This window comes from Vombatus ursinus, unplaced genomic scaffold (genome assembly GCF_900497805.2).
Source record: "Vombatus ursinus unplaced genomic scaffold, bare-nosed wombat genome assembly UNPS02012319.1, whole genome shotgun sequence".
In the NCBI taxonomy this organism is placed as follows: domain Eukaryota; kingdom Metazoa; phylum Chordata; class Mammalia; order Diprotodontia; family Vombatidae; genus Vombatus; species Vombatus ursinus.
This window is the reverse complement of record NW_020952097.1, coordinates 1,991,269-2,052,216: the sequence shown is the minus strand read 5'-3', so window position 1 is coordinate 2,052,216 and position 60,948 is coordinate 1,991,269. Positions and strand designations below refer to the sequence as shown.

The following is a 60,948-nucleotide window of genomic DNA, read 5'->3' as shown; positions in this document are numbered from 1 at the left end:
GACTGTACTTATAGAGGTGCTAGTGCTATAGAACTGCCTCCACATAATCAGAAAAGATTGTGTGTTTCAGACTGAGAGCTGCCCAGAACCCTGCAGGCTTAAGTGACTGGCTGGTGTCACACTAGAGGTATGGGTCAGAAGCAGGTCCCAAATGCAGGTCTTCCTGGCTCTACCCACTGTACTATACTGCTTCTCTTTTTTCAGTATATACCAGATTTTAAGTAACTTACAAGCAGCCTATGACGCACAGGAGGCAAGAATGAGCATTTGCCATTGTTTCATGAGAAAACTGAGGCCCAGAAGCTAGGTGACTTGCTTGAGGAGACAGGTGTGTGACAAAGCTGAGCCCAGCACCCAGGTCTGCTGAATCCCACATCCAATCTCCTTACTCTGTGCTCCGTCACCTGCTTGGAACCGACCCTTGTCTCCAGCTCCCCTGTCCCCAACAGCCCTTTTCCCTCCCTCTGCTGACCCTCCACCCAGTCCCCCAGAAGAATGGCAGGCCTTAGGATCCGTGCAGGTACATTGTTTATTCATCGTCCCATGAACAATACATGGGACACCCCCTTGTAAATGAGAGAAAAGGGGGAGGAAAAGGACACCATTGGTTTTTTAGGAAGAAGGACAAGCCCCCTAATCCCCCAGGATAGGCCCTGAGCCCACAGAGGTGGATAAAATGACGGGGCCAAAGGCATCCCAAGTCTGCCTCGCAGAAGCCTGGAGAGGGAACAGGTTCTTGAGGGAGGGGGAGGTGTTGGTCCCAAATAGATGTGTGCCTTGGGGGTTGGGGGAAGGGAACAGGAAATTCACTGGCTGAAATTCTTTGGGGGGGGGTGGGGGACAGAGGAAGAATAACCTCTGCCAAGTCCTTCACCAAGGAGGAAGCATCAGGTACACCCCCTCCCCATCTCCTCTAGGGACACTCTCACACACCTCTGCCTTACCTCATCACTCTCTTAGCCAATTCCAGCAGCATAGCCCTATATCCCCCATCCCCATTCCCAAGTCCCTTTCAGAGTCGGGGAGCAGCAAATTGTGGCTCTGGGCTAGGGCAGGATGTGAACTTCCTGTGCCCTCTCACTCCTGGGTAACATTTGGGGAATGCTTCCCAGGCTACAGGAAGAAGGGCCCAGCAGGTTGACCACAGGGCCCAGGTCAGGGTGGGGCTGAACGATATTTGTGGAAGGTACTCTCCAGAAAGGCTGCCAGTTTTTCACAATCATCCTGGGGGAAATGGGATGAGGGACAGCCATGGGGAAGAAGACAGGGGAAGGAGAAGGTTCTTCATCTCCTCCCCCTAAACCCCTTTCCCATGGTCCCTTCCCAACCCCCACCCCCCTCACCTCATGAATGAAGCCATAATGAACCAGTTCTGTGGCCAGATCCTTGGAACTGTCAGCTGAAGGGAGCAGAAGACAGAGTAAGGCCCCTTCCTACCCTGCCAAATCCCACCCAGAACCACCTCCCAGGGCACACCAAACAGAAAGAGGGGTAGGGAGAGAGACAGTGCCAACACTGAGCAGGGAACCCACAGCTAAGCTGGGATTGGGCAGGAGCAGAGCCAGAGTGCCCACAGCCATGCCTGGGCTGGGAGGGGAAGAGAGGGACAAGGGTAAGAAGGGGAGGGACATGGCTGAGAGGAGGAGCAGGGGCGAGGAAAGGAGGACAGCAGGGCAGGAGAAGGGTAGGGGCAAAGTGCCTACTTGGCAGGAGATCATAGCTCAGCTGTCGGTGTAACTTGTCTTCCAGGACCAGGAGCAGAGTGAGCTGAAGAAATGGACAAAGAGTCAGCCCAGGACACATGTTGGTGGGATCAGAGAGGCGGAACCGCAGTCATGTGAGTGCTGGGAAGTCTGAGGGGTGGGGGGGAGAATGTGTGACTGTATTGGGGTGGGGGTGCTCCCCTGGATTCCACTTACGTGCCACTGAGCTCTGTCCTCATTCATCTCCATGTTGCACTGCATTTGCACAACCTGGGGGAGGAAGGAAGTAGAGGAGTCACTGTCCTCCCTGCCCTCTCCCCTTTATAAATCCTCCCTGTTTCCCTCTCCCAGTCCCCTCCCAGTGGATTCCCCTTCACTAGGAGGTCTTCAAAGAACGGCTGGATGACTGTTCGTCAGCTACAGGTAGTTGTAAGCACTTTGCAAACTTCTGATTCCAACTTCTAGTACTCTTGGGCAGCCAGGTGGCGCCATAGCGCATAGAGCACCAGGCCTGCCGTCAAGAAGAATCATCTTCCTGAGTTCAAATCTGCTCTCAGGCACTTACTAGCTGTGTGACCCTGGGCAAATCACTTAACCCTAATTGCCTCAACTTCCTCATCTAAAATAAACTGGAGAAGAAAATGGCAAACTACTCCACTATCTTTGTCAAGAAAACCCCAAATGGGGTCACAAAGAGTCAGACACAACTGAAAAACAACTGAACAAATATTCCAGTAATGGGAGCAGGTCAAGGGGATTCTCCTACAGGGGAGGGGTTGGATTAGATGCCTCTGAGGTCCCCTCCAGCTCTGAGGTTTTAGGATCCTCCCAAACTCACCTTCCTGGTCTCCACATCAAAAGGCTCTGGGGTGGGGGTCTTGGCTTTTCGGGCATCCTCAGGGGGAGGAGCTAGTACCCGGGGAAGCCCCAGGGGCCGGGAGGCAGCAAAGTTCATGAGTGGGTAGATTCCGTTCCTGGAGAACCAGGGAAAGGCCCAACAATGACAATGAATTCACTAACCTCTCTACCCCTCCTATCTCCTGTCCTGCCCTCCCCTCCCCCTTATCAAAAGGACCAGCTAGCTACCTACTTACCTGACGTCTTCCAGGAACTTGTCCAGCTCTAAGAATGAGACCTCAGAGTACCTGGGGGGAGGGGGAGACAGGAAGGGGAAGGACACACACTCATGGAAAGATGAACGGGTCCTCAGAGACAAGAATAGACCTCAACTTCCCCCCTCCCCCTTCAGGGTAGTCAGGACCTGAGGCCCAGAAGAAAGCAGAGATGGAGAGGGAGGGGAAAAACACTCACCGCCACTGAACCCTTGGCCGGCCAGTCCGATGAATCTCAGCCATTACCAAATTGAGGTCAATCACCTTAGTCTTTTCCTCTACCACATTTTCTGGCATCAGATCTGAAGAGGCCTTTTATGGTCACTCACATAGGCCATCAGTACTCCCTGTCAACTCACATGTGCCAACCAAATACCTTCCCTACCTTCAGTCACTCTTTCACTTAGGTGCTAGGTAAAATCCACCCCTAGGCCCCAGTCACTCTCACAGGTGTTGGGACTATACTTTCCCCCCATATCCACCCACTCCAGATACTCACATATTTACCCCCTCCCACCCTACCTCACCCACCCATGATGGATGCCTTCCACCCCTGGGTCATTCCCAAGAGTACTGAGCATTTCCCCATGCTGTGGGTCACTCACATTGGTGCTGGATGAAACAATGAGCTGCCAAGAGCTTCAGTGAGTGAACTTCAAAGAGCACTCGGTGGAAGAGAAGGTTGTGAGCAGAAGGTCGGCAGGCTGGGTCCAAGACAAGGCACGACAGGATGAACTCCTGGGGGGGCACAGGGCACATGAGCAGAGGAGTAAAAGCTCGAAAGCTGAATGGTGAGACACTAGCAAGATCTGAATGAATTGGGAAGGCAAAGAGAGAAATAGACAGTCTGGACTCTTCTAAGATAAGAGGAGAAATTGGTTTTCCCCAAAGACCCAATGCTGGCATCTATGAGCACCTGCCTTTCCCTCCTGGGTGCATGTTCATGAATAAAAGGCTGGAAGAACTGAAGATAGGACCTTCCTTAAAATCCAGGCCTAGTCAGGCAGCTGCAAAGAAACTGGGCATTTGAAAGAAAATCTTCATTGAATGTCAGACTTCTCTGGTACATTGGTTAACACTGTGGAACTTTCTTTTTCTTTCCTCTTTTTTTTTCACTCTATCATGAGACATAGTTCTCTGGGAATGAGTGGGAAAGGGACACGATGCAAAATGTAACAAAAAAAAAATCAGAATTTATATCTAAGAACAAAAGAAAAGGACACATGGGAGGGTGAGGAAAAGAGATACTAAACTTTGCCAGAGATGCCAGAACTGGAGAGAGGCCTGCACATTTTGGCAGCCCCTACACAGCATGCCATGAATCAAAAAGATAATGCCAAAGAGAAAAAAAGCACTGAAACAGTTACAGAACCATGAGGGGGAGGGGCAAACCCTGGGGCCTTGCTATTCCTAGGTCACTTTACAAAACACCATCCTTAACAAAATATCTCAGGGTTTCCTTTTGGACAAGACAAACAAATGGAGACAGAAGACAGCAAGATTAGGTGGATTCAGAACTCCTTGAGTGACCATCGCTAAAGATTAGTCACTAATGAGCCAATGTCTCCCGTTCCCCCCCCAACACACACACACACACACACACACACACACACACACACACACACACAGAGCCAATAAAGTGCTAAGTCTTGTCAAGTCTACCTCCCCAACATCACCTACATCTATCCCCTTCTCTCTTCTCACATGGCTATACCAACTAAATCAGGCCCTCATCGATTCTCACTTAGACTACTGCAACAGCCTCCCAATTGGTCTCCCTGCTTTAAGTGTTTCCCCTTTCCAGCACATCCTCTACACAGTGGTCATATTGATATTCTAAAAGCACTGGTTGGACCGTGTCATTCTCTTGCTCAATAAATTCAGTGACTCTCTATTACCTCTAGACTCTTAAGCTTAAGCTTCTCCATTTAACATTGTGAAGAACCCTTCACAACCTGGTGCCAATTTCCCTTTCCAGGCTTCTTACATATTACTCTTCACACTTTATAGTCCAACCAAACTGTCATCCTTGCTGTTCCTCCAAGGTGACATTCTTTTCTGTCTCTGGACCTTTGAATTGGCTGTGCTTCATGCCTAATGCTTCCTCATCTGCTAGTGCCCAACATCCTAAATTAATTTGTATGACTATACTGGAAATGCTTATATATGCACATGTTGTCTCACCCAATGGAAGGTAAGCTCTTTGAGGACAGAGACAATTTCTTTCTTTTTTTTTTTTCTTCGACACAATTGGGGTTAAGTGACTTGCCCAGGGTCAACAGCTAGTGAGTATCATGTGTCTGAGGCCAGATTTGAACTCAGGTCCTCCTGACTCCAGGGCCAGTGCTCTATCCACTGAGCCACCTAGCTGCCCTGACAATTTCATTTTTTTTGTCTACTTATTGCCACCTTGGAGCACAGTTCCTGGCACTTAAGAAATGCTTATTGATTGTTTGAATGTCAACTTGAAGGAGTGCCCCAGGGACTTCTCCTTGACCCTCAGCTGGTTAACAATTTGATCAATAACTTAGATTTGCAGATGATGGAAGACCGGTAGGGCCAGCCAACACAGGATCACATACTTAGGATCCAAAAAGCTCTTAAAAGAAAAAGGAGTCAAATCTAAAAAGATGAAATTTAATGGATATAAGTCTAAAGTTCTACAGCCAGGTTTAAAAAAAAAATCAACTTGATAAGTATAAGGCGGGGGAAGGTATGGTCAGACAATATAGTTCATCTGATAAAGATTTCAGGGTCTCAAGCTCCTAAAGGCTAGGGAAAGTATCGTTATTTATCCTGGTATTTTTTGTGTTCAGCACCCCAGCCTTGTAACATAACAGGAGTTTGGTAAGTCACTGCTCAAGGAATGATAGCTCTGCAGCAAGGCAGCAGTATAAAAGTCACTTGGGACAATGAGGTCATCAGTTCACACCTAGGGAAATAGGTAGAGCTATAAATCTCAATCAAGGTAACTTAGAGGAAAAAGGCACTGGACTGCAGAGTCAGAAAACCTGGGTTCACATCCTAGCTCCGATACTTAATAGCTGTGGGACCATGGCAAGGTACTTAACCTTTGCACCACATGGAAAAACAGGGACATTTGCATTACAGCCCAGATAAGGTTATTGTGAGGGAGACTACTTGGTAAAGGGGAAGGGATCATTCCTTTCCCTACTTAAGAGCTATCAAAGTGAAAAGAAAATGGGCCACAATGGAAGGCATGATCTTGCTCGTGGATTCTGGGCAGATTGCATCAGGGTGGCTCCCCAGAACAAGAGGTGAAGACTGACCACCCTGATGAATCACAGCCAACTTTAAGAGGTAGAAAAGGACTTTTAGAGGGGCAAGCCAGGACCAAAGAAGCCGGAAGTAGGGAGAGAGCAAGGCTTAAGCTCAAACCAAGAGAGAAAAAACTCTAGGAAAGGAAGCATCTGCAAGATGCATATTGGTGGCCTGAAGATAGAGGAAAGAATTATCTTCGAGCCCAGGTGGGAAATACTTGTTTTCCAGAATCTAGGTTTGGGAAAGGGACTCCAAAAAGGGGACAAAGGAACCAACTTCACACTGAGTACAAAAACTGAGGCCCACAGGGAAAGCCTGGGGTCCAGGTAAAAGAGGGTACCTCTCCAGGTTGGCAGGAGTTAGCTTGTCCTGTCATGGACTGCAAGAAAGAACTATGGAATCAGGTGAAGTTTGGGAGGGAATGACCACTGTGGGAAATACTTGGGCCATGACATTCCTTTTTTTAAAATTTATTTAATTTTAGTTTTTAACATCCACTTCCATAAGTTTTAAATTTTCTCCTCCTCCCATCCCAAGACAGCATGCAATCTGATATAGGCTCTACTTACTAAGCATATTTTCCCATTAGTCATGATGTAAAGAATAGGCCATGATATTCTTAAATAAGGCTAGGCAAGGGGCAACTAGGTGGTGCAGTGGATAGAGCCTCATATGGAGTCAGGAGGACCTGAGTTAAAATCTGGCTTCAGATACTTACTAGCTATGTGATCCAGGGCAAGTCACTTAATCTCAATTACCTCTTCCACCCCCCAAATAAGGCTAGGTAGTGGACAAGGCTGCCCGTGACTACTGAAATGATCAGATACAGGAAAGTGTCACCAAAAGCAAGAACATAAGTGGATGTATCAATGTTTCAGCAAAAAATAAAAAATATGAAAATTCCAGAGAGACCATATATGTGACCTGGTAACTGGGCAGGAAAAAGAAGAGGAATCAAAGGGTTGCTGGGTCAGACAGAAGAGTACGTTACAATGGAATCTGAGAGCCTGGATTCAAATACTGATTGCACACATGTGACCTTAAGCAAGTCACCTGACATCTCTGGGACACAATTTCTTTATCTGAAAAATGGGAAGGTTGGACCAGATGCCCTTTAAGGTTCCTTCCAGACCTAAATCTATGATTCCTGACTACTATGAGCCTCTTGGGGCCATTCTCCAATGCTGGCAATCAGAAAGAACCTCCACTGGGGAAAGAGAAAAGTTAAGCCATGTGACACCAAATAAAACCTAGAGATGATATATGACTAGTGGAACACAGGAAGAATGCTAAGGAGGAACTGGGAGGAGACATAGGCTCTTACCCGCATATTAGGGTCACTCAGTGAGTGTCGGGCACGGGCGATGGCCTCTTCAGTCACCCGGGTATCCCCATTGGACTGGATCTCTAGCACAGCCATCTGAGAAGGGACAGAAACCAGAGGCAGAGCTTGAGTGAGAGCCGTGTAAGAAAGAGAAATGGGGGAAGAAGGGGCAGGAAGCAGGACAAGAGGGCAGGTATGGGAGTTTTAAGAAAAGGAAGGAATGACCAGGGACTCTGCTCAGGGTGAGGAAAGAGGGTGGAGGATCCTAGGGAGGGGTTGGAAAGGGCATGCTGGGAGGAAAGGGTATGGGCAGGGTAGGATATGAGCAAGAAGGCCATGCTGGGGAGATCAGGGGGAGGGGGGCCAATACCTCCAGTGCACACATCCCGAATGAAAAGATGTCCACAGCTGTCCCGTCAGCAACCTCTGAAATCGAGGAAGCAAGGGTAGGGGAGGAAGGGTGTACACCACAGGATCAAAGTTCAAGGAGAAGGTATCACAGGGTCAGGGATTAAGGAAGATGGTGCAGGTACTAAGGGTTAGGGGTAAGAGAACAAGGGAATGGGTATGGAGAACTGTAAGGAAAAAGGAGGCCCGGAAGAAGACAGCCCTAGGGGTCCCAGTGGTCACTCACGGCCATACTCTGGGGGGAAAAAATGCAAGTTTCGCTGTTCCTCTCGCTCAATGCGAATGGGGCTACGGAGATCATCTGGAATTGCTGGAGGGAGTAGATTGAAAGGATGAGGTGGCCCCAAAGGACTTTCCCCAAAAAGGCATTTGATCTATCCCCATCTACCTCCCCCCCCCCAAACCCCCCCCTGTCAAACTCACCATTGGAGAACACCCTATGCCAGACTGAGGGAGAAAGAAAGAGAAAAATATGAATGGGTGGTGGGGAGGAGCAGGGCCAGCCAAAAGGAAGGCTCTCCCTCCTCTCTGGCTCGCCTCCCTTCCATGGTCCCCCAGGCCAGCCTCACCAGAACCAATCTTGATTAGGCCATTGTGCTGGATGAAGATGGTGTCACTGGTCAAGTTGCCATGAATGATGGGAGGGTTGCAAGAGTGAAGAAAGCTGGGGAGACACAGGCCCAGGCTCAGGGTCAGAAAGAGCTAGAGACTAGGAGATATGGTATTAGAGAGAGGGAGAGGGAGGGAGGGAGGGGGACAGAGAGCTCAAGTGTGTGAGTGTGAGTGTGTGTGTGTGTGTGTGTGTGTGTGTGTGTGTGTGTGTGTATTTTCCATGAGGGGGGTTCCAAATCTATGATTTTATTAGTGTGAAGAACTCCCAGTGAAGAAACTCTCTCTATCAATGCAGATCAGCAACTTATCTGTAATATGTTATTTCAGAGGGTTTTCTGGAGCACTGGGGGTTCAAGTGACTAGCCCATGGTTACATGGCTTGTATCTGTCAGAGAGAGAATTAGATACTGGGGGAAATGAGAGATTGCAGGGAGTAGATGGGGGACTAAAAGTCAAGTGGAGGGGTGAGCTGGGGATATGAAGTAGTATGAGGAAAACACAAAGTAAGCAGGCTGGGGGCCAGGGTCACCTCACCTGAGAGCAGACAAAATCTGCGTACACCAGCGTTTCCAGGCCTAGGGGCAGAGGGAAGGAGAGGGCTTAAGTCCTGGCTGCTTCCGGGAAAGAGCAAGTTTATTCCCTACCAGGCACCAAGCACCAGAGAGCCTTCAGAGATGGAGTTAAAATCCTCTGAGCCCAGCTCCTCAGTACCAACACCAACAGCCCCCTCCCCCAGAGCCCCCATACCCGGGCGTTCATGGCCTTATGGTTTTTTTTTGTCTTCTTCAAAAACTGCTTGAGGCTGCCTGAGGAGACGTACTCAGTGATGAAGATCACCTAGATGGGTAAGACCAGGGTTCAGCTCTAGGTACTCTCCTCATATTCCCAGGGGTCTTGGGGAGCTCCTTGACAATGAGGACTGCCATACAGGAGCAATTTAATGAAGACTGGCCTATTCAGTAAGCAGAGGCAGCAGGAGAAGGTTAGGTGGCAGTCTAGGCTGAGTCCCTAGCCTTGCCCCTCCCCACCCAGTGGCTCAAGGACTGAAGGAGAGGGAAGGACAGGGTCCAGCTTGGAACAGGTCAAGAGGCAGGCTCTACACTGGGCAGGACACTAGGCTCACCCGGGCCTTGGATTCTGGGGTGTCCAGCCAGTATTTGTGCAGCTTGACAATGTTGGGATGGTCCACGAGCACCAGTTGTTCAAACATGGTCTGGATCTTCTCCTGGGGGACCAGAGGGTGGAGGGGGAGATGAAGCACAGACCGGGAGCGAGAGATACCAATCAGTGCATGTTGGGAGGGAGGGAAAGGTCACCTCATGGGCCTTGAAGGCCTTCCTGTCCGTGAAGTGCAGCTCATTCCACACAACCTCCACACCTTCCTCTGTGTCCATGGCTAGGAAAGTGCTCTGGATCCCTGGCATGTTGCCCTGATTGACCTGGGAAGGGAGTGGGATCATTCATGGTACCAGAAGCCAGGAGTGTACAAGGCAGGGGCTTGGCAAGTTAGGGGCACAAGCTGGGCATGGTGAGGTGTGGTTATGAAGGGGGCCAGTCAAGTCAGGGATCAGGGCCAAGGGGTGGGGATTGGGACAAGCCGGGCAAAGACACAGGCCCATGCCAGCCCCACCTCCCCTTCCCTTCCCTGGCCCCCTTGGGTCACACAAAGGCTCCTCTCATCTCTAGCCTGGACTCAGAAGGGAAGGGGAGGGGAGAGGAGGGAACAGAGCAGTTGGCTGATCCAAAAGGAAAAGCTGAAGTAACTAAGTGACAGGGGCCCATTTGGTCCCCTAGGATATTGTTGAGATATAAAACCCTGCCTTTCCCCTAGAATGCCCTCCTAAAGGTGGCTTCCTCTGGGGCCCCAAGTTGGGTAGCTCTCATCCTGCTTCCATCTTCCCTTCACCCCACCCCCAAAACGACGAGCTTCCCTAGAACTCAGGGACTTGGAAAACAGCAGGAGAGAAGGATTAATCAAACTAGGAATGTCTGCTCTTTATATGCCTCCCAATCCCCCAGCCTGTGACAGATCCAGACCTCCCCCCCAATGATACTGTAATCCTTCCTCTTTGTATACACTGAATGCGGGTAGGAAATGGAGACTTCTGTCTGCCCCCTCTTTCCTCCCTTCACTAGGAGATATCTGTCCCATCTCTCCCTTTGCTCTAAAGGGAGTAAGGCAAAAAGTAGGGGCCTTACTGAGATTCATCACCCTAACCCACTATGGTACTGCGCAATTCCTCCTTGTACACGCTGAAAAAATGTGTTTGTCCACTCTCTCCCCCTACTCTATTAGGAGAGTGTGTCTGTCTGCCTGTCTGTCCCCTCTCCCCCTGCTTTAAACGGAGTGAGCCAAAAAGTAGGGGCCGTACCGAGCTCGGAAGGGAGGTGGGGCAAAGTAGGAGCTGGTATGGAACTGAGGGATCAAGTCCTGGGCACTAAGCCAAAGCAGGCAGAAGACTCGCTCCCCATCCACCCAAGCCCCTCAGGGCCCCACCCTGCATCCCCACAGTGGCAGGATTCAGCTGCTGGTCCCCTCCCATCAGATAACACTTTGAACCCCCGCCCCAAAGGCACAGCAAATAGAAGCTACCTTCTCTCCCACTACTCGAACCCGCCCTCAGTGCCCCAACTATCCCTGATTCCTATTGACCCCTATCCACAAACCCACAGCCTCGTGAAAGCCCTGGGCCCCTCCCACCCAGCCCCTGGCGTCCCACAGTTTGCTTTTCACCAAGGGCTCTATGTTCCCCGCCCACGAACCCCTCGGGTCTTAGAATCTCCCCCTAGCCACCGCTCCCCCTCCTCAGCCCGAGGCTCACGTGCCCCCTGGGTCCTAGCGTCTCCCTTTCCCGGAGCTCCTCGTTCACAGCTCAGGGCCCACGAACCCCCCCGGGTCCTAGCGACCCCACGAACCCCCCCCGCCCCCCCCGCTTCAGGCAGCCCCCTTCCCAAGACCCCGAGTCCCCTCGGTCCTAGCGCTCTCGCCCAGCCTGGGCCAGCTCCTGCTCGGTCCCTGGCCGCGCGGCCGCTCCCGGCCCCGGGGGGCCCGGGACCCACCTGCTCCCGGCGCTTCTGCCAGCGGCCGCACGGACTCTCTTCTAGGATCTCACTCTCGTCCTCGCTCTCGTCCTCCCGCTCCCGGCCCCGCCGCGCCGGCTCCGGGGCCGCCATGGCGGCGGCCGCCCGGGGAGCGGTGCGGGGCCGGGGGCCGGGACCGGGGCTGGGGCCGGCGCGGGCCAGGCCGGAGGCTCGGCGGGCTCTGCTCGCTCACGGTCACGGCCACGGGCAGTGCCCCGCCCCTCCCTCTCCCGGATCCCCTCTGGGCTCCTTTTGCTGCGCTCTGGCCGCAGCTGCAACGGGGCCGAAGCGGGAGCCTGGGAGCGGCCGCGGAGCTCCGCCCGCCTGGTCCCGCCCCGCGGGGTTCGCCTCGGGCTGGCTAGAACGCTGCGTCCCGCCCCCGTGGCGGCTCGGGGCCCCCTCCCATTGGCCAGCCCCCAGGCCGCGGCCCCACCTTGTGTCTGAGTGTGCCAGTGTGCCCTGGTGAGTGTCTCTGTACCTGGCGGGCGTGGGCATCTATTGAGGAGCCCCTTACACACACACACACTACACACACACACTACACACACCACACACACACCCTACACACACCACACACACTCACTACACACACCACACACACTCACTGCACACACACACTCACGACACACACCACACACCACACACACACTCACTACACACACCACACACACAGACAGACAGACAGACACACACACACACACACACACCCCTTTGCATGGGATTTCTCTGATGCCTGAAACGTACTTCCCATCTCACCTCCACCTTTGGAAATCTCTAGCTTTCTCTAAAGTTCAGCTCAAATGCCACCTCTTACAGGAAATCTCTTCTAATCTCCCCAAGTGTCAGTGCCCCCACCCATTGCCTAGTATTTATATATTTATATATATTCAGATATATTCTGTGTTTACGTGTCTCCCCCATAAGAACGTAAACTGCCTGAAGACAGGAATTGTTTCAGTTATATCTTTGGATATTCCCAGTGTGTACCATAGGCTTGGCACATAAGTAGGTGATTAATAGTGATGGATTGATGGGGAAACTGAGGCTCAAAGGGGCAAAGTGACTTACCCAAGGTCTCAGCAATAAGTGACAGGCAGAATTAGAATTTTAATCCATATCTTCTGATCTCAAATTCAGTGTTCTTTCTGATGTAAGATAGCAGATCATTCAGCAGCAGGACACCTGTGAAACCAAGTTAAATCATTTATTAATGATAATAGTAGCTAACATTTATGTAGCACTTTAAGGTTGGTTTGCAAAGCACTTTACAAATATCCCATTTTACTTCACCACAACCTTCAACTGTAGGTGCTTTATAGCACTTTCTATTTTTGTTGCTGTTCAGTCTTGTCAGACTCTACATGACCCCATTTGGGGTTTTCTTGTCAAAGGTATTGAAGTGGTTTGCCATTTTCTTCTCCAGTTCATTTTACAGATTAGGAAACTGAGGCGAACAGGGTTAAGTGACTTGCCCAGGGTCACACAGCTGGTAAGTGTTTGAGACCAGATTTGAACTCAGGAAGATGAGTCTTCCTGAATCCAGGCCTGGCACTCCATCCATTGCACCACCAAGCTGCCCTATTTGTTATTATTATCCCTACTTTACAAGTGACTTGCTCAGGCTTGCTCAGCTAGTAAGCTTCTGAGGCTGATTCCAGGGCCAGAGCTCTAACTACTGTACCACTTAGTTGCCTCCTATTATGCATCCTAAAGATATAAATGTAGCAAGAGTCATCAGAGAAACCCTGATGAATTTAGTTCCTGCCCTCAAGTAACTTATAGGGGAAGGAGGATATGACATGTGCACAAATAAGGAATGATAAAAGGTAGATTTTTTTTTAAGTGAGGCAACTGGGGTTAAGTGACTTGCCCAGAGTCACACAGCTAGGAAGTATTATGTGTCTGAGGTCGGGTTTGAACTCAGGTCCTCCTGACTCCAGGGCTGCTGTATCCACTGTGCCACCTAGCTGCCCCCCAAGGTAGAATTTGATAGGATCCCCTGCCCCCTAAAAAGGAAGAAAAATTTGAGGATAGAAAGAAAATTTTCAGCTGGGGGACATTGTCACCCACGTTCTATCCTCATATTTTTCTTCCTTTTTTTTCCCCTAAATTTTCATCTTCACCTAACTTCCTCCCTACTCTCAACTGTACATTTTCAGTACATTGTATATCCACAAGTGACCATAGATGTGTGGCTGTTGCCTTGTGGAGCTGTCTCTCCTGGCTCCTATATCCTCCTGGTCAGAAAGAGGTCAGAACTGGACTCTGCTACACCCCTCCCTCTACAGAATTTTAAGCTTAATGAGGAGGGCTAAACTAGTAATCACATGAAGAGGGGTTGGTTAGATATCTTCAAAGTAAAAGGGACTAATACTGTAACTGCAGATAGTTCAGGAAATTTTCCTAAATGCAGAAGCAGCAGCAGATGAGAAATGATGTGGAAGCATCTACCTCCCCAGCTTGATCTAGGGTTTGAAATGTAAAATTTTTATTAACAGAATATGCTTCAAAATTTATCACAAATCAGATCATGTCCAAATATAGCTCATGCTTCATTTCCCATTAATACCCTTGTATCTTTCCCCACTTTGAACCAAAAGAAAAAGACATTCCAATTATAGTCCAAAATACCTTTATGCCAAGAAAACCTAATTTTAAAAGACATAGTACTTAAACTTTTAACTGCCACCTGCCACTCAGGTAAAGGGTCAGCTATTTCCATTCCCAGAACAAGCAACCACCACTGTAATAAATAAGTTCACAACTTCAATTTCCCTAAATTCTCCCAGAAGCCTTTGATGGAATAGATGACTTTACTGTAACCCAAGTGGCTCCTAAAATACTTCATCAGAGGATCTGAGGCATTAGGGTGAGCAGCTATTTTCTCCCAGGGATAGTTGCTTTCTGGTTCTCACCCTATGATCTTTGCTCAGCACCGGAATCATACCATCTCTGCCTTGCTTCCCCGGCCTGGCATTAGGAGGTCTCTGCTGTCTGTTTATGTTTTCTTTTTTTTTTCCTCGTTTCTTTTCTTTTGTTTTTTCTTTTTTTTTCAGCCAAAGACAAGGTTTATTAGAACATCCATCTTATTGGGCAGACTCTTAAGGAGTTTGAATATTAGTAGGCTATTGGCTAGATTATAAGAATCTGAGCCTTGTTTATGTTTTCAAAGGAGGATTATGACTCCCATACAGTGAGGAAGAAGGAGAGATGGAGTGCCCTAAACCACAGTGTGAACCCACCCTCTCTATGTGACTTCTTTCACATGTATTGCTACCTGCCCACCTGATGGGCCTTTTCCTCTCTGGCCTGATGTCCAAAAAGCAGCCCAGTTCCTTGGGTTTTTAACTGCTGTGATTGACACGATCATTAATGACAATGTTCTTGTAATTTCAATTCCTGATTTTAGCAGTTCTTATCTCCTTAATGCAACAATCTGGGTAGAGACCAAGAAAATGTCCGCCTGACTAGTGATTGACTATAGAAGACCATCGGTTCAGAGCTGAAAGGAACCGTAGAGATCCAGTTGTAATGGGAGGTGAAGAGCTGATCAATTTGATGAATTTCCCCAACCAACCTGATGAGATTATGTGTTGTGGACCTATGTTGTAACCTTCCGTGGAGGTGCCTCCTCCCTATGAGACGTTGGGTGAGTCACTAAATCTACCCGGGCCTCCCTTCCTTACCTGTAAAATGAGGGAATGGGGCTAGATGGCCTTCCATCTGTAGATCTGTGATCCATTTGTGCCCTAACCTCTTGCTGAGAGGAGACGGGTAACCCCTCTGACCATTCTCCAGTGACTGGGATTGCTTCTTGTTGACCCCCAGGAAGATGGACTGTTGTCAGAGGAACTGCCTTCTTTTCTTAAACTGTGGGGTGGCAACTCCGTGTGGGGTCGGTGATGGGGTCATGAGTAGAAAAAGTTTAAGAAGCCCTGGATAAGACCACGCTAGTAAAAAATACATCTATTTTAAAAATAACTTAGTTTTTGTTATATTTTGAGCTCCAAGCTACCTCTGCCTTCCTCCCTCCCAACCCCCCCACAAGAGAAGGCCAACATTTGACACAGATATATATGTGAAACCATACAATACTTTCTTTCTCTGGAGGTGGATATCATCTTCCTTTATAATTCTTTTGTAGTTGATTTGAATATTCATCTTGCTCAGAATAGCTTAGTCATTCACAGTCACTCTTCAAACAATATTGCTATTATGGTATACAATATTCTCTTGGTTCTGTTTATTTCACTCTTCATTATTTTATGCAAGTCTTTCCATGTTTTTCTAAAATCAACCTACTCATCATTTCTTACAGCGTAATAGTATTCTATCACATACCACAACTTATTCAGCCATTCCCCAATTGATGGGCATCCCTTCAATTTCCAGTTCTACCACAAAGAGAGCTGCTATAGCGATTTTAGAACGTATATAGATTCTTTTCCTTTTCCCCTTATCATCTTGGGAAACAGATCTAATAGTGGTCTTGCTGAGTCAAAGGATATACACAGTTTTGTAACTCTTTGGGCATAATTCCAAATTGCTCTCTAAAATAGTTGGATAAGTTCACAGTTCCATCAACAATGTATCAGTATCTCAATTTTTTCCCCATCCCCTCCAAAATTTGTCATTTTCCCCTTCTATCATTTTAGCCATTCTGATAGGTGTGAGATGGTATCTCAAACTTGTTTTAATTTGCATTTTTCTAATCAATAATAACAGCATTTTCATGACTATATGTAGTTTTGATTTCTTCTTCCAAAAACTTCCTGTTCATATCCCTTGACCATTTATCAGTTGGGGAATGACTCATATTCTTATAAATTTGACAAAGTTCTCTATATATTTAAGATATGAAGCTTTTACCTGAGAAATATCTACAAAACTTTCCCCCCATTTTTATTTTTTTTGCTTTCTCTCTAATCTTGGCTACATTGGTTTTATTTGAACAAACCCTTTTTAATTTAATGTAATCAAAATTATCCATCTTACATACCACAATGCTCTCTGTCTTTTGCTTATTTGTAAATTCTTCTCCTATCCATAAATGTGATAGGTAATGTGTTCTATGTTCTAATTTACTTATGATATTTTCCTTTATGTCTAGGTCATATGTCCATTTTGACCCTATCTTGGTAAATTGTGTAAGATATTGGTCTATACCTAGCTTCTATCAGAATGCTTTCCAGTTTTCCCAGCAATTTTTTTTTATCATGTGAATTCTTATCCCAAAAGCTTAAATCTTTACATTTATCAAACACAAGGTTATTATAATCATTTACTACTGTGTATTGTATATCTGTTCTAGTCTACTGATCTACCTTTTTATTTCTTAGCTAGTACCAGATAGTTTTGATAATTACCACCTTATAATACAGTTTAAAATCTGGTACTGCTAGACCTCCTTTCTTTATATTTTTTCATTAATTCCTTTGATGTTCTTGACCTTTTTTTTGTTCCAAATGAATTTCATTATTTTTTCTAGTTCAATAAAAACATTTTTTTTTTTGGTAATTCATTGGGATGGTATTGAACAAGTAGATTAGTTTAGGTAGAATTGTCATTTTTATTATATTGGCATGGCCTACCTATGAACAATTAATATTTCTCCAATTATTTTCTGACTTTATCTGGATAAGTGTTTTATAATTATGTTCATATAGTTTCTGGGTTTGTCTTGGCAGGTATACTCCCAGGTATTTCATATTGTTTATGGCTATTTTAAATGAAATGTCTCTTACTATCTCTTCTTGCAGGGCTTTATTGATAATATATAGAAATACTGACAATTTATGTGGTTTATTTTATATCCTGCTACTTTGCTAAAATTATTGTTTCAATTAACTTTTCAGTTGAATCTCTAAGATTTCCAAGTATGCCATTATATCATCTGCAAAAAGATATTGTTTTATTACCTAGTTGCCCATTCTGATTCCTTCAATTTCTTTTCTTCTCTTATTGCTATTGCTAGCACTTCTAGTACAATATTGAATAATACTGGTGATAATAGGCATCCTTGTTTCACTCCTGATCTTATTGGAAAGGCTTCTGGCTTATCTGTGTTACAGATAATGTTTGCTGTTGGTTTGAGGTAGATGCTTATTATCATTTTAGGAAAGGATACAGTTATACCTATGTTTTTAAGTGTTTTTTAATAGGAATTAGTTCTGTATTTTGTCAAAAGCTTTTTCTGCATCTGTTGATGTAATCATGTGATTTTTTTATTACTTTTGTTATTGATATAATCAATCATGTTATAGGTTTCCTTATATTAAACCAGCCTTGGATTCCTGATATAAATCCTACTTGGTTGCAATGGAAACATATGGATATATTGCTGTAGTCTCCTAGCTAGTATTTTATTTGGGATTTTTGTATCAATATTCATTAACGAAATTGGTTTATCGTTTTCTTTCTCTGTTTTTGCTATTCCTGATTTAGGTATCAGCATCATATTTGTTTCATAAAAGGAGTTTGATAGGACTTCTTTGTCTATTATTCCAAATAATTTATTTAATATGGAATTAGCTGATTTTTAAATGTTTGGTAGAATTTACTTGTAAATACATCTGATCCTGATGGTTTTCCCATGCTTAGGAAGCTCATTTATGGCCTATTCAATATCTTTTTCTAAAATAGGTTTAATTAATTAAATATTATATTTCCTCTTCTATTAATTTGGGCAGTTTATACTTTTATAAGTATTCTTCTATTTCACTTAAATTATTAAATTTATTGACATGTAAATGAGCAAAATAATCCTAATAATTTATTTAATTTCATTTTAATTAATGGTATATATTCACCCTTTTCATTTTTTGACACTGATGATTTGGTTTTCTTCTCTCTCTCTCTCTCTTTTAATCATATTAGCCAATGGTTTATCTATTTTCTTGTTGTTGTTGTTGTTGTTGTTTCATAAAAACCAGCTCCTAGTTTTATTTATTAATTCAATGTTGTTGTTTTTTTACACTCCGTTTTATTAGTCTCACCCTTAATTTTTAGGATTTTCAATTTGGTGCTTAATTGGGTATTTTACATTTTTCTAGTTTTTTTTTAATTGCATACCCAATTCATTGATCTGCTCTTTCTCTGTTTTGTTGATGTAAACATTTAGAGACATACATTTTCCTTTGATTACTGTTTTTGTTGCTTTCCATAAGTTTTGGTATGTTGTCTCATTATTATCATTCTTTTTAATAAAATTATTTATTGTTTCTGTGACTTGTCCTTTAATCCACTCATTCTTTAAGATTAGGTTATTTAGTCTCCAATTAATTTTTAATCTGTGTTTTCATGGTCCTTTCTTAAATGTAATTTTTTTTATATTATGATTTGAAAAGGATGCATTTAATATTTCAATTTTCCTACACTTAACTATAAAGTTTTTATGTCCTAATATATGGTCAGTTTTTGTAAAGATGCCATGTACTGCTGAGATAAAGGTATATTCCTTTCTATTTTCATTCAATTCTCTCCAGATATCTATCATATCCAGTTTATCTAAGATTCTATTTATCTCCTTGACAACTTTCTTTCTTTTTTTTTTGTTAGACTTATCTGATAAGGGAAGGTTGAAGTCTCCCACTATTATAGTTTTGCTATCTATTTCTACCTGTAATTCATTTACCTTTTCCTTTAAAAATTTGGATGCTATAACATTTGGTACATATATGTTTAGTATTGATATTACTTCATTATCTATGGTACTTTTTAGCGTAATGTAGTTTCCCTTTTTATTAAATCTATTTGACTAAATCTACATTTTAATTAAATCTATTTTAGCTTTAACTTTGTCTGAGATCATGATTGCTACCCCTGCTATTTTTATATCAGCTGAAACATAATAAATTCTATTCCAGCCCTTTATTTTGAGTCTATGTGTAACTCTCATTTTCAAATGTGTTTCTTGTAAACAACATATTGTTGGGTTCTTGCTTTTGATCCATCCTGCTACTGGTTTCCAATTTATGGATGAGTTCATCCCATTCACATTCAAAGTTATAGTGACTAAATTGTGTACTTAAGTCATCACTTTTTATCCTTTTTCTTTATTTTGACTTGAACTTCCAGAGTGGAGCAGGAGGGGGGAGTAGAGGGAGAGAGGATTTATCCTTTTTATGTTCCCTCCTGCTCCCTCCGATGGAAAATAGCCACTTACAGGAGACTTACAGGGCGAGCAGCCTAGGCTAGCCCAGGTGAGTTTGAGAGGGGAGTTTCTGCACCTCCAGGCCTGGTTGCCTTATTCTGCCTTTCTGTTTCCTTTTCTGAGTCCAGGTCCAAAACTATCAAGTCTAAAGATAGATGTTTCCAGCCTTGGGGATTACTTTGTGGACAATTCCAGGTTCCACACTTGAGTACAAACCTCCTAGAGGTCGAACAACCAGTAGAGTGCTGGTAAATGTTTAATAATTGGTTCTCTGGGAGGGGTGGGAAGGGAGGATGTAGCATGACATACTTTTAAGTTTAATCTGTATTATTTACATTTTTCTCTGTCATTTTCTTTCTTTTTTTGCTTTTTGGTGAGGCAGTCGGGGTTAAGTGACTTGCCCAGGGTCACACAGCTAGCAAATGGTATGTGTCTGAGGCTGGATTTGAACTCAGGTCCTCCTGACTTCAGGGCCAGTGCTCTATCTGCTGCACCACCTAGCTGCCCCCTATCATTTTCTTAATTCTGGGGCAGGGGTGGAGAACCTGCACCTCGAGGGCACATGTGGCCCTCTAGGTCCTCGGGTGCCACCTTTGGCTGAATCCAAACTTCACTGAACAAATCACTTTAATAAAAGGATTTATTCTGTAAAACTTGATTCAGTTAAGTAGATCCAAACTTCACAGAACAAATCCCTGTAATAAAAGGATTTATTCTATAAAACTTGATTCAGTCAAAGGCTACACCTGAGGACCTAGAGGGCCACATGTGCCTTCGAGGTGCAGATTTCCCACCCCTGGTAGGGAATCAATGAAACAACCAAACCTTGAGTTGTAGAATTAGCTGATTACACTCAATCCGGCTCCAACACACCCCTGGAACAGCTGACTTTGCAGAAAAGGAGGAGTGAATCCTCCAAAGAGGATAGGCAGTTAGCTAAAGGGCCAGGAGATCTTGGCCCTGCCTCCCCTTCCATTGTTGTGGGATACTTGGACACTGAAGGTAAGAGATGACTGTGAATGGGAAATATTTGTAGCAGACACTGTAGTAGTCCTGTAGCATAGTAGGCCTATAGTGCCTTTTTCTTCAGTCCTAGTCTGTAATCTCTAAGCACTGATTTAATGTTTATTTGTGTTTGTCTATGTTATTTGATCCTGCTAATAAATTACATCAGAATTAATTTGTATAGCACATATAGGCTCTGAGCTCATTTTCCTAACCCTCACTCTAACACCCAAAACCTTATCTCCTTGTTAATTTTCTCTTGGGTCCAAAGGTAATCAATTTCCTGTCAGCATATTGTATTGACAAAAAAAAAAAAACCCTTTTAATTGGCTGCTGTGCAGGAATGGAATGTACATATGAAGGGCTTGAATGGATGAAAGTTCCCTGTATTCCCCGGTAGCAAGCAAGACAAGAACTGTTACAAAGCTCCGAGTTAGGGAAGGGGTAGCACAAAACCCCTACTTTCTACATATGGGATGCTTTGTGGATGTATGTGAAGTTACCCATATGAGAATCTCTCTGTCTCTGTCTCAGAGCAAGGTCCTCAGAGCAAGGCTAGTACACTCTAAAAGATCTAATGACATAGTGGGGTTCCTCTCTACAGCTCCTGTTTCTATAGCTTATGATCCCCCTTCTAGTATATTTCTTCTAATATCATTATCAGTTAATATTTCCCTGATTATCATCTAACCAGTAATTACTGTCCTAATATCATTCAACCAATTACTGTTTCTTCAACATCAATTAATATCAATTAGTTTTTACAGAGGGATATTTACTGAGAAGATATTGTAAGACCTGAGGTAGAAAAACATCTGCCTGAACCAGGGTACACTTTCTCCTCTATTCACCCGCCCACTTGGTCTCTGGGAGAGTGGGCTCAAACTTAGAGGGCTGCTACAAAGCATTATCCTCACTTCTGGAAGCGACATACCTGGTGGATGAGTAACTCTCTTGTAGGAGAACAGAAATGTGGTATCTTAGCTGCCAGATCAATTCACAGCTGGGCTGGGTCAATCACTTCTCTGCTTAGAGCTTGCTCCTCACCAGACTTAGCTGCTGTGACTACCAGCCACTTCTATGAACTCTAGTTGCTGAAGCTCTGACTATCTGAAGTTCATAAGGTCATAATCCGGGCAATTCCATCTCCAGTACTCATTCACCTAAAATCAGGAAAGCATAGATATAACGGAGGTAGAAGAAATGTAGGTGCCTTGCATTCATAGTCACAAGACATCCCACATGTAGAAAGCAGGTATTTTGTGCTACCTCTTCCCTAACTTGGAACTTTCTAGCAGTTCTTGTCTTGCTTGCTGCCAGGGAATACAGGTAACTTTCATCTATTCAAGCCCTTCATAAGTACATTCCGTTCCTGCGCAGCAGCTAATTAAAAGGGTTTTCTTTTGTCAATACAATATGCTGACAGGAAATAGAGAATGCATACATTTGAACTAGGGAAAGGCCTCTCCATCATGGATTTCCAGAACCAGGCTCCCTAAGCCTCCACGTAGGTTGATATCAGGTAGAGTATATTGTACATGCTCTAAGGACTGGAACCTTATTGGCCAGTCCCTGATTATATTTGAATATCTGATACAATTGGGCATTCAAGATTGAAATGGGATGTCAATCCATGGAGGAAAATAAATAGGGATTCAGAAAGAGGAAGGGAAGGGAGGGAGAGAGACAGAGACAGACAGAGATAGAGACAGAGACAGAGAGATTCTTATATGGGTAATTTCACATATATTCCAGAATGTAACTTCTAGATTGCCTTTGAGCCCAAGGGAAAATTAACAAGGATTGCTGAGGTTTTGAGTGTGAACTTTCCATCCAGAAGTAAACTTGGTAGCAGGTGGGGGAATGTTTTGTAGCAGTCATTTAAAATTTGAACCCACTCTCCCTAGGGATCGAGGTGATAGAGGAGAGTGTGCTTCTGGTTTTGAATGTTCTTGTACTTTGGTCCCTGCTATACCATCATCTCTTTGTAAAGATTACATATTATTAAAATACTGATATTATTTTTAAAAACTAGTTGGTACTACTTGGTTAAATGATAAAAACTGGAGATAGATGATGGGGGGAACACACTGGAGGAGGTTTATGATTTTCAGTAAAAAACAAACAAACAAACTCTCAGAGTTACCCCTAGACCCTGAGGGCTGAAGTAGCTAGCCACACTCCGGGGATCCAGCTCATCTGTACTAGTGGGGTGTTAGGAGACTGAGGCCAGAGCCTATATATGACAAGAGTATTAAAGTAGATGGTTATCGAATACCCTTTAATTTTTTAGTGGAAAGAAAATTGGATTTGGAATAAGAGGAATTGGGTTTGAGTTTTGCTTCTCCCACTCACTATCTCTGTAATTTTGGGCAATTCACAACCTCTTTCTGCTTTGGTTTTCTCATTTGTAAAATAAGGAGGTTGGATTATATGACTTCTAAATTTACTTCCTCTCCTAGATCTTAGATCCTGTGACTCTGTTATTTTTCAACCCCATGTCCCCAGGGAAGCTAATCACAGAGTCCTGTATATAGTGGGTGCTAAATGCTGCTGAGCTGAATTAAATAATATTGAATTCTCAAAAGGAGCCCCTCGAAAGTCCAGTTGTATCTGTGTCTTCTTTGCATATCCCATAGCACCCAGGATTTCAGCCTTAGCTAATTGGGGAGGAGTGCTCAGTCTCCTGGGAAAAAAGAAGATACAAACATAGAAGCAAACAATGTGGGCTCTTAGGAGATGAGCTATCCCTGGCTTCAAGCCTCCAGACCCCAAAGACATTCCCTCAGCCCACCCGTAGGCACGAGCTGTTTGAACTCCCATAGCAGACAGGCCCTTCCTTGTGGAAGGGGCACAGGCCCAAGCTGAGTCAGGAATTCAGGCAGGTGCAGAAGAGCTAAGGGGCTCCCTCTTTCTCTCAGACTGGGAAGGAACCAGGGAAGGGAGAAACCAGGCTGAGCTCCCCTCATCAATTAACAAGCACAAGGGAAGTCTTAATGAAAGACTTTGTCAGGCTCTGCCTTTTTTTTTTTTTTTTTTTGGTAACCACATGCTAACTAGCACCTTTTCTCGGTTGATTATCTCCCATTTATCCTGTCTGTATCTTGTTTGTAAAGAATTGTTTGTGGATTATCTCTTTCATTTGACTGGGAGCTCTTCAGAGAGCAGGGACTGTCTTTGTCCTTCTTTATATCTGCAGCACTGGGTACGGTGACTGTCCCACGGTAGGTGCTTAATACATGCTTACTGACTGTGTGACCTTGGGAAAGTTGCTTCACCTCTCTGAACATGAGGGTATGTAAAATCAACTTAATGCTTAAAATACCTACCTTGTGGTTGTTAAAGCAGGTATTCTTCACCCTTTTTTGTGTGTTATTGGCCCCTTTGGCAGCCTGGTGATGTCAGTGGACTTGTTTTCAGGATGGTAATAATTGATAGCATTTATATAGCACTTTCAGGTTCACTATGAATTTCACTTATGTCATTTGGTCCTCACAATATCCCAGTGAGGTAGGCACTATTATTATTCCAACTTTATGGATGAAGAAACTGAACCAAGGAGAGATTAAATGACAATTAGTAAGTGTCTGAGGCAGGGTCTTCTTGACTCTAGAAGGTCAGCGCTCTTTTCATTTTGCCACCTTAAATGCACAAAATAAAATAAAGCATATAGAATTACAAAAGGAAATCAATTATATTGAAATAGTTAACAAAATATTTTTTTCAAAGTCCAAGGACTCCAGTTCGAGAACCACTACTTTAAAATAATCTGGAAATGGGAATAATGATGATAGTAATAGCAATAATTATGATTATTATTACTACCATTAACCTCCCTTACCTTGGAAGCAATAAAACTCTTAGGGCAGCTTGTGGTTGGGGAAGACACTCAGAGAGTCCCAATACAGTGGGAGAATGGGAAAGGGAACAGAAGAAGGACAAAAGGAAGGTCAGGGTTCTCCTTACCCCCCAAGGGTTGTAAGCAAGGGCAGCCACACAGAGTGGTAGGTACAAGGCTGGGATGACACAGCCTGAGCTGTGTCGTGTGCCCCTCCTGGCCAGGGACAGACTTCCTAGAGAAGTCTGGCCAGGAGAAGGGGAAGGATGATGATGGTGGCTGGTGGTGCTGGGGCAGACGTGGAGAAAGATGAGGCCACAGGAGAAGGGTACAGGGAAAGGGAGGGAGAAAGCCCTTCCCTCCTTCCTAACTACCTTCCCACAAGTCAAGCTTTTCCCGATTCATGTGACGGGGAGGTGGGGGGCAGGGTAGAGCCCAAGGTGAGAGTGGCTTCGATATCCTCACTTGTGGCTTATTAGGGCTTTAACACTGAAAGCTAACACTGAGGCTAAGGCAAAGCAGGGCCTGGGGCCTCTAGGATCAGAGGGAAGTGAGGGCATAGCTCAAGGTGGTCACCAGGGGGCAGCCTGGCCTCACTCAGGCTATGTCTCCTTTCAGGTGCACCCCACCTCCCCCACTTTACCCAATGGACTTCAATAACCTCCGTGGTCCCCCTAGATCTTGCCCCCACAGTCCTCTCCCAACACCTTCCATTACACCCACTCCTCCTCACACAAGAGAGAGGATACAGTGTAGTGTATAGTTACCATACACCCCAACCTTCATAGGTAACATCTCCCTCGACTTACATCTCCTCCCCACCTGTGTGGGTGACTCCACTACCAAAAGGCTCCCTCCCTCACAGAATCCTTTCTACCCAAGGCCAGTAACCCCTCCTTCCTTCACGTACACCTTTCCCCAGCATACACTCCTTCTCACCCTTTCCCAAAATACACCCATCCCTGTCATGCTCACTTTTCCCATGCTCATCAGCCCTCAAGCATAAGCCTCCACATCTCCATGAGCACATTCACACATAACCAGCTTCCCATAAACTCTCCCTCCTACTACCACACGGGTTTATTCCTGCCCCCTCCTCCCTCTCTCACCTTTACCCCACTTCCCAGTGCTCCACCCTTCCTTCTTCTCCCTCTGCCTCAGTGTCCTGACCCTCCTCCCTTTTCCCTTTCTCAGTCCCCTCTATGACCTGTACCTCCTCCTTTTCCCCCTCCTCCCTCTGCAGTACCCCTCTGTCCTCCCCATCTTCCTCCTACCTGCCACCCCCATCCAGTGACAGGGGTTGGGGTGGGGTGGAGGTTGTGATGAGGAAAAAACAGAAGATGTTCAGGACTCTGACTTCCTTTAAATTTCGGCTAAAATCTCACCTGCAAGAAGCCTTTCCCAGTCCCTCTCAATGTAGTGCTTTCCCTCTGAGAATACCCCCAATTTATCCTTTATACATTTCTTGTATACATAGTTGTTTGCATGTTGTTTCTCCCATTAGATTGGGAACTCCTTGAGGGCAGGGACTGTTTTTGCTTTTCATTTTAGATCAAGTTTAACACAGTGCCTGTCAAGTACTTTATCAATGTTTGTTGACTTCATTTAAGAGACATAGAGATGGAGAGACAGAAAGATTGTGATCATAGAGGGAAATTTCAGCATTCAGAGTTATTGGTGATATACTTGTGGGTGAAAATGATGTATTGAGGGCTGTTCCTCACATGTAGCGTGAGGGTGTTGTGGAATGGCTCAAATTAGCAGAATAAGCATCTCTAGACTCTTCTCCCACCATCCTTCTCCAAGGGAGGTATTAATTCCTTCCAGGAGAAGCAGGAGGTTGGGGCCAGACAGATTGCCTATGCTGTCTCATACAGAAGAGGTACTGGGCTGGAATTATATCTGTCTGCTCCCTTAAACATTGTTAATCTAGGAGATGTGACTTTTCAGATTCCAGCTAACTTTGGATTGCTCTTCCATTAGTGGAGGAAGCAGCCCCCTAAGCTTTAAAATATTCAAGGCTTTATGTCAGATTGCATGCCCTCTTGGGGAGGGAGATGGGGAGGGAGGGGGAGAAAAATTAAAACTCAAAAGCTTATGGAAGTGAATGTTGAAAACTATAATCAATCAATTAATTAAAAAATATCCAGGGCTTGACTCCCTTCCCACCAAATACCAGTTCTGCAATGAATACACATAGCAGGTAGCAAAGAAACTCATTTATTCAAGTCAAACAGCAAAAACCAGAAATCATTGGAAGTACAATAGGAAAATATGCACTAGGCAATACAGAGTGAAGGAGCTCTCCCGTTGAGAGTGGGGTAATTCAGCTCAACAGAGACAGAGACTCTTAGATCTCATCCAAGAGGAAGTTCTCCTAAAGTCTCTAGTGTAGCAAACTGGGGTTAGGGACATGACAGAGACTGCTTGCATGTTGGCTTCTTCCCACAGTCTTTTCCTTCAGCAATCTGAAGCAGGGTTGGCATCTTCCATTTACTCTCTCTCTCTCTTTTATTTTTAATGGTAATTTTTATTTATTTTTTTGTTTTCAACATTTACTTCCACAAGATTTTGAGTTCCAAATTTTCACCCCATTTTGCCCCTCCCCCCACTCCAAGATAGCATGCATTATGAATACCCCTTCCCCTAGTCTGCCTTCCCTTCTATCTCTCCCCCCCTTCTCTTAACCCCTTCCCCTTCAATTTTCCAGTAGGGCAGGATGGATTTCTTTACCCCATTTCCTGTAGTTCTTATTTTCCAGTTGCATGTGAAAACATTTTATTTTAAACATGTGTTTTTAAAACTTTGGGTTCCAAATTTTCTCCCTTCCTCCCTCCCCACCCACCCTCATTGATATGGCAAGCAGCTAAATATAGGTTATATATGTGCAGTTATGCAAAACACTTCCATAGTAGACATGCTGTGAAAAACTAACTCTATTTCCCTTAATCCTATCCCACCCACCCATTTATTCTTTCTTTTGACCCTGACCCTCCTCAGAAGTATTTGCTTCTGATTACTCCCTTTCCCAATCTGCCCTCCTCTCTTATCATTCCCCTACTCTCTTGTCCCCTTCCCCCCCTATTTTCCTGTAGGGTAAGACAGATTTCCACACCCAATTGAGTGTGTATGTTATTCCTTCCTTAAGTCAAATCCTATGAGAATAAAATTCACTCATTCCCTCTCACCTTCCCCTGTTTCCCCTCCACTGTAAGAGCCTTTTCTTTTTTGGTTTTTTTTTTTTTAGGATAATTTACCTCATTCTACCTTTCCCTTTCTCCTTCTCCTAGTATATTCCTCTCTCACCCCTTAATTTTATTCTCCAGATATGACCCCTTCATTTTCAACTCACCCTGTGCCCTCTATCTATCTGTCTATATCTGTATATATAATTTTTTCCCCTCCAACTACCCTAATACTGACAAAGGTTTCATGAGTTACAAATATCATCTTTTCATGCAGGAATGTAAACAGTTCAACCTTAACAAGTCTCTTATGATTTTCTCTTTCCTGTTTACCTCTTCATGTTCCACTCAAGTCTTGTATTTGAAAATAAAATTTTCTATTCAATTCTTATCTTTTCATCAAGAATGCTCGAAAGTCCTCTATTTCACTGAATGACCATTTTTTCCCCTGTAGGATTATACTCAATTTTGCTGGGTAGGTGATTCTTGATTGTAATCCTATCTCCTTTGCCCTCCGGAATATTATATTCCATGCCCTGCAGTCCCTTAATGTAGAAGCAGCTAAATCTTGTGTTATCCTGATTGTGTTTCCACAAAACTTGAATTGCTTCTTTCTGGCTTCTTGTAACATTTTCTCCTTGACCTGGGAACTCTGGAATTTGGCTACAATATTCCTAGGAGTTTTCCTTTGGGAATCTCTTTCAGGTGGTGATTGGTGGATTCTTTCAATTTCTATTTTGCCCTCTGGTTCTAAAATATCAGGGCAGTTTTCCTTCATCATTTCTTGAAAGATGATGTCTAGGCTCTTTTTTTTTTTTTGTCATGGCTTTCAGATAGTCCAATCATTTTTAAATTCTCTCTCCTGGATCTATTTTCCAGGTCAGTTGTTTTTCCAATGAGATATTTCACATTGTTTTCTAATTTTTCATTCTTTTGGATTTGTTTTACAGTGTCTTGATTTCTCATAAAGTCACTAGCTTCCAATTGCTCTATTCTAATTTTTAAGGAAGTATTTTCTTCAGTAATCTTTTGGACTTCCTTTTCCATTTGGCCAATTTTGCTTTTAGGGCATTCTTCTCCTCATTGGCTTGTTGGACCTCTTTTGCCATTTGGGTTAGGTTATTTTTTAAGGTGTTATTTTCTTCAGTATTTTTTTGGATCTCCTTTAGCAAGCTGTTGACTTGTTTTTCATGATTTTCTTGCATCACTCTCAGTTTTTCCTCTACTTCTCTCACTTGCTTCTCAAAATCCCTTTTGAGCTCTTCCAAGGCCTGGGACTGATTCATATTCTTCTTGGAGGCTTTGGATGTAGGAGCTTTGGCTTTGTTGTCTTCTTCTGGTTTTATGTTTTGATCTTCTCTGTCACCAAAGTAAGATAATATAGTCTGACTCTTTTTGCACTGCTTACTCATGATCCTGACCAATTACTTGAGTTTTAAACTCTTTGTTAAGGTAAGAGTCTGTTTCCAATGTGGAGAATGTACTGTCCCAAGCTTCGGGGGTTTGTACAGCTGTTTTCAGAGATACTTCTAGGGACCTGTAAATTTTAAGTCCTTCCAAGGTGCTATGATAAGGGGTGAGATGTTTTCTCTCCACCACTACAACAAGCTCCACCGCACCAGCGCTCCTCCTCACCCCAGGACCACCCCTCAGAACTGTGACCCAGATCCAAGCACTGGTAAAGCAAGAGATTCCTGCCTCAGCCCTGGCAAAGAGATCCCTGTAATCCCCCTCTGATCATCCACTTGATTCCCTCTCAGTCTGTGGGCTGGAAGGTCAGGAAAAAGCCGCGGCCACGGGCTGTGCTGGAGACTTGCGGCTGAGACCTACCTCCTCCCTCACCGCAGTCACAGACTTTTCCCACTGACCTTCTAAGTTGTCTTTGGTGTTTATGGGTTGAGAAGTCTGGAAACCGTCACAGCTGCCTGCAATTCAGTCCTCTGAGGCCTGCTCCAGGTTTGCTGTGGCCTGCGCACCCACGCCGCACTTCGCTCCTCTCCCTGCCCAGCACGATATACCTTTCTGATCAACCATCCAGGTTGTCTTGGACTGGAAATTTGTTTCACTCTGTCTTTTTGTGGGTTCTGCTGCTTTAGAATTTGTTTAGAGCCATTTTTTTAGGTATTTGGAGGGCTTTGGGGGAGAGCTCAAGACAGTCACTGCTTTCCCTCCACCATCTTGGCTCTGCCCTCCATTTACTCTCTTGAAGCTGGAAGCCAGGAGCTCCTAAAGCAACTGCAGAACTCCTAAGAGACTGAAGAGACTTAAAGGAACTTAAATGACTTGAAGAAAATAGAGGCGCTCTCCTCTGCTTTCTCTAGCTCTACTCTGTCCTTATGAAAGTACAAGGGCGTGGATCTCCACCAGTGAGGAGAGAGTCCCATACCAATGGGCTTTAGGTTATGGTGAGATCTAGTGTATGAACATCAAAGGTAGAGTAAAACTGGAAGTCATGGGAGACCAGAGTGTCAGAGAAGCCATGAACAGTTATGTTGCATTCCCCAAATGGGAAGGCAGAGGTTGGAGTGAGCCAGATGCTGGAAAAAGAATGGCAGGGATAGCACAGCAAGAAGGATCTGAAATGGATTATATAAACTGATGGAATAAAGCTCAAAGGAGGAGTGGTTGCTGAGTAAAGATGGCAGAGAGAGGGTCTGAAAGTAGCAGGGGAAAGCAAAGAGCAGGCCAACTCCTCCAGCACTATGTTGGGGGACATGAGAGAAAGGGCCACAATGGAAAGTCTCTGGAGAGGATGAAAGAGACTGGTAATAGTTGGATTGAGCTGAAGGAGAGGAAGGCATGCAAAGGGTTAGCAAGGCAAAAAGACTTCCATTAAGGGGACGTGCTGGCTCTGGATCATTGGGATTAATTGAGCAAAAGGTGCAAATCTGCTAGACATGGGTAGGTCCCATAGATTGATGCCATAGTGATGGAGACCAGCACTGGGATAGTGTCCACTCTCAAAAGTCTGGGCAGTTGAGGTCAGCTTTGGGGATTTCTGGGTCCCCAGAGATTCTGTTGAAATTGAGTATGATTCAGCTCAGTTGCTATATCCCAAGGTGGCAGAGAATAAAGCATAGCCATAAGACACCCCAAACAAAGAACATGCAGTTGGTCATGTCAGGCCTGACATCTGAGGCTTTGGTTCTTGTGGTATTTAGTCTGGTGTTTGGAGCCCAAGTCAGAGAGGCATTGGACCTTGCTCTGAGGTTCCAGTCTTTCCCAAACTGGGAATGTGCAGGGATGCGCTTTCATGGGCTGTGAGGAGATTGTGGGGTTCACAGTGTTGCTAGGAGGGAGGAGCAGGTGGAGGATGGTGTGTGAACACATTGGGGAAGATCAGGAGTTTGAAAGGGATGAAGGAGAAGAGTATGGGGACATGAGGTTAGAGATGAATGTACAAGGAGTATCAAGGGTGTGATAGGATCTGGGATAAGAGTCCTTAACCTTTTTTTGTATCACGGACCCCTTTGGCAATCTGGGGAAGTCTATGGACTCCTTCTTAGAATAATCTTTTTAAATGCATAATAAAAAATACATAGGATTACATAGGAAAGCAATTATGCTGGAAAATATAAAATAAAAAGAAACAAGTTCACAAACCCCTTATCAAGAGTATGAGGGGGACTGGGAAACATGGGGTATGAGAGGGCTGTGGAAACACAGAGTCTGAAGGAGAAGAAGGGATGTGGAGTAAAGGGGATGTGGGGACAGAAGGTGTCAGAAATTCTTCTCCCTGTTTCTTTTTTCAGGTCTTCACCCCCCCCCCCCCCCCAATACTCCTGGGTCTTTAAAGATTAGATTACAAAGAACTTTTTTCCTCATCAAATTCTCTTCTGGCCTCTTGTCCATTTCTGAGCTCTCCTTGTTCCATGGTGATGACCTTGAGGTTTCAGAGACTATGACAGGAATGGACAGTGTGTCCTAGGGCTCTGTGGGCAGAGGCTCATCATTGACCACAGGGATGGATTTTTTTTTTCTGGTATCCACAGCTCATTTAGACTACTATGGTTGTGTGTGTGACTGCAGTAGTAGGAGGGCTTGCCAGATGGAAATCTTCAGTGTTGAAGGCCATGGGGGTGAGAGAGAGAGGGTGGGCATGGATCTCAATCTCTACTGCAATGGTGAGGAAACTGAGACACATATAAGCTACTTGTGAGCTGTCCAAGGACACACAAGGGAGTCAGTGGTAAAGCTGGGATAGAAACCAAACAGGAGCTCTTTCTCCTTCATTGGCCTTCCTAGATAGGAGGGCTTTTACCCCACAGCTCTTTGCTTTGGAAGTGATCAGGGACTTGAGCCCCCAAATCATCCTTCTCAGTTTCTCCCAGAGCACTAGGGCTCTGACCTACTTAGGCTGACCTTCTTTCATTCAGGGTGGTTACAAGCCACTGGGACCAACAGAGAAATCCTCCCCTCAGTATCTCTTTCTTACACCAAGCCCTCCTTCTCCTAACCTGTTCTCCCCTCCCCAGTCCCCTGGAATCAGGCCAGGTCTGGCTGAGGCTTCCTCAAGGAAATGAGACACCTAGGAACGTGTTGCAAAGGAGAGAGGAGGGAGTTAGGCTGGGCAGGTAAGAACGGGCCCAACATGGCTGGAGTTTGGGGGGTGGGGTGGAGATGAGAAAGGCATGGGGGAAGGGGACTCACTGTTTATTCTGCTCTATCCAGAACTTTCCTTTCCCATACTCTAGGGCCTAAAGAGCTCCTCCCTAAGACCAAGTGGAATGCCATACTAGAAGGGGCTTGTCTCTTGGGCTTCTGGTCAGATTCATTTCTCCTCCCCTCCTTCCTCTCCCTCCCTTTCCCAGAACCATTTCAATGAAGGAATCCTGTCCTTCCGTCCTCTCCTCTCCTCTCCCCTCATATTTAATTCTTGGGGTCAGCCATGAGCTAGAGGACTTGGGTTGTGGCAGGATAGCTAATTGCCTGGGGCAGAACTAAATTTCTGAGAAGGCCCTCTTGAACCCCACCCAAACTCAAGTCATCAGATAACACCACTGAGCCCCCCAGGGCCCCTATTCTGTGGCTGAGTCAATGCAGACATAACCTGGGTATGGCCCAGCTTTGGCCTGTCTGGGTTGGGTCCAGAGAATATCTGCCAGAGGAATTGACTAGTCTGGGCAAGAGGATGAACCACTGGCATGGAACTGTCTGACAACAGTTCAACAAGTATTGATCAAATGCTTACTATGTGCCAGGCATTTATTGATTTGAATTGACTCATCTCAATAAGTATTCATTGAGTGCCTATTGCTTGAGTAGCTAGGTGGCACGGGGATAGAGCACTGGGCCTGAAGTCAGGGAGGACCTGAGTTCAAGTCTGGCCTCAGACACTTGCTAGCTGTGTGACCCTGGGCAAGTCACTTAACCCTCCAACCTTCTTTGCCTCAGTTTCCTCATCTGTAAAATGAGTTGGAGAAAGAAATAGCAAGCCACTCTAGTATCTTTGTCAAGAAAACCCCAAATGGGATCATGAAACACCTGATGAGTTCAGGGTGGACTCCAAGAATGCTAGGGTGCACCTGAAATGATGAGGAATAGACGTGCTATTGTCCTGAAAGAATTCACTCGGTCTCCAAGTTAAAGGCATTTATTGGGGTGATGTACCCAAGTGGGCCTGCTCCCATGTGGGAGAGACAGAGCATAGGCAGCAGGCCCTGCTCCCCTAAGGGAGCAGAGGGGCCCCAGCTTCCCATAGGAGGCAAAGGCTGCTAGCCAAGTTAAAGGTATGGTTTAAATATAGTTTTATGGAATGGGGGAAGAGAACAAGAGAACGGGAGGAGCAAGCATGGCTCCAAAATGTCTGGGATATCAAGTAGTCCGGAGGTGCCTTTATTATAAAGATAAGTAAAGAGAACAGGAAAGGGGGGGGGGACAGTTGTTCTAGAATTGGGGTGCTTTGCAAAAGCACACAAGTGAATCCATGGTGGTGGGTTTCAATGCGTAGTCTTCTTTGATCACTTTTATGGCTGGTCACATTCTGCATCTTATCTCATATTTCACATCCTACATCCTGCTTACTCTATCTGCCTTGAGCACTCCTTTCTACCTCATCACACCTGAACGACACCCTGTGGCTTATCCTAGGCTGGACCTTGTGAGGGGTTAAGGTCAGGGGTGTGCTGGGAAATATTTAAAAACCCAGTTTTCTGGAAAAAAATGTATGCAGGACATATTTTAAAATTTAATCTGCATTTTTAACTTTTTGTCTGTCTTAAGTCAAGTCACCAACAAAACAATAAACCAAATCCTGTTTTGTAGTGTTTACCAATTTCTGGGGTGTAAATGCTCACACTGAAATTTAACAATCAATCCTCTTTAGTACAACATAGGTTAAATTTAATCTAATTTAATACAAGTATTTAGTAAACATTTACTACTTACAAGGCACTGTGTTAGGCAAGAGGAATATAAAGATAAGATTAAAAACAGCTTCTGCCCTCAAGGAAACTGTATCCTACAGGTTGGATGCAATATGTCAGCAGATTTATAAATAAGTGATAGTTTGAGCAGGGAGAGAGCACAAATAGGGGAATCAGGAATGACTTCCAGGAGGAAATGGCTTATGAGCTGAGTCTTGTGGAAGTAAAGAGACAGGACATTTCAAGAAAAGGGAATAGAATGTGCAAAGGTATGGGAGAAGAAGTTGGGATGCTAAGTTTGGCGACCGGAATTGGGTCCTGCCCTCAGGAAGCTCATCTGGGAAAAATGGAGAATCAGAAATCCAGTCCTATTCTGGGAAAGCTCATAGTCTGAAGGAGACAGATTTGCAACCTTGGAATGACAGTGCTAACACCATTTATTTATGTAGTTAGTCATTCAAGCATTGAACAGATGAGTGTGGATTGATTTATTGACTCGCCAACAAAAGTGTGTCATAGTTAAGGACCGATAAGACTGACTTTCTCTTAATAATACTATTGTCCTGAGGTACATATACCTATCAGAGGAGAGCAGGGATTGATAAGGTGGTGAAGACAAGCCTCCTGTGGTGATGGCAGTGTCCGTGAGTCAGAGCACTTAGGGAAAGCTAGCAGGTTGCTGGCACTGAAGAATATTTGAGCAAAGAGAAACACTGGAGCTATGATGTTCTTGTACTGTGCAAACGGCTGATGCTATGAGACTGGGAGCTACATGGGTGTAGATTAGGTATTCAGATACTGGAGCAAGCAAGAGGGCAGAACTCCCAGGAGAACAAGTACAAGGGGCATGCAGATGCTTCCTTCAGCCCCCAGCTCTGCTCTCTCTACTATGACTTCCCCTAGGGACACTGAATAAGAGCACTGGGAAAGAAGGAATTCTACTTAACACCCATTTCCTAATAGCTCCCTGCCCAAGCACCACTTAATGGTTACCTTTTGGACTCTCCTAGCTCAGAGCAAATGTAAATAGTAACTGTTTCTCTTTTGGCTAGCAACCTTGAGGGCCTTTCCCTCCCAGTTTGACTTTTGGGTTAAAGGGACCATCTCTTGACTCACTTCTTAAACAGGCCTATTCCCCGAATGGGTGTTGCCTCACTCAAGGTGAGACTTTGGAAAGACCTTAGCTTAAAAAAGCCAAGGTCCCCCATTGCATCCTGGGCCACCTCAGGTTGTCCTGATCTATATCTGGGCACTGGACCCAGATGGCTCTGGAGGAGAAAGTGAGGCTGGTGACTTTTCTCCTTCAAATCCAATTCATTTGTAAGTCATGCCAGCATCTTCCTGATGTCATGATCTTCTTCAACAGTAAATGACAAACCACAACACAACCACAACTACAACCACACAAGGCCTTGGATCCAAATCTTATTTTTGTTCTATTTATGTTGTAATAACTGTGCTTTAGGTTCAAATGTGTATTAGGAGCTTATTGTTTACCCAAGGGGAGAGCTAGAAATGTGCCAAATTTAGATATTCCTAGAGATGACTTCTGAGTAGGGGCACACATAAAGACATACTAATATCGTTAGAAAGAAGTTCCCTAAGATTGAACCCAGATCATCTGCCAAGAATACTCTGAACATATCACTGTGGTCTCCAGCTACTTCATCATCCTGATCACCTTCCTCTGAATGTTCTCCATCTTATCAATCTATGTCCTTCCTAAAATGTGGGATCCAGAAATAAACACAATACTCCAGGTGTTGTCGAACCAGGGAAGCCTATAGCAGCACCTCTAGTAGAGATCAGCATGTATGTACCACAGGACAACAGAATTGTCAGTTCTCTGTGCCATGCCCCTTTTAATTCAGCCCAAGATCCCATTAACTTTTTTTGACTGTGTTGCACCATTGACACTTATTGAGCTTGCAATCCACTAAAAAAATTTTTTTTACAGAAAAAACGCTCACCATAGCTCTACATGTTGTACTTGTGAAATGGATTTTTTTTAACTCAAATGTAAGATGAAATTTTTTATATTAAATTTCATCTTGTTAGATTTGGTTCCATTATTTTTAGCCTGTGTGTATCATTTAATAGATTTAGAGGGAACCCCTCTTAGCTTTGCATCAACTGCCAATTTGATAGGCCCTCCACCTATGCCTTCATTCTAGCCATTGATGAAAATGACACAGCCTAGGGCGGGAGCAAATCCCTAGAGTACTCTACTCAAGATTGCCTTCACGTGGATTCTTTGGGTCTAGTCAATCAAAAAGTAATAAAACCACTTGGACTGGGAGGCTAATGTTCAGCCGTGTCCAACTCTTCGTGATCCCATTTGCGGTTTTCTTGGCAAAGATACTGGAGTGGTTTGCCATAGCCTTCTCCAGTTCATTTTACAGATGATGAAACTGAAGCAAACAGATTTGAAATGCAGATGAGTCTTCCCTGATTCCAAGCCCAGTGCTCTGTGCACTATGGCGCCACCTAGCTGCCCTATAAAATCACTTGGCAACTGTTCGGTATCCCATGGTCATTTCCTCAAGATTAGAATATGTGTGCATCTAGGTTTGTGTGTGTGCATATGTGTATGCATATATGTATACATACATGCAAAAGTATATACACATATATATATGCACATATGACAACAAAATGAAACAAATGTAATATACAATATTATATGAGAAGTGCAAAATAGATTGCCAGGTCAGGTTCTGGGAAAAAGATTAACAATGGGAGATCAAGTAAGGCTTCCTGAAGGAGGTGTGATTTGAGTTTGGCTTTAATAAATGGATAGGAATTCAACAGGAAAAGGACAGGTTGGAGAGGACATTCTAGGCAAACAAAACAGCATTAGCAAACTCACAGAGTAGGAAAGCACAGGTGTGTTTCAGGGACAAAGAATAAATCAGTTTGACTAAAGCATAGAGCACATGGAAGAGATATGAGGTAAGTAACATGAGAAAAGAATGATGGCCCCAGAAGGTGGAAAGCCCCTGAACATTAATCCATGGACAACAAGGAGCACTGAAGATTTTTGAGCAGAAGAATTACATAACTAGATCTGTTCATTAAAAATATTATTTTGGCAGTTGTATGCAACTGAGAGAGTGGAGGCAGGAGGACCTGCTAGGAATCACAAAATGTGAGAGCTGGAAGGGACCTCAGCACTTATCTAGGCCAATGGGTTCAGAAAAGGAATTCCTCCTGTATTTTACCGATAAGAAAGTGATAAGATAGTCTAGGTAGGTAGAAATAACAGTCTGTGCTATGAACGGCCTGTTTGCAAGCTAAGAATCCTGGCTGGGCTGCCTGATGCCCTGGGTCATATGGCCTACTGCCTCCTGACCAGGCTTCTGGAGTCTCCTAGAGCCACAGTCTGACAGGTCCTGATCATATTGGATCGGGACACACATGCCCACACAGATAGACATTGCCTTCTGGAGGCTCCCTGGGCTTTTCCTTGCTTTGATACTAGATTTCCATGCTGGGACACATCATGTCATAACATCTTCTCAAGATACTCCTGGAAGCCTCTTCACCTACCATACCACCAGGCTGTAGGACACAGAAGCTCCTACCTCCTAGCTGGGATTTTGGACACCTGGGACTCATTACCTCCTGCTCATTGTAGTTACGAGGTGGGCTTCCAAATGTTTCCTAGGATGTAACAGCATCATTTGTCCTGAGGCTGGAAAGTTAGGAGCTGTGTAGAGATCTCTAGAGGTAATCATGAACTTTCTAATCATCTGCCTTCTGTTCAGTCATTTTTCAGTGATGTTTGACTCTTTGTGAGCCTGTTTGGGGTTTTCCTGGCAAAGATATTTGAGAGGTTTGCCATTTCCTTCTCTAACTCATTTTACAGATGAGGAACTAAGACAAACAGGGTTAAGTGACTTGCCCAGGGTCACACAACTTGTAAGTATCTGAGGCCAGATTTGAACTCAGGAAGATGAGTCTTCCTGACTTCAGGTCTGCCACTCTATCCACTGCACCACCTTGCTGCCTTTTGTTACAGTTAAATAATAAAACCAAGTAATATCCAGACAAGCCATTTATTTAGCAGTGCATGAGGTTGCAAAACAAAACCGGATTCAGGGCTTTTGGTAGCCAAGAACCCAGAACTTTGGTTTTTACCCAGTTAATGTACAGTTTGGGGGGAATGAAAAACAGGATAAAAGAGTTAAGACTTATTGGAGGAGGAAATCTGGAGACAATTAAATGAAGGCAACCGTAGACTGGAGGGGATTGGGAGATAATCAGGAGATACTGAGAGAAGGAAAGAAAAAGGCTAGTTTTGTGACATTCTTTAAGGGGGGGAAGTAATCTTTTGACTTCTCCAAACTCAGGTGATTTTGAGAACTTCACAATATGGTGGATAAAGGCAAAATGGAGTCACTGATGCTGTTTCAATATTTCAGTTCGTCCACAAACCTTTCCCTATCTGCTGATATTCTTTGTGGACCCATCCCCCAATGGTTAGCCTAGTTTCACCCCTTTCTGACTCTCTCTGTGCCAGTGATATTGGACCACTGAGAACACCGTTCAACCTCAACTGTTCATTCTCTCCCTCTCATCCTCTCTTCTACTGTGCTGCTCCATAATTAACAAGTATCTTTTCATTCTAGACCACTTCCTCTCTACCTGCTTCTGTCTTCTGGTTCTCACTGAGATCTGGCTCCTTCCAGATAACACTGCATCCTTGCTATCCTTCCCAGTACTAGCTTTGCTTTCTGTCATTCCCCTTGACTGACCGATCCCTATGGAGGAGTCAGAATATTTCTTGGACCTCATTGCCGCTTTCATATTCTTCTTCTACTGCATAAGCAACCTCTCCTTCGTGGTATACACAATCCAAACTGACCACTCCATCCATATCCTGGTGGTTGATAACTACTGACCTCCAGGCCATTTCCCCTTCTTTCTCACCAATAAGAGCTAGCATTTATATAGCACTTTAAGATTTGCAAAGCACTTTATAAATATTATCTTATTTTATTCTTACAACAACACTGGTAGGTGCTATTATTTTCCCCATTTTAAGGATGGGGAAATGGAGGCAGAGACTTAGTGTCTTACCCAGGGTCACATGGCTAGTAAGTGTCTGAGGCCAGATTTTAACTTCTAGGTCTTTCTGACTTCAGGCTGGCACTCTATCCACTGTATCACCTGGTTGTCTGGCTCACACTCTTCCTTTTTATCCCAACTCCTGCCCCCATGCTCAGAGACTTCAACATACATATTGATGCTCCCCCAAATTCCCTAACATTCTGGTTCCTCATTCTATTTATCTCCCATAATCTACTCTTCTCCACCTCCACTACACATGAGATATGATATTGTCTCATCCCCAGATTTTCCCTTTTTATGTTCAAGAACCCTGAACTTCCTTTATCTGATCATAATCAATTATCTTTTCACTGCTCCCTATCCCTTACTCCTCCTAATCCTATTCATTCTCACCTTTACCTCCAATACCTCCGCCCTTTATCATTTTTTGAGGACATCACTCTTCTTGTGGTTATACTCTTCTCTGATCCCAATCTCAAGTTCTTGGTGAACTAGTTCAACTTTATTGAATCTTCATTCTTGAATTCTTTTTCTGAATCATATATAGTTCCTGTTACCTGCTGCCTTTGCTTCTATTATGTGTTAGGGAAAGAAGCCAGAAAAAGTCACCAAACCAAACTGACTGCATCTGCTACAAATTTATTATATTATCATGATCTATCTATCTATCTATCCATCTATCTATCTATAGATATGATTTTAACATGTTATCTATCTATCTAGATATATGTCATATATCTAGATAAACATATATAGATCGGTTACATATATCTAGATACACATAGATATGTTCATATGTACACACATGTGTATATATGTTACACCAATCTCTATATCTCTATGCACATTACATATCTATGTATCTACATGTATATCTACACACACATACATGTACACACACATATATACATATTTATCAACTGGGCCTTCATTGCAGCAGGGCAGTCCTCCACCTCTTCCCTAATTGACTCTTGATGTCTCTCCCCATGGCAGCTGTTCCATGCCTTTTATCCCTCCTCAAGCTTTCCATGCCACCCCTCTCCCCACACTCTCAGCTGAGGATCTTGCCTCATACTTCACCAAAAAACCCTGAGCCATTAACTGAGATCTCCTTCTTTTCCACTTCTCATAGCATATCCCTGACATCACCCCCAGTCTCTTCATTCACTCCGGTTTCCGATGAAAAGGCAATCCTTCTTCTTGCCAAGGTCAGGCCTCTGCATGCTCCCTTGGTCTCGTCTCTTCCCACCTTCTTCAGCAGCTTGCTGCCATATTATTCCAATTCTCTCAATAATCTTTAGTCTCTTCCTATCTAATGGTTCCTTTCCTGCTGTGTGTATGACTGAGTCTCCCTCATCCTTTTTTTAAAACTACATTTGTTTAAACTTTATTATTCTGAAATTAAAACCAAAAAATAGCATTTACATACATGTAGTAGACCATTAAAAAGAATATTGTCTATCAAACTAAATTTCCATTTCATACCACTTTTTTTTAAAAAGTGTACAATAAATTCCACACATTGCTTTCAAAACTGTCCTGCTTGTCTGTACTTCCTTGCACACAACTTTCTTCTGTTTTCTTTTTTTTCTTTGCATTTTAAAACATGTTTCAGTTTAGCAGTCCTCTTTTGCTTGGCATCACTATTGCTGACCCAGACCCAGTTTCCCCATTCTTAAAAAACCCTCACTATATCCTGCCTCCCTACTAGTTATCCTTCTATCTCTCCTTTCCTTCTCAGCTAAATTACTTGAAAAACTCCTTGATGCTTCCTCTTCCTTGCCTCTCACTTTTTTTCTAAATCCTCTGCAATCTGGCTTTTGACCTCATCATACATCATAAACTGCTCTCTCTCTAAAGTTACTAATAGTTTACTTTTTCAAAAAAAAGGAGATTTTTTTGGTGTTAAAAATGTCAAGTAAAATGAGCACTTTCACAAATGCAGTAGAACAGAAAAAGAGGGTAATATATGAAACTGTGAACCTTTATCGTGTACAGCTGGCTTTTACTTTAAGGACATAATAAATTTAACATGCTGAAAGGTTTGGGCCCCATCGTAGGTATAAAAATGCTGGCTCTTGGTTTTAAATAGATTCTACTTAACCTTATTAAGGCAAGATCCATTTATTCCTATGCTTCCTAGTGTTTATAACACAAATGAGTACTGGATTGTGTAAAAAAACAAATAAACAAAAAAAACCCAAGGCCCAACCTCCCCAATGTCCCTTCTTTTGGCTAGTTCAGATGAGAGTGAGGTTCAAGTGTCAGCTGTTCCTCTCATCCCCTATCCTTGTTTGTATATCTACTTGTGCACCCTGATTATGTGAATTTGTCCTAACCATCCTTTCCCTTCCCCTTGCCCAGTGTATTCACCTTCCCCTCTTTTGATTCTTCTTTTAAGACCATCAAAACATGACAAAACCATTCCCAGGCCTTGTTTGATTAGACTCCCTCTATGACCCCTGATGATGATAGGGTTCAGTGGATACACATGAATCATTTCCTTGTATTAGAATATAAGCAACTTATTCTTCGTCATTGTTTATTTGTGTTTAGCTTTTTATGTTCCTCTTACCTCCTGTGTTTGAACTCCAAAGTTTCTATACAGCTCTCGTCTTTTCATCAGGAATATTTGGAAGTCCTTTATTTCATTAAAGGTTCATTTTTTCCCCCTTAGCATTATACTCAGTTTGCTAGGTAAATTATTCTTGGTTATAAGCCTATATCTTTTACCTTCTGCAATATCGTATCCCAGATTCTCTGCTCTTTTATAGTGATGGATGATAAATCGTGTGTGATCCTGACACATGATTAGCAACTCATTAGTACTTGAATTCTCTATTTCTGGCTGCTCAGAGTATTTTTTATTTGACCTGGAAACTCTGAATTTCAGCTATTACGTTCCTGGGAGTTTTCATTTTAAAGTTTCATTCAGGAGTTTTGGGTTTTTTTTCTACGTCCAGTTTTCCCTCTAATTCTAAGAGATCTGGGTAATCTATTCAGATTTCCTGAAATATGTTGTCTAGGATCTTTTTTTTTTTAATCATGTTATTCAGATAGTCCAATGACTCATTTGTTTTTCCTCTTCAATGCCAGTTGTACCCTTTTGCAAGCTCTCTCCTTCTTGGACTTTAAGAACCAAGGGCATCAAGGTAAGAGATGGGGATTTTCTCTCTATCCCAGGAACAGAAAATGGCCAATGGCAGAAGCACATGTCAAGCCACCTATGCCTGCCCAGGTGGCTTGAAAAGGAAGTTCATAAACCTTGAATTTCTGGCTAACTTTCACCTTTTTGTTTACTTTTCTAAGTACAGGTCAAAGACTAATGTTCCTAAGAATGATCTTTTAAAATTGATGATGATGATGAATGGTCTTTCCATGTGTTTTGGGAACAATATCTTAAGGCCCCCACCTCATGTAGGTTAGGCTCGTTTTTCCTTAAAAGGTATTGAAATCCTTAGGATTTAATTGGCTCAGGGAGCTAAGGTTTAGGCCGTTAAAGTGACTTCCTGGTCAACATAATACAGAGAGCCACAAAGAGCTCCAGCTGGGCCTCAGTGCTCACCTAGTGGACTGACTGACATGGGCAACACAGCAGTGGTGGGGAGGAGGGGGAGAGCTGCGCTAAGTTGAGTCAGTGTAGGATGATGGAAGTCCATAGACCTTGAATTCTTGGCTAACTTCTGCCTTTCTGTTTACTTTTCTAAGCACAAGTCAAAGACCAAAGTTCCTAAAAACAATCTTTTAAAATGTATTACTATTACTATTATTAGCAACCATGGCCTATAGCACTATAAAAGTTCTAGAGCAGGGGTGGGGAACCTGTAACCTCTAGGCCACGTGTGGCCTTTTAGGTCCTTGGGTGTGGCCTTTTGATTAAGTCTAAGTTTTACAGAACAAATCCCTTTTCTTTCTTTGTTTTTTTAGTGGTGAGGCAATTGGGGTTAAATGACTTGCCCAAAGTCACACAGCTAGTGAGTGTTTATGTGTCTGAGGCCAGATTTGAACTCAGGTCCTCCTGACTCCAGGGCCGGTGCTCTATCCACTCTGCCCCAACACTAGCTGCCCCAACAAATCCTTTTATTAAGGGGATTTGTTCTATGAAGTTTGTATTCAGTCAAAGGACTGCATCCCGAGGACCTAGGTGGCCTCGAGGTTATAGGTTCCCCACCCCGGTAATCTAGAGCATCCAAGAAATCAAGAGTTCCTGAGCTGGCTTGTTCTGGGATTGGCTTCTGTAAGAAGAGGAATCTCAACAGAAGATCACCCTGAAGCTTGAAGTACTGAAACCTTAAGGGAGGGAGAAAGGTAAGAGCAAGACGTCGGAATTGTGCCTCCCCTGCAGCTGCTGTGAGTTGCTCAAAGGGTGCAAATCCGGGGAGAGTGCCGAGTATTCGTCTATCTGTTCCCTCCCTAATTAATCTTAAAACATTTATTAAATGCCTACATGGCCAGTGTTGTGCTAAGCACTGGGTGTACAAAAGCAAAAAAAAAAAGAAGAAAAAAAAGAAACAGTTCCTGCTCTCGATGAGCTTGTGTTCTATTAGAAGAAGCCTGTACATGTGTTAGCATATGCAAAGTTAATATACCTTAATTTAGGCTGAGGAAGTCACCCCTGGGGAAATCAGGGGAAGCCTCATGAAGAAAGTGGCATTTGAGCTAAGCTTTGAAGAAAACTAGAGATTCTAAAAGGTGGAGGTGAGGGGGTAATGAATTCTAGGCAAGGGAAGTCTGTTGGCTCCTGGATTATTTTCTTCTTTTCTCATTGAATGCAGTAATTGCTTAAGAGGTTTCATCTCCACCCCAACTCTTGTCCTCATGTTAATAGACTCCAGCATTCATGTTGATGTTCCCTCAAATACCCTGACTTCCCAGTTCAACTGGAGACCAACTGGGAATTTATTTAACTCTCATCACCGACTCCTCAGCTCCACCTCAGCCATTCACAGGGACGATTGCACCTCAGTCTCACCATCACCCACAGGTTTTCCACTTCCGTGATTGAGAACTCTGAAATTCCTTTATCTGATTATAATCTCCTATTATTCCATTTTCCCTTTCATCTTACTCTTCCCTTTCATTCATATCTAACTCTTTGTAACCCCATTCAGGGTTTTCTGGCAAAGACACTGGAGTGGTTTACCTTTTCCTTCTCCAGCTCATTTACAGATGAGGAAACTGAGGCAAACAGTGTTAAGTGACTTGCCCAGGGTCACACAGCTGGTAAGTGTCTGAGGCGGGATTTGAACTCCTGAAAATGAGTTCTCCCGATTCCAAGCCCAGTGCTTTATCTACTGCTCCACCTAACTGCCCCTTACTCCTCCTAAACATGTTCTTTGTCCTCCTTGTGACATCTAATTCTTCTAGTCCACAATCCCTTCCTAGGCCATCACCCTTGCTCCTGCTTCACTTTCCTCTCTTCCTACTTTTAATTCTCTAGTTAAACAATTCAGCTCTATCCTGTCTTCACTTCTTGACTCTCTCTTGCTCCCTTGTCAATACCATTCACACCTTTGCCAAATCCCAACCCTGAATTAACTCCCACCACCTGACTCCTCCACTCCATTGCTGATCAAAGTTGGAGGAGGTCATGCAACTGGACGGACTGGATCCACCACAAATTTATGTGATCTCATTCCAACCAGGCACTCAATGTAGCAAGGCAGTCCTTTTATTCCTCCCTGACTGATTCTCTATCCTCCTCCCCACAGCACCTAATCCAAACTTCTCTCCTCAAGCTTTCCTGTGCCACTTCTTCCCCACTTGCAACAGTTTCCTTATGCCTCATGAGGTCTCCTCGTGTCCAGTGCAGAGGTTCTTAGCTTGGGATCCGATGACTCTCAAGAAGTATGTGAAGTTGGATGGGAAAAAATTACATCCTTATTTTCAACTAGCTCTAACTGAAATTTAGCATTCCCTTTGGTTGTTTATTTAAAAAGACCCAGCAGTATTCTGAAAAGGAAATCGTAGGCTTCATTGTAGACTTGCCAAAGAGGTCTATGACACAAAAAAGGTTAAGAACCTTATTCTAATCTTTCCTCACTCCAGTTTATCCTCCACATAGCTGCCAGAGATGTTTCCCTATAGTGTCAGTATGACCATGTCACTCACTTTCTCAATAAACTCCAATAACTCCCTATTACCTTTAAGGTCAAATATTAGCTCTTCTCTTTGGCATTTAAAACCCTGGCCCCATTCTACCTTTCTAGCCTTATTTTCATCACTTCCCTTTACGTTACCTATCATTCAGTCAACTTGGCCTTTTTATTGTTCCTAATACATGCTGGGGCACTAACCATCTCTGCACATTTACACTGGTGCTCCCCCCATGCCTGGTATATACCCCTTCCTCACTGTTGCCTCTCAGAATACCTAATTTCCTTCAAGACAGTTCAAGCACTACCTTCCACATGAGACCTGTTCTGATCCACCCAGCTGCTAGTGCCCTACCCTCTAGCACCTTGGATCTCTTTTGGGTACACCTATATATGTACATAGAGTCTCCTTCAAAAGAATGGTAGCTACATGAGAGCAAGGAGTGTTTCACCTTGTCTTTGTATCCCCGACAATTAGCACATAACAGGTATATAATAAATGCATGTTGATTGCTAGAAGGTAGAGTGCATGAATAAGACTAATGTATAAGAAACCTGGAAATGTAGATAGGAGCCAGCTTGTAAAAAACTTTAAATACCAAACAGAAAAGTTTGTATTTGCTCTTAGATGTAATAAGAAGTAATCAGAGTTGAGCAGAGGAGTGAAAGACTTGTGTTTTAGGAATATCATGGGTAGTTGTGTAGAGAATGCCTCAGAGAGAGGAGAGACTTAACTTAGTGAGACCAACGGGGGCGCTATTTTAGTAATCTAGGAATGCATTGACGAGGACCTGAGAACAAGGATGATGTCTGGGTGAGTGGATAGAAGGGGATGAATATGAGAGAGATTGTGGTGATACAATTGGTAAGACCAGGCAACTGACTGAATATACAAAGTGAGGGAAAGTGAAAAGTTGAGGATGACCAAGGCTACAAATGTGGGTGTCTGGAAAGATAGTGGTACCCTCGACAAAAATGAGGAAGTCTAGAAGACAGGTTTTAGGGGAAAGATGATGAACTACACTTTGGATGTTAATTTTTTTTTTTTTTTAAGGCAGTTGGGGTTAAATGACTTGCCCAGGGTCACACAGCTAGTAAGTGTCAAATGTCTGGTCTGAGGCCAGATATGAACTCAGGTCCTCCTGACTCCAGGACCAGTGCTCTATCCACTGCGCCAACTAGTACCCCATATGTTAATTTCAAGATACCTTTGGCCATTGGAAACATGCAGTTGGTAGTGGAGGTGCAGGACTGGAGCTCAGGAAGAAGACTATGACTAAACGGAGTTATCTGTGTAGATGTGAAAATTGAACACACGGGAACTGATGGAGTCATAAAGAGATTGGATAGAAGAAAGAGGGCTTTGGTACACTTAGGGTGTGGGATATGGATGATAACTCAGCAACAGGAACAGTCAGATGGGTGAAGAACCAGGAGAGACCAGTGTCATGAAAACAGAGAGGAAGGAGTATCCAAGAGGAGAAACTGATCAACAAAGTAAAATACTAAATGGGAGCAAGGAGAGATCAAGAAGAATAAAAATTGGGAAAAAGGCCATTGGATCTGGCAATTAAGAGACCATTGCTAACTTTGGAAAAAGTAGTTGAGTGTTGAGGTTAGAAACCAAACTGCAAAGGGTTGAGAAGTGAAGAGAAGGGAATATGCATTTATATAGCATATAGTATGTGCTAGGCTATAGCATATAGTATGTGCTAGTATGTACTAAGCACTTTTTGCAAACATCATCTTATAAAAAGTAAGAGGAGGAACTGGAATTTACTTCTTTTAGGAGTATTGCTCTGCAAGGGAGTAGCTATACATGAGGATAATTTGAGGGGATAGTGAAGGTTTTTTAAAAATTATTTTAACAATTTTATTTTTTTTTCAATGAATAAAAATTCATCTTCTCTCCCTTCTGAACATCTTCCTTCCCAACTTAACAATTGGGACAAACTCGTAGGAACTGACTCCGGCACACCCTTGCCTTATATGTACATTAAGTGTTTGTGAGGTAATTAAGTGACCCTGTTACCCACATTGGAGGAAACCTTGAGTCATACCTTACTTCATTTTGAAACTTTTCCTGAAGGAAAACAAAGCCCTTCTAACAAATATGCATAGTCAAGCAAAATAAATTCCTGCATTGGTCGAGTCCAATAAATATGTTTTAATCTGTACTTCACGTCTGGGTAGGATGTTTCATCACTAGTCTTCTAGAATAGTGGTTGGTCATTGTGTTCGTCAGCATTCTTAAGTCTTTCAAAATTATTTGCTGTTACAATGTTGTTGTTTTTATTTAATGGTGAGTTAAATTAAATCTTTAAATTTAGGATAGAGAAGACCTGGATATATCTGTAGGCAGCAGAGAATAAGCCAGAAGACAGAGATTAAAGATAAGAAGTAGAGGAGGAGGGAGAGTGGGGAGATATGACTGAGGTGACAACCTACTATGGGAGACAGAAGAAGATGGTATTGAGGGTACAAGTAGAGGATTTGGCTTTGGTTAGAAGGGCCAATCAGTCAATATGCATTTATTAAGCACAAACAATGGGCCACTATGTGCACTGGGACCAAGCACTGGGAATATAGAAAATGGTAAAAAAAAAAAAATAGTTCCTATTCTCAGTGAGCTCACATCTTTGTCATATACTGGAGTAAAGAAGAAGGAAATGGGATGAGGGAGAGATGCCAAGGACTTATGAGGTGAGAAGGGGAAAAGGGGAAATTTATAGTAAGTAGCCTCTATTTTCTTTTTTCCTTTTTTTATTAATTTATGTTGAGTTATCAACAATCACTTCCATATGCTTTTGAGTCTTAAATTTTTCTCCCCCTCCCTCCCTACCTCCTTCCCCAAGATGGCCACACAATCTGATATACACTATACATATGCATTTCTATTAAACATATTTTCACATTAGTCATGTTGTAAGGAAGAATTAGAACCAATAGAAGGAACACAAAACAGAAGTAAAAAAAAAAGATCAAATAGTATGCTTTGATCTGTGTTCAAACTCCATAGTTCTTTCTTTGGATGTGGATGGCATTTTCTATCATGAGACTTTTGGAGATGTCTTAGATTCTTGCATTGCTGAGAAGGGCTAAGTCTATCAAAGTTAGTCATCACGCAATGTGGCTGTTAACTGTGTACAGCGTTGTCCTGGTTCTGCTCACTTCACTCAGCATCAGTCCATACAAGTCTTTCCAGGTTTTTCTGAAGTCCACCTGCTCATCATTTCTTTTTCTTTCTTTTTTTTTTTAGGCAATTGGGGTTAAGTGACTTACCTAGGGTCACACAGTTAGTAGGTGTCAAGTGTTTGGTCTGAGGCCACATTTGAACTCAGGTCCTTCTGACTTCAGGGCTGGTGCTCTATTCACTGCGCCACCTAGCTGCCCCCTCTCATCATTTCTTATAACGCAATAGTATTCCATTACATTCATATACCACAGCTTGTTCAGCCATTTCACAATTGATGGGCATCCTCTCAATTTCCAATTCTTTGCCACCACAAAAAGAGCTGCTATAAATATTTTTGTACATGTGGGTCCTTTTCCCATTTGTATGATCTCTTTGGGATACAGCCCTAGAAGTGCTATTGCTGGGTCAAAGGGTATGCACATTTTGAGTGGCCTCAATTTTCTCAATGAAGTTTGAGTAGAAGTCTTCTGCTGAGAAAATGGGGGAGGGTGATGTGGGAGGTTTGAGGAATGAAGAGAAGATCTGGAATAGTCATTGTGGGAAAAATGGCAGACAATCAATTATGGAGGAATAAAAGGATTGCCTTGTTGCAGTGAGGGCACAATTGAGATAAGATAATATAATTTGTAGTGGACCCATTCAAAATGGAATCTTTACTTTCCATGGGATATTTGAATGCTTTGTGTTCCGGTCTTTGTTCATAGGCTCCTGAAAGTCTTTTAGTTTAATGCATTTTCTGTGGGAGATGAAATAATGTTGTCCCATATAGTACTTATCCTCAGGCGTGTGCTGATAAATGTTTAACAAACTGGCTCTACAAGCAGAGACACTTTAAGTTTAATCTGCATTATTATGATATTTTCCATCACTTTCTTAAGTCTAGGCAATCAACCAAGTAATAAATCAAAGCCTCATTTGTAGTGTTTGCCAATTTTGGAGGTGTAAATGTTCACACTGAAAATTTAACAATTGGGACTAACCCATAGGAACTGACTCTGGCACGCCCTTGCCTTATATGTACATCAAGTATCTGTGAAGTAATAAGTGACCCTTTTACCCACATTTGAGGAAGCCCTATACATGAGTTATACCTAACTTTATTTTGAAATTTTTCCCAAGTAACACTTAGGATCTGAGGCTAAGAAATAAAGAGAGAACCAGGACTTTCACATGAACTGAGAGTCACTGGGGGGCCCTGGATCTTGGGTTAAAATTGGATGGAATTTGTTCAGTTTTTCCAGTAACAACAAACTATTCATTTAACTTGAAAAAGAGGCTCAGTAATAACAACGTGCAATTCTGTAGCATTTTCCAAAATAACTTTTTTTTTGACTGTACCCAAGAGATAGGTGGAGCAGGTGTCATTATCTTCATTTGACAGATGAAGAAATGTCAGCTCAGAGAGCTAAAGTGACTTGTTTAAATTCACAAATGATTAATAAGTGTCAGAACTGGGAACTTGGACCCAGGTCTTCAAACTTTAGGCCTTGTGTTTGTATTACTTCATCACATTAACTCTGTCGAGTAGCTACATCTTAGCTCCTCTTCCTCCTTTTGTCCTTCTAAGCCAGGATTTTATCGCTTCACCCTTGGATTCTAGGAATCTTATCTCTAGCCTCCCCTCCTTCCAATCCATCTTGTATACTCAACAGACTAATCTCCTTAAAACACTGTTTGCATTATGTCCTCCCCTGCACCCCTGATTACCTAATAGAACAAGTTGAAGAATCACAGAATTTCAGAGGGAAAAGGGACCTTAGTGGCCAATTGGTCCAACCCAAAATGGAAACGACATCCTGCTACAAGATATCCTACAAGGAGTTACTTAGTCTTTGCTTGAAGACTTCAAGGGGCCCCATGATCCCTTGGGGTAGCCTATTCCATTCCACCTTGGGATAGTTTGAATTATTCTTGATGCAAAACATAAATTGGTGTTTTTGTCACTTCAACCAATTGTTCTGCTCTCTAATTCCTTTTCTGCATAATAGCTCTTCAAATATTCAAACACAGGCCCTTCAAGACACCTCTTCCTGACTTTTGGGTTCTTCTTATTTTCCTATTCACACATCAAATTATTATTTCCTTGCTTATCCTGATGCTGTGTTCTGTCCCATAACCTAGAATGCCATTTTCCTTTCCTTTCTATTCATAAGAACCTATTCATCCTTCCAAATAAAGGACGCTTTAAATCCTTTAAATATGAGAGAAAATAATGAGTAAAACCTTTAAAGATCCTTCCATCCGATTATTGCAGTTTATAAGACTCTCGTCTCTGAACTATTTAATGCCTTCCCTTCTTAAATTATCTTCCATCTACTCTGTATGTGCATATTAATATTTTAAAATTAAATTATTTTAATTAACAAGATTTTACCTTCTTTCCCTTCTAACCTCCTCCCTCCCCACATTGAAAAAGAAAGAAAAATTAAAATTTTGTAACAAAATATTTAGAGTTAAGCAAAGCAAATTTTTGCATTACCACATCAAAAAAATTGTATGTCTCAATCTGTACCCTGATTTCAGACTTTCTCTGTCAGGAGTTGGGTAATACATTTCATCATGAGTTCTCTGGAATCAAGGTCAGTCATTATGTTGATCACAGTTCCTAACTCTTTTAAAGTTATTTGTCTTTACAGTACTGCTATTTTATAACTTGCTCTCCTGGTTCTGCTCATTTCACTCTGAATCAGTTCACATATATCTTCCTAGGTTTCTATGAAACTGTCTCCTTCATAGCACAATTACAACACAATTGTGTTCCATCAAATTCATACACCATAATTTGTTCAACCATTCCCCAGTTGATAGAAACCCTATCAGTTTCCAGTTCTTTGCTAGCACAAAATGAGCTTCTGTTAATATATTTTTTACATGTGAGTCCTTTTCCTCATTTTTTGATATCTTCAGAGTATAGATCCAGCAGTGGTATTGCTGAGTGAAAGGGTATACAAAGCTTAATAACTTTCCAGGCATTGTTCCAAATTGCTTTCCAGAATGACTAGACCAATTTACATCTCCACCAAGAGTGCACTAATGTTCTTATTTTCCCAAAGTGCAACCATCCCCCAGCATTTGTCATTTTGGGGGATTGCCTTTGTGAATCTGACAGGAGCAAGGTGGAAATTCAAAGTTGTTTTAATTTGAATTTCTGTCAGACTTCCCAGTCACATGACCAACAAAATGGAGGATTAGACATTTTTTCTGATCCTCATGACCTCTTAAATTTCTTTAAAATAGGAATCAAGCACCAGAGATAAAGCAAGTTGTGGTTTCTCCACAATCGGGACACCGAGAAACCGAACAAGGTAAAAACTTGATGAACTAACAGGAGAGAAGGCCAATAATCTCTAACCCTTAAGTTACACTCACCCAGCATCCTCTCTCTTACCATCCATCAAGGCTGCACAAGCCACATGCTTGTAACAGAATTCAACTCTATACCCTGTTCAGAGGGCTGAAATTTACTCAGCCTCCAATAACAGCATGGCAGTGCTCTGCTACAATAGAATTCAGCCTGAGAATGGAGAAGCAGAGGGAAAAGAGGCAGGATATGTGTCTTTGCTTCTAACAAAACTCAGCTCTATACTCTGACCTCTCCTCTCTTCCCATTGCCTTGGAGATCCAAACTCTAAATGGCAAATATCTACTCAGATTGTAATAGTAGCCTGGCAATATTCTGTGTCAATGGGCCAGAGAACTGAAGGAACAGAGGGAATGAGGCAGGACTCATATCTGTGGAGCTCCACTAAATCTGAAGCCATATCAGTTAGGACCAATTCTGTCCCCTGAGAAGTCACTTCATGTCAAGACGGAGGTTGGTGAACTATGAATTGCCCAGTGTGAGAGGAGGCTGAGAAACTTAGAAATCAACCCCCAGAGAAACTGCCATTAAAGGGGAAGGTGTCAGAAAGTGAACAATAGAGGAACATAAGGGGGAAAAAACTAAAGTTACCGAAGATTTTAGGATGATGAAACTCAAAGACTTTGAACATAAGCAGATAAACCAACAGGGAAGATATTAATGGCAAAAAGAAATATGACCCCCAGATCATAGAAAAGAGTTCAGGCATTTATGATTAAGACTAGAGAAGACAAAGGAAAGGCAAGAAGTGAGCAGGAGAAAGACCTTCAAATATTAAGGAAAGGATATTTGAATAACACAAGACTATTCTACACCCATCAGAAAACACTGGGGGGAAATGGAATAATGTGTTACAAAAGGGAGAAAAGGGAATAAGCATTTATTGAGCACTTACTATGTGCCAGGCATTATGCTAAGCACTTTTACAAATATTATCTCATTTGGTCTCATTTTATCAAAGAAAAGCAATGGACCTCGAGGTGTAACCCAAGGTAACAGACCCTGCAAATCTAAGCCTAGTAATAAATGAAAAAAGGTAGCTGTTTAATAAAAAGGAGAAGTTTGAAACATTTCTAGGAAGAAAAACAGACCTAAAGAGATCATTTCATTCTCAAACACCTCAGACAATAGAAATACAAAGGTAAACAAATATAACAACCAAGTAAAACAACAAAATGACAACAGAAAGACCATTAAGAGATTTCTTTCTAAATATACATGAGAAGAAAAGGGTGTAAGCAGAAGTCGAATAGAAGTGATGATGGAGAAATAGTTATGAAACATCACAGACTAAATTTCACAACACCCCACCTATTGGTGAATCAATGTTTGTTTTTATTTATGGGTTTAAGTGACAGAATGGGAATGCACATAAAAAGAGAGAGGAATGAAGAAGATAAAGGGGAATGTGTTATGTACTTTAATCAAGTCAAAGGCTAACAAGGGAGGGAAAATAATTCCTGTGATATTTCAGGAAGAAGAGAATCTATGGGAGAATGAGTGAAAAGGAAAAAGAAGGGATAAAAAAAGAGAAAGAAAGTGAGAAGGAGGGTTGACCACTGATGAACACTCCTATGAGAGAAAAGAGATATTCCATGAAGGGAACTGAGTACCTTACAATGGGAATTATCTGCAGGAAATTGGTGCTTTGAGAGACCACTCTTCCTGCCTCAGGAGAAGGAAAATTAGAATTTCAGGGGGCAACTGACACCCAGAAAAATGGGAGGGCATGTACTCAGGAAAGAGATTACAAAGCAAACGGGGGAAAAATTACCAAGGGGAGGGCAAATTGAATCAATAATGGACAGCACAATCAGGGCCACAGGAAGAGTCTTACCATGGAGCAGTATTCTCTCTATCACCTTCAGGAATTGGTATTTCTAAGGGTGAGTCACAGCAGGGAAAAGGGGGCCAGGATAAAAGATCTACTGGACAATATCAGAAACTTTAGAAGAGTGAACCCAAAATTGGTACTTCAAAGTTCAAAGTCCATTAAGAATACAGAGAATGGCCCTAGACTCAGGAAGACCTGAGTTCAAATCCAGCTTCAGACACATAACACTTACTAGCTGTGTGATCCTGGGCAAGTCACTTAAACCTATTGCCTAACCAAAAAAACAAACGAACAAGAATACAGAGAATAAAGAAGGTCAAAACTAGTATAATGGTCATGAATCAAAGAATTAAAATCTAGAGCAGACAGAAAGGGTAGGTAAATAATGAAGAGAATGAGAGAAAAAAACCTTTTTTTTTTAAACAAAAGGGTACAGAAAACAAAAATGTTAAAACTAAAGAATGGAACAAGTTGAAGGGGCAGGCAGAAAGAGGGATTCTATTAGACTACTTAACTGAGAGGAAAAAAGAAGGGAAGAATTAAATAACTAGATAAAAGCAAGAAAGAGAAAGGAACTAATAAGCTAAACTCTAAAACCAGGGAGAGGTGTAACAAATGGTAGGGGTCAGGGCTCAAGGGGGAGGGAAGGAGAGCTGACAATAGAATCACCTTAAAATAGATCAAGCTAAAATAATGGAAGAGAGAAGTACTGTGTCTGCAGTGGAAGAGGGGGGAAATTCCAATTTGGAAAAAAAAAATAGTAGAGACAAATGGAGGAAAATATAAACCTAGAGGCGGAGCCAAGATGGCGGAGGGAAAGCAGTGACTTGTTTGAGCTCTCCCCCCAAACTCCTCCAAATACCTATAAAAAAGGCTCTAAACAAATTCAAAAGCAGCAGAACCCACAAAAAGACAGAGTGAAACAAATTTCCAGCCCAAGACAGCCTAGATGGTTGATCAGAAAGGTATATCACACCGGGCTGGGAGAGGAGCTCAATTTGGCGTGGGCACTCAGGTCACAGCAAACCTGGAGCAGGCCTCAGAGGACTGAATCGCAGGCAGCTGTGGCGGTTTCCAGATTCTCAACCCAGGAACGCCAAAGACAACTTACGTCAGTGGGAAAAGTCTGTGACTGCAGTGAGAGAGGAGGTAGGTCTCAGCCGCAAGTCTTCAGCACCGCCCGGGGCCGCGGCTTTTTCCTGACCTTCCAGCCCACAGACTGAGAGGGAATCAAGTGGATGATCAGAGGGGGATTACAGGGATCTCTTTGCCAGGGCTGAGGCAGGAATCTCTTGCTTTACCAGTGCTTGGATCTGGGTCACAGTTCTGAGGGGTGGTCCTGGGGTGAGGAGGAGCGCTGGTGCGGTGGAGCTTGTTGTAGCGGTGGAGCTTGTTGTAGTGGTGGAGAGAAAACATCTCACCCCTTATCATAGCACCTTGGAAGGACTTAAAATTTACAGGTCCCTAGAAGTATCTCTGAAAACAGCTGTACAAACCCCCGAAGCTTGGGACAGTACATTCTCCACATTGGAAACAGACTCTTACCTTAACAAAGAGTTTAAAACTCAAGTAATTGGTCAGGATCATGAGTAAGCAGTGCAAAAAGAGTCAGACTATATTATCTTCCTTTGGTGACAAAGAAGATCAAAACATACAACCAGAAAAAGACAATGAAGCCAAATCTCCTACATCCAAAGCCTCCAAGAAGAATATGTATCAGTCCCAGGCCTTGGAAGAGCTCAAAAGGGATTTTGAGAAGCAAGTAAGAGAAATAGAGGAAAAACTGAGAGTTTTGCAAGAAAATCATGAAAAACAAGTCAACAGCTTGCTAAAGGAGACCTAAAAAAATACTGAAGAAAATAACACCTTAAAAAATAACCTAACCCAAATGGCAAAAGAGGTCCAACAAGCCAATGAGGAGAAGAATGCCCTAAAAAACAAAATTGGTCAAATGGAAAAGGAAGTCCAAAAGATTACTGAAGAAAATACTTCCTTAAAAATTAGAATAGAGCAACTGGAAGCTAGTGACTTTATGAGAAATCAAGACACTGTGAAACAAATCCAAAAGAATGAAAAATTAGAAAACAATGTGAAATATCTCATTGGAAAAACAACTGACCTGGAAAATAGATCCAGGAGAGAGAATTTAAAAATGATTGGACTATCTGAAAGCTATGATCAAAAAAAGAGCCTAGACATCATCTTTCAAGAAATGATGAAGGAAAACTGCCCTGATATTTCAGAACCAGAGGGCAAAATAGAAATTGAAAGAATATACCAATCACCGCCTTAAAGAGATTCCCAAAGGAAAACTCCTAGGAATATTGTTGCCAAATTCCAGAGTTCCCAGGTCAAGGAGAAAATATTACAAGAAGCCAGAAAGAAACAATTCAAGTATTGTGGAAACACAATCAGGATAACACAAGATTTAGCTGCTTCTACATTAAGGGACTGCAGGGCATGGAATATAATATTCCAGAGGGCAAAGGAGATAGGATTACAATCAAGAATCACCTACCCAGCAAAACTGAGTATAATCCTACAGGGGAAAAAATGGTCATTCAGTGAAATAGGGGACTTTCAGGCATTCTTGATGAAAAGACCAGAGCTGAATCGAAAATTTGATTTTCAAATACAAGACTCAAGTGGAACATGAAGAGGTAAACAGGAAAGAGAAAATCATAAGAGACTTATTATGGTTGAACTGTTTACATTCCTGCATGGAAAGATGATATTTGTAACTCATGAGACCTTTGTCAGTATTAGGGTAGTTGGAGGGGGAAAAATTATATGTATGTATATATAGATATAGATAGATAGATAGAGGGCACAGGGTGAGTTGAAGATGAAGAGATCATATCTGGAGAATAAATTAAGGGGTGAGAGAGGATTGTACTAGGAGAAGGAGAAAGGGAGAGGTAGAACAGGGTAAATTATCTCAAAAAAAACACAAAAGAAAAGGCTCTTACAGTGGAGGGGAAATGGGGGAAGGTGAGAGGGAATGAGTGAATTTTATTCTCATAGAATTTGACTTAAGGAGGGAATAAAATACACACTCAATTGGGTATGGAAATCTGTCTTACCCTACAGGAAAAAGGGGGTGGGAAGGGGACAAGAGAGTAGGGGGATGATAGAGAAGAGAGCAGATTGGGAAAGGAGGTAATCAGAAACAAGTACTTCTGAGGAGGGTCAGAGTCAAAAGAAAGAATAGAGTAAATAGGGGGTGGGATAGGATTAAGGGAAATAGAGTTAGTTTTTCACAGCATATCTACTATGGGAGTATTTTGCATAACTGCACATATATAACCTATATTTAGTTGCTTGCCTTATCAATGAGGGTGGGTGGGGAGGGAGGAAGGGAGAAAATTTGGAACCCAAAGTTTAAAAGCACATGTTTAAAAAAAATGTTTTCATATGCAACTGGGAAATAAGAAATACAGGAAAAGGGGTACAGAAATCCATCCTGCCCTACAGGAAAATTGAAGGGGAAGGGGACAGGAGAAGGGGGGGAGAGCTAGAAGGGAAGGCAGACTAGGGGAAGAGGTATTCATAATGCATGCCATCTTGGGTTGGGGAGGGGCAAGATGGGGTGAAAATTTGTAACTCAAAATCTTGTGGAAGTAAATGTTGAAAACAAAAAAATAAATAAACAAATTATCAGAAAATATAAACCTAGTTCCATTACTTTAAATGTGAATGGATTAAGCAATCTAATACAATGAAAAAGAGTGACAGGTAAGAAAACAAAACCCTACAATCTGTTCCTTACAAGAAACATATTTAAAACATAAGGACATACACAGAAAAAAAAAGAGGGGCTAGATAAAAGTTTACCATGCATTAAGTAAGTGCAAAAAAAGGGATATATTATGCTGAAAGAAATTATAGATAATAAATGAATATCACTATTAAATTTATATGCTCCAAATGCCTTAGAATCTAAATTCATAAAGGGAACATTAACTCTGCTACAAGAAATCAGACAATAACACAATAGTGACAGTAGATTTCAGTGTACTTCTTTCAGTTTTGGACAAATCTAACAGAAAGATAAAAAAAATGTAGAACTGAGTAATTTACTGGAGAAATGAGCTAAAGGCTTATGGTATCTCTAAATGTGACTGTAAAAATGTACATATTTCTTGACACCATATAGAACATTTACAAAAACTGACTTCAATAATGTAAACACCAAAAACAGCTACAGACGTAAAAATCAAAATTAAATGTTTCAAAATTACAAAGAAAAACCATGTCAGGAAAGAAAAGGTATTGGAAGACACTCCCAACCCACCCCTTGTAAAGGTGAGAGGTTCACATGTATTGAACATTGCACTTATTTTCCCATTTTCCTCTCCTTTTTTTTTTTTTGTGAGGTAATCAGAGTTAAGTGATTTACCCAGGGTCACACAGCTAGTAAGTGTCAAGTGTCAGGTCAGATTTGAACTCAGGTCCTCCTGACTCTAAGGCTGGAGCTCTATCTACTGCTCCACCTAGCCACCCCTGGCTCTTTTCCTTTTTTTTTTTTGTCTTTAAAAATAATATTTGTTATATGGGAGAGGAAAAGGGAGGGATACTGGAAGGACCTATGATGATATGAAAAACAAAAGACATTAATAAAAACTTATTTAAAAATAATTTACATTTCTCTAATTATTAGTGATTTGAAGCATTTTTAAGTCTACATATTGATAGTTTAGATATCTATCATTGAGAATTACCTGTTCATATCTTTTGGAATGGTGTTTATTTTTATAAATTTGAATCAATTTCAAATTTTAAAAAAAATTTGGAATATTATCTATAGAAGATACTATAAATCTTAGAAATGAGATCTTTATTAAACTTACTACAAAGATTTTTTTTTACTGGTTACCTGCTTCTCTTCTAGTTTTAGCTTTATTGATTTTGTTTGTACAAAAACTTACATTTTCTTCAAACAGAATTTTACCTTCTGTGATTCTCTTAAACCCTTGTTTTGTTATGAACACTTCCCCTATTTATATATTGGATAGCTAATTTCTTCCTTGCTCCTCTAATTTGTGTATGATTCACTCTTCATATCTAAGTCATGAACCCATTTGGATTATCTTGGTATACTCTGTGAGATGTTTGTCTATACCTTTTTTTTTTGTCAGACTGCTGTACAAGTTTTTCCAACAGTTTTTGTCAAATAGTGAATTCTTACCCAAAGCAGAATGTCTGGATTTATCAAATTTTAAGCCACTGTGCCCATTAACTTCTGTATACTGTATCTAATCTATTTCATTGATCAACTTCTCTATTTCCTAAGCGGGACCAAATTAGTGGATGATTGTTGCTTTGGAATATATTTTGAGATCTGGTGCTACTGTACTTCCTTTTTCCCACTTTTTTCCCCATTATTTCTCTTCTTCTAGAAGAATTTCATGATTATTTATTCTAGCTCTAAAATGTAATCATTTGATAGTTTGATTATTATGGCACTGAATATATAAATTAATTTAGGTATTGTCATTTTTATTATATTTGCTCAGAATATCTATGGGCAATAAATGTTTCTCCAATTATTTAGAGCTCTATTACTGTAAAGAGTATTTTGTAGTTGTATTCATGAACTTTCTTTGTGTGTTTTGGCAGACAGACTGTCAAATACTTTATATGTTTTGTAATTATTTGTGGAATTTCTCTTCGTATCTCTTCCTGATGAATTTTGTCTGAAATGTACAGAAATGATGATGATTTATGAAGGTTTGTTTCATATCCTGTAACTTTGCTAAACTTAACTGTTTTAATGAATATTGTAGTTGACACTCTAGGATTCTCCAAATACATAATTATATCATCTGCAAAAGTGATCATTTTGCAGTCCCTTTGCCTATGTTTATTCCTTTAATTTTTTTTTTTTTGCTTTCCTCATTGCTATAGCTAGCATTTCTAGCACTGTTATCAAATAGTAATGGTGATAATGGGTTTCCTTCCTTTGCCCTGATCTTATTGGAAAGGCCGCTAGTTTATCTTCATTTTGAGTTTTGGGTTTTAGATAAATACTACCTATCATATTAAGGAAAGGCCCACTTTTCCTGTGCTTTTTAGTTAGTTTTTTTTTTTTTTAACAGGAATGGACATTATATCTTATCAAAAGCCTTTTCTGCACTTATTGATATAATCATGATTTTTATTCTTCTTATTGCTATTATGGTCATTTATGTTTGTCGCTTTTCTAATATTAAACCAACCCTGCACGCCTGGCATAAATCAAACCTGGTCATAGTGTATACTCTTTGTAATACGTTGTTTTAGTTTCCTTACTAATATTTTATTAAAATTTTTTTGCATCAATATTCATTAGGGATATTGGTCCATGCTTTTCTTTCTCTACTTTGACTCTTCCCAGTGTAGGTATCAAGACTATATTCCCATCATATTAAGAATTTAGTAGGATCTTTTCTTTTCCTATTTTTTTCAAACCACTTTTGCAACATTGGAATTGTTATTTAAATGTTTGATAGAATTCACTTGTAAATTCAACTGATCCAAGAGTTTCTTTCTTTGGGAGCTCATTTATGGCTTATTTAATTTCTTTTATTTTTTCCTTTGAATGAATTTACTTTTTTTCATTATTGATAATGGTAATTTGATTTTCCTCTTTTGTTAAAAAAATAGCTAATGGTTTTAATTTTTTTCTTTCAAATTATTAGAATCTGTTTTGACTAATTTTATGCCAATAAAACCAACAATCTAAATGAAAGGATCAATATTCCTCTCCAGGCTGCCTTCTGAACTTTCTGTAATACCTCAGCTCTTCATCCTGAAGTCTCATTTTAGCACTCAAATTCACACTTTGGAAATAGCTAATGGTTTTAATTTTTTTCTTTAAAAAAAACCACTACCTAGTTCTATTTATTAATTCAATGTTTCTTTTTTTCTTTTCAATTTTGTTAATCTCTTTTTTGATTTTCAGGATTTCTATTACTGGTGTTTAATTGATGGATTTAAATTTTTTTTTTTTGCTTTCTAGTCTTTTAGTTTTATGTTCAATTTATTCATCTGTTCTTTCTTTTATCGATGAAAGTATTTAAAGATAAAAAAATTTCTCTTAGGAATTAAATTGGCTACATCCCCGAAATTTTGGGTATATTCTATCACTGTTGTCATTGTCTTTTAATGAAATTATATATTGTTTCTATGGCTTGTTCTTTGACCCACCCATTCTTCAGAATGAAGTAATTTAGTCTCTAATGAATTTTTATTCTTTTTTTTCCAGAGGCCTTTTATTGAATATGATTTTTGTAACCATGTTTATGAGGTTTTTGTGCCCTAATACCTGGTCAATTTTTGTA

General features: G+C 42.2%; 1 protein-coding gene across 1 annotated transcript; it reads right to left on the bottom strand.

Annotated features, from left to right (window-relative positions):
• Positions 1-510: 510 nt before the first annotated feature.
• Positions 511-11,630, bottom strand: NRBP2 (nuclear receptor binding protein 2). The gene is made up of 18 exons (XM_027857850.1): positions 11,502-11,630; positions 9,758-9,880; positions 9,565-9,666; positions 9,189-9,278; positions 8,976-9,016; positions 8,399-8,493; positions 8,253-8,276; positions 8,056-8,139; positions 7,792-7,847; positions 7,422-7,517; positions 3,421-3,553; positions 3,015-3,117; positions 2,798-2,848; positions 2,542-2,677; positions 1,920-1,973; positions 1,704-1,767; positions 1,344-1,399; positions 511-1,224 (listed from the first exon to the last, which is right to left on the bottom strand). The coding sequence occupies exons 1-18, from the start codon at positions 11,613-11,615 to the stop codon at positions 1,156-1,158; spliced, it is 1,491 nt and encodes a 496-aa protein (XP_027713651.1). The 5' UTR covers positions 11,616-11,630; the 3' UTR covers positions 511-1,155.
• Between the last annotated feature and the right edge of the window lie 49,318 nt (positions 11,631-60,948).

Excerpts from the sequence above, each read along its gene's own strand:
- NRBP2 (XM_027857850.1), bottom strand. The coding sequence starts at position 11,615 with ATGGCGGCCCCGGAGCCGGCGCGGCGGGGCCGGGAGCGGGAGGACGAG. Across the intron at positions 8,140-8,252 it reads GCATAGGGTGTTCTCCAATG|CAATTCCAGATGATCTCCGT; the intron begins GTGAGTTTGACA and ends TACTCCCTCCAG. Across the intron at positions 2,849-3,014 it reads CGGCCAAGGGTTCAGTGGCG|GTACTCTGAGGTCTCATTCT; the intron begins GTGAGTGTTTTT and ends CCCTCCCCCCAG.